The sequence below is a fragment of the Mytilus californianus genome, unplaced genomic scaffold (genome assembly GCF_021869535.1).
Source record: "Mytilus californianus isolate M0D057914Y unplaced genomic scaffold, xbMytCali1.0.p SCAF_5, whole genome shotgun sequence".
NCBI classification, from domain to species: domain Eukaryota; kingdom Metazoa; phylum Mollusca; class Bivalvia; order Mytilida; family Mytilidae; genus Mytilus; species Mytilus californianus.
In genome coordinates, this window is record NW_026262701.1 from 18,939,805 (window position 1) to 18,994,219 (window position 54,415).

A 54,415-nucleotide genomic window follows, 5' to 3' on the forward strand; every position below is an offset into this window, starting at 1 on the left:
TACGATTTTTGTATTATTGTAAGATCGTATCAATAGGAACAAGAACACATTAAATAAATAACAACAATTTGACATATTTAAGAAATTTTGATTTAATAAAAACACCAAAGTAAATTTAAAATGAGAAAGCAGTTTTCAATGACCAAAGTTTCTGTGAGTCAAGTTTGACTTCTTGTGAAACAGTCCATTTAGATATTTTTTACAATTATTTTCATAAGTAGACATATTGCGTTTCGTACAAATTTAAGGACAAATCAATAATGACCATGTAAAAATGATTTCAATGTACTTCTAACTTGTAATTAAAATTCATTTTAAAACATTAATCATGTAACAATGATACAATACGATTGAATAAGTAAAAACAAATAATTGTTAGAAACTCTTAATTTATGGGATGACTTTTCATCGTTTTTCGTGTCCATAAACCGGACCATATGCGTATGGGCGAACCAAATGAGTATATACGCATATGATCATGACCATACCGTATGGTCCAAATACGCATATGGTCCTGAACATATATATATAACCCAAAGAGTTGAATACATTTCATAACTTATCGTGACATATAATCAGTACATCATGGTACTTTCCTGACCTTAATTTTTCTATATACTGTATCTTTTTTGTTTCTACACACAACAAATCCATTTCTATATCCATTTCCTTAAACTCAACGCTAATTTCAATATATTATCATGTAAGAAAGATTAGATAGTGATAACTGCTCCGGCTTTATCTGCAATTACCCCATTACATTTTAATATCTAACACTGGTTTACAAAATTAGTGATCTTTTTACGGAATTCTTTTGCTTAATGTTCTTCTCATTTTTTTTTATCTCAAGAAAAATTATATATAAAATAATGTTCTACTTATGTAGCTGTTCAACATTTTTGGATGTTTTGCTTTCTTAAATTTGTTATCGAACGTACCTAATGAAAGTTATTCCCGAAACAAGTGTTATACACATAGTAATTATACATTTCTTTCTTCATAGATTCGGGATGTTTTGCATTTCGTATCATTTTTATACTCTTTTATATATTAAACAGCAAATCCATATGACAATGTGGTGTCCATGGAATCCGTGATGAAATACCATTGGAGTGTAAAACTATAAACAATGATAAGCTCTATATTCAATTAAACTGAAAAAAAACCCTTAAATTGCAACTAAAACACGAGATGGTAATATTGTTAGCTTCTTTTGTAAACATTAACTCTTTCATCGATCATTTGATTTTCCAAAACAGCAAAGTGTAAATGCACTCCTTTTGTTTCCCCGGTACACACACACCGCAGAGATTCATTGATGAACCCAAGAAATGCAAGAGAAGAAAACCAGATCTACTAAAACACAATATTATTTATTAGACATTAACAGTTCAAGAAACATGATTTATATTTAGAAAATAATTCCAGTCAATCGATACTAAGTGACGTTTGAACATTAGCTCTATGTTGAACACCTGACTGGAAATATAAGTTGAACAGCAATACAATCGTTGTTCATTTTTTGTATAATGCATTGCTCCTTTGAATAAACGCAATAAAGTTCGATATTGCATGTTAGTTACGTAAGCGCGTCACTGTTTTTGATATCCTATGATGTCTGTCGTTGATGGAATATGTTCGTTATTGTTCTGCGGTTTGCATGTTGTGTCGACTATTATATTATTTGTTTGTGCGTTTCTCTGTGATGAATGTTCTTACGTGTGTTTGTGCTGTATTTCTGTAACGTAGTATTGTAATTTTAGCGATATTTTTGAAGATTGTCATAAAGCGGGAGATTTGGCTAGCCATTAAATCAGGTTCAACCCACCATCTTTTCTTAAAATGTCCTGTACCAAGTCAGGAATGTGGCAGTTGTTATCAAATAGTTCGTTTCTATGTATGCTGGCGTTTGTTTTTGTTGCACTTCAGTGTTCCTGTTGTTCAATTGTTTTCATCTTATAGTTTATGTGTTTCCCTTGGGTTTAGTTTGTAACACGTATTTGTTTTTCTCTCAATCGATTTATTACCTTTGAAGACCGGTATACTACTGTTGCCTTTATTTATAGACTTTGATAACAAACAAAAAGTAAAATAATATGATTAATCCGAGGTTACCCAATACATTAAAAATAATTGCAGTTAGTATATATAATTTCTGTAATTTCACATTTGAATTTATTTCTGTCTCGTGCGATGAAAGAGAAATGATCAAAACTGCAGATTAAGCTAAGTATATCTTTACTTTTAAACTTTAAAGCAAGTTTTTATTAGAATTTCAAAATCTGAATTATTTGTAAAATTTTCAAAATTATGGAATTTTGAAATTTAAAAACTTTGATAAAAAATCGGAAAAAAAAACTATTCATAAACAAAGGACCAATGATTTTATTGTTATTTCACATTTGAAGGTCACAGTCCTCAACACAATGCTAACAAATAATTCTGCTAAAGATTGAGAATCCTCTAGCGCAAGTTTGAGCAAATCCTGTTGCTTGATAACAATAATCATACATGTGAAATGAAGATCACAAAATACATATTATAAAGGCTTAGGTAAAACAAATACTCTCCGGACTAGCCAAATACCTCGATAAAACTTGTTATGCAGTGATTTCAGAACTACTGTCTTTGTGGTAAGTAAGAAGTGTTCAGATACTCATTCGCAACCTCACCATATATGTTTAAAAACGTTCAATATAAGATCAGCATACAATTGCCTGAATGACCAAAAATTACTATATAATAAGATAGGGTAGAATTTCTCATATTTTAGTCATGATTGCAATCTGCTGATTCTAAGTCTGTTTTTACACACTTTACTATCAACTGCTTATCATCTATTGAACTTTTTTCCACGTCTATGGCGTACCAAATTGTAAACGGGACAAACACAACCATTGAGTTATGGCATTGTTCAACTATACTAACTATAAATCGAAGGCAAACGCTGTGATTGCTGCTTTTATAACGGCGAACGAGTTAAAACTGACTAAGAAAATGATAGAAATTTCCATCTACAAGTAGTCACCTTGCTTCCATCAATCAATATATTAAAAGAAACAGAAAATACATCATTATAATTGGATGGTAATAGTATTTTGTATTACCATGCACTTGCCTCATGCTCGTTTCCTATATACATTTGCCTTTCTGTGCTTCTTTAAACATATTTATCGTTACCTCAGTACTAGAAAGTAATTAAGCTGTTCAGAAATGTATTAACAGTGTATACTATCTATACAAAATGCTTTTATGTCAATATTATTCCATTAATTTGCATCTGTTTATCGCTAGAAACAGGTGAAGTCGTTTAGATAAATTCACAGTTAATTAGATAAAAAGCATTATGTAATTAGTTTAAAGATGTTTAGATAATTAACTTTCAGACCGTCTTACCAATGTGAACTCATGTTTGTGTACTAAGACCACAGTGATCAACACCCTGAAAAATCAATTGACAAATTTGAGGAAAATGCAATGCTATGAAAGTTAAGCGATCGTCTGTTAAAAACTGTATTGTGGCAAAAGAAGATCTCAACATTAGAAATCAAGGTAGGTTAACTTATATAATCATTATGTATTACATACGTTTTATATATAGATTTTTACGCAAATCTATTACTATTTTTTTGTGATTTACTATCAGTTGAACCTGATGTTTTCTCCATATCTTTCGGGGATGGGAAGATTTTAAATTATTTTTGATGTATAGCAATTATTCCAAGTTTAATGATATCAAAACATGTCTTTTTTTTCTTTTTAATGTCGATTAGATGATTTAATAAATATTGAAATCCCTCATATAATCTTGAATTTATACAAATACCACATATTGTGTGATTCGTACCAGATTTTCATAGTATACTGATTGAAAGGCAAACGTACCGCCAACGGCTACACCAACTTCTCCAAGAAAGACATGACAAGGTCTACAGAAAACGTACCGCCAACGGCTACACCAACTTCTCCAAGAAAGACATGACAAGGTCTAAAGAAAACGTACAGACAACGGCTACACCAACTTCTCCAAGAAAGACATGACAAGGTCTACAGAAAACGTACAGCCAACGGCTACACCAACTTCTCCAAGAAAGACATGACAAGGTCTACAGAAAACGTACAGCCAACGGCTACACCAACTTCTCCAAGAAAGACATGACAAGGTCTAAAGAAAACGTACAGACAACGGCTACATCAACTTCTTTAAGAAAGACATGACAAGGTCTACAGAAAACGTACAGCCAACGGCTACAACAACTTCTCCAAGAAAGACATGACAAGGTCTACAGAAAACGTACAGCCAACGGCTACACCAACTTCTCCAAGAAAGACATGACAAGGTCTACAGAAAACGTACAGACAACGACTACACCAACTTCTCCAAGAAAGACATGACAGGGTCTACAGAAAACGTACAGACAACGACTACACCAACTTCTCCAAGAAAGACATGACAAGGTCTACAGAAAACGTACAGACAACGGCTACACCAACTTCTCCAAGAAAGACATGACAAGATCTACAGAAAACGTACAGCCAACGGCTACATCAACTTCTTTAAGAAAGACATGACAAGGTCTACAGAAAACGTACAGCCAACGGCTACATCAACTTCTCCAAGAAAGACATGACAAGGTCTACAGAAAACGTACAGACAACGGCTACACCAACTTTTCGAAGAAAGACATGACAAGGTCTACAGAAAACGTACAGCCAACGGCTACACCAACTTCTCCAAGAAAGACATGACAAGGTCTACAGAAAACGTCCAGCCAACGGCTACACCAACTTCTCCAAGAAAGACATGACAAGGCCTACAGAAAAACACATAGATTAAACAGCCTTATTTGATTCATTCATTAGATGTGTTGAATGCAACTATTTTTTCTCGTTCTCATAGTTTATGTAGTCGTCGTGTGTCGTCTAGAAATTAAATATAAACATGACCAATTATTTGTTTATACAAATGTTGGTATAGACTTTATAATTTTCACCTTCTACTTCATTTGGTCCCTGGCGGAGAGCTGTTTCATTTGCAATCTTACCACATCTTTTTTTATACGAACTATTTTTATGCCCCCTACGATAGTAGAGGGGCATTATGTTTTTTCGGTCTGTGCCTCCGTTCGTTCGTCCGTTCGTTCGTTCGTCCGTCTGTCCCGCTTCAGGTTAAAGTTTTTTGTCAAGGTAGTTTTTGCTGAAGTTGAAGTCCAATCAACTTGAAACTTAGTACACATGTTCCCTATGATATGATCTTTCTAATTTTACTGCCAAATTAGAGTTTTGACCCCTATTTCACGGTCCACTGAACATAGAAAATGATAGTGCGAGTGGGGCATCCGTGTACTATGGACACATTCTTGTTTCTTCTTCTCTGAATTCCTTAAATCACATTTTTTTAATAATGATTTCCTCAAAAAAAATAAGTATAACTTTAACAACTATCACATTTAACATTAAGATAACATACATGTGTAAGGGATATCTCTCTTACGTCTTTCACTCTGTATTTGTGTCTGCTGCGATAGTATAAAGTAAACTAACAAGAATACCGAACTCCAATGAAAATTCAAAACGAGAAGTCCTTTATCAAATTACAAAATCAAAAGCTCAAACACATCAAACGAACGGAAAACAACTGTCATATTCCTGATTTGGTACAGGCATTTCCTTTTATAGAAAATGGTGGATTAAGCCTGGTTTTATAGCTTGCTAAACCTCTCACTTGTATAATTAAGCATTTAGTGTAATTGAGAAGAGACATGCATCTCCGTTGCGTAATCGTTCCGATAAATTAATTTTAGCATTTTTATTGATTGATTGATTGTTGGTTGCTTAACGTCCAGTGGCAAATAGTTCATGCATATACAGGACGAGAACACATTAACAATAAATACAATACAGGTTCTGTAATAGAGGCGTCCGGGACCAAGGTCGGAAAAATTTGGACTGCCACGGGAAATTGGATAGGGACAGAAATTTAGCCTTGTAACAGATCACCTAAGGACCCCTCAAAGAGTTGTTGCAAGGGTTCTTAACGTGCAAAGAGCGTGGCACTCTCTGTACACGAGGCATCGGATTTTACGTTCCCATTCTGACCGGACGTGGCTGCAAATTTGTACATCCCGTACAGCCAAACGAACGCCCCTCTTTAGCAAGGGTTTTACTGCCGGTCGGAGGAAGACCAATGGTGACCATACTTTTATTCCCCAGTCACCCTTGGGGGGGGGGGGGGGTTAGCATTTTTATGTTGCAATACTAATACATATATCATAATCAACAATCATTCTACAATTTTTGATAAAACATTTATTTATCTGATGGTTTCACAAATATCTAAATTATTGTATCAGTTATGATGTTGTGTTATAGCAAATTACCGTTCTGTTCACCATGCGATACTTATTGGGTTTTTGCTATAACTACTTCTAGAGAGGAATTTTATATATTAAAATGTACGATAAAGATGAATATAAATAAGCATCAACGTATTACCTTTTAAAAACTATATGGAACAGTGTATAAAAGGGTTTTTCGTCAACACTCTGCAGTCATCTATACCAGTTTTGACTAATTTGATAAATGTTGATGCACCATTCGTTGATTTATTTGTGTGTAATTTTTCGCCATGTCTATTTGGTACATTGCACTAATCGTTTTTGTTTAAATCGTGAGAGAAACATAATCGTACAGTACACCCTGTGACTACAATACTAGTATTTATCCGTCCTCGAAAGAAAAGTTTCAAATTTTAAAATACTCGGTTCACCTTGCATTTTGAAGTTTGAAAATTTAAATATCGTAACCGAATGCTCTGGTAGAATCCAGATATATATATATATGTAACACTCCCAAACGTGTCTTTCCCCCCAAACGTGTCCGATTCCCCCAAACGTGTCTATTGCCCCCAAACGTGTCCTTCAAATCATAAATCGCCCAAACGTGTCCGATTTCACATCCCCAAACGTGTCCGATAATTGTTATTCGCCAAAACGTGTCCAGATAAAAACGCCACAACGTCTCAAAACTCTTAGCGCCAATATAACTCCGTGAAGTCAAAAACGTTTACGGCAATTATATACGATAAAAGACGTCGAGTTCGGTTGAATTCTTAAAAAATCAAAGTAGCTACCCAAAGAAATCTGGAGGAAAGTTTAGTAATCCGTATCGATAAATGTCCAAGACAAGCTACACTGTGCACAGTCATTTCTGCTTTCATATAAATAGACATCAGGTTAAAAAAGAATCCCACAATAAAAAGTTATTTTTTACTTGCAGCGGAATTTATAATTTTTTATATAAAGTTCAGATAATTTTAATTTCACAATTAAAAATTTAATACATTTCATCTTGTAAATTTTGTTGATGGGAGTTTTTAACGACCTTGACTGGCTATACAGCCATCGCACGGTCCGTAAATTTTCACGGTGCTTCACTGTTAATAAAGTGTTAATTTATTAGCATTAATTTGTTCAACGCAAGTTATTTTTTATTAAGCATAATTGCAAGCTAAATTTGCAACACATAATTAACTATTGAATATTGATTGCTTAATGTCCAGTGGCAAATATGTCATGCGTAATTAGAAAAAAAACATAAACATTGCAATTCATTGGTTTATACGTGTCCGTAATATTAAATGTTGCCCAAACGTGTCCGATTTCATAACCCCCAAAACGTGTCCGATAGTTGTTATTCGCCAAAAAACGTGTCCACTGTTAAACGCCAGAACGTCTCACGTATATTAGCGCTAATACATGTATGTACATGTTAACGGCAATTCCATGATGGGGGACACATTTGATGAAGTGCTTATTTATTAGCATTAGTTTGTTCAACGCCGTTTGTTAATGATTATCATAATTGCAAATTTAATCAGTAACACATAAATTAACTTTTGACTGTAATTGTTTATTGTCCAGTTGCAAGTAATTCATGCATATTTAAAGCGAACATACAAATCATTTTAGTACAGTTGAATTAATCGTTTACCAAGTGAATTATTTTGTACAAATAAAATCTAAGACGATGCATTTTCATAATAATCCTGTGTTATACGGCGGGCTTTTTGCAAAATTGACTTCCCTTTTTTCAACAGTTCTGATATTTTAAAAGCTCTCGGCCAAATCATTAACTGGTTTTCGGGTTTTTTTTAGGTTTCGAGCATCACCAAAGACACACAAACGAGAGACATAACGTCCAGTGCCAAATATTTCATGCATTATTTGAACGACATCATGTTAACAATTAATGATCCCCAAGAATAGAAGTATGAACACCATTGGTCTTCCTCCGGCCGGCAGTAAAACCCTCGCCAAAGTGGGACGTCCGTTAGGCTGTGCGGGATATACAAATTTGCAACCACGTCCGGTCAGAATGGGGACGTTACATCCGATGCCTCGTTTAAAAAGAGTGCCACGCTCTTTGCACGTTAAGAACCCTTGCAACAACTCTTCGAGGGGTCCGTAGATGACCTGTTGCATGGCTAAATTTTTGTCCCAATCCAATATACCCTCATTTCCCGTGGCAGTTTAAATTTCTTCGACCTTCATCCCGGACGCCTCTATTACAGAACCTGCCTATTTTATTTATTGGTAATTTGTTCTCGTCCTGAATATGCATGAAATATTTGCAACTGGACGTTAAGCAATCAATCAATCAATCAATCAATTAACAATCAATTAATACTGTAGATAGGTTCTATTATTATACATGGAATTTATGATTGGGCCTAAATTTTTACGGGTATTCGGGATTAACACTAGTTTGGATATTAATAATATTTAAGAGCGAGTAAAGATCGTTTTTTTATCACTTCAGTAAAACACTTCTTCAATCTCAGTTTTGTATTAGAGGCCGTTTTAAATAAAAGTTGAGGAAATCTTAACTGCCACAAGAAAAAAATCAATAGGGACAAAATTGTTGCCTTCCGAAATACAACGGATGGCACCATGAAAGAGTTGTCAGAAAGGTTTCAATCTGCAGAGAAAGGGACATTCTACCTACACGAAGTATCCGATTTAATATCCACAAATTAACTGAGCGTGGCTGCTTACATATACATCCTACATAGCTGAGCAGACGCCCCACTTTAACCGTTATACTGTTAAAAAAAGACCTAAAGTAATTTTTTTTTTTTTAATGAAATAGTAAAATGAGTTTACGTTAATGAAAAGCAATAACCAAATAACGTACGTATTTATAATATGGACACGAATGATAGTTCATTTAAAGAAAAAAAATGAAGGTTGATATGGACACGTTTGGGGGATTGGACACGTTTAGGTGTTTTTTAAAAAATGGACACGTTTGGGCGTTCATACAAATGACACGCTTTGGCGCCCTTTTACATTAAGACTTGTTTTGCAGTTCAGTGACGTCATGTGGGCACGTTTGGGGGAATCGGACACGTTTGGGGGGAAGGACACGTTTCTGAGTGTTACATATATATATATATATATATTTCAAAGTTACTTACTTTCAATCATTTTATTACTGTCGAAGTAAAAAAAAAAATCAATTACGAAAAATAAGTTCGAATTTCTCTTGAATTTAAAATTTAATGACAGCTCCTTTGACTCTTAAAAATGATCCACAATATATGCATTTTTATTTCTGTTTTGTGCATGTTGCTGTCATGAAGAACATCACATTTGGAAATGGAATGTATGGTCTAGTGAAAAAAAAAAATTAAATATAAAAATACCCCGCCCATGATATATAATCAGTTTTATAGTATTTGAATCTTTTTGAAAGATGAAATTGATTAAAAAAAAAAAAATCTGTCATGCTAGATAAAAATAGTGTATTTAAATTCACTTTCCAAATCCTATCTGAAATTGAATAAAATTAGTATTTTGTAAAATTATCTTGTAACTTGCTGACAAAAATGCTACCTGAAAATTACCATACAACTTTTAATTTCCGTTTAAACAAGACCTAAGAAAAAAAAATCAATAATCGGCATAAACATACACTGTTTTGATGACATCGATTATTTTTATAGATCATTGTATAACTGTACAAATGAGTTTATAAATTAAATCTAATGCATGAGTCAAAAAATGCATAACGCATTATTCCTAATAACATTATAAGGTAAAGCATAAGTTATTTTTATCAAAATAATACTTGAAGGTCATGGAATCAATGGATGACACTTCAAAACAATTATGAAATACTGAACCTATTTGTTAATACTATATTCGTCTCACAACGACCAATTAAGACAGCTAACAATCCCGACTTCAAAAAATGAATGACTCATACAATTTACCCTTTGAATAGACACTTTTATGAAACAAATGTATTTCATTTAATTAAAAGATCTACCTTACAGTTTGTCTTTTAGCGTAGCATGTATAATGAATCTGTTTGCTGGGTCAGTTTAGTGCGTTCTATGTCTTAAGGTATTGCAATAGTTTCATTCTCGTAAGTTTTTATTAAAAGCAATAACTTTGCCATTAATTGTAAACTATATGAAGACAAATGAAGTACTATATAAAATGGATTTAAACAAACAAAGTTATTATGCCGTAATTAGACATGGTTTCAGAAGTCTTATGTACATTGTTTTAGAGCTTGTATCCTATGTATTGATGCTAAAAAACTGTCTGATTGAGGCCAAACTAAAACTTTCAATGTTGATCACTAGAAATAAAATGTTCTATAATTTAAACTCCTTTTTATTTTCCGTATTTGAAATATGAGCGAATTATAGTAAGTTTGTACCACTATCATATTGGAAATTTACATTAACCATTACATACCATAATAATTTCGGACCCTGACAATTTTTGTTTACTATACGAAAACTTATAGGTATACCACCTAAATCCATATGAGAGTATTATATGTATATCAATACGTATTATATTGATGAAATGTTAGCTATTACTTGTAATACGGAAACCTTTAATGTATGCATGGCATTTACTATATAGATGGCGTATACTTTTATATGTTTGCCATTTCGTACCGTATGTTTTGCAAACTGCAGTTATGCCAATTCGAATGAATTTTTTATGTATTATATTGTTGCACACAGTAATAGTTTAGACTGTTAATCATAGTGGAGATTTAGGAGATAAAAGACTGTTAACGATTTAGAATTTGACATAATGTAAAAATGTAAAAACACCCGATTATTTTTGTAAAATATAAGTATTTCTTTGGATTCATTTCATTATTTTTGTCGTTGGATTCTGTCTGCTTGAAATATACCCCAAATATAATTTTTTGACATTTTATTTTGAAATACAATTTCGTCTCACTTCTCACTTGTAATACAGTCGCAAAGAATTCCATTCTATTGACAACAAGTATGTGGGTTAAGGAAGTTATTAGTCCCTCACCATAAGCACTTTGTTTGCATCTGATAGTATCTTTACGTTTGTGAAAAAGATAAAAGAAATTAGTCCACAACCTAACATTTACGCACACTTGGTACCCAATAAAAAAAAACGAAATGCAGTTTAAAAAGCATTCTGAGTGTCACTGCACTGCATAGTTCTGGATGATTATTAATCGTCACGGAAGGAATGATTCCTATCGTATATGAGATGGGATTCGTCAAACATAAACATATTACTTTTAAAATATAGCTACACAAACAAATGAGGACACATGATTTACGAAGAACTTTTAGATTCCATTATTTCTAAATCGGTTTGTCACAGACAACGTACAACAACAAAACGAAATAAAACGACTGGAAACTTTGAACCAGTTATATTGATGATCTGTGGGTTATCAAGACAAACGTATTTAGAATAACTAATAAGTGACAAAAATATCAATGCATTGTATAGTTTATTTAAGAATCGTTTTACCTTTTTTTACTTCATTTGTAATTAATTTCATTCTTAATTTTTCAAATGCAGTTTTTCACATTTATTTAAATCTGATCCATATAAAAATAAGAAAGTGTGGTATGATTGCCAATAAGGCAACTCTCCACCAGAGACTAAATGACATACATTTTTACAACTATAGGTCACCTTCCGGCCTTCAACAATGGGCAAACAAAACCCATACCGCATACATGTAGTCAGCTATAAAAGGCCCCGAAATGACAAATGTAAAACAACTCAAACGAGACAACTTACGGCCTGAAGTATGTACAAAACAAAGAACGAAAAAATATGATATACATCAACAAACGACAACCACTGAACTACAGACTCCTGACGTAGGAAAGGCTCATACAGAATATGGCGGGGTTAAACTAGTTTGTTGGCGCCAAACCCTCTCCCTCACATGGGACAGTGGTGTTACGGTACAACATAAGAACAAACTATATTAATCAGTTGAAAAGGGCTTCACTCATCAGATCGATACAAAGAAGAAAAAAATCTACCAAAAACACAGACCGGACGTGGCAGGGTATTTATACACCCTACAACAAAAAGGACACTAAGTACAGATCTGAGAGTAATCGCAGTTACTGACAGCTAGTACAAAGGCAATAACAACTAATAACAAAATGTGTACAGTATATAAAAAAAGTATTTAGTTTGATTTTAATTCACTGATACAAAAACCAATATTTATAAAAAAACAAAAATAAAAAACCTAATTACAGTGTTGAACTCGTAACCTTTAAAAGAAGTTTTTTTTAAGGATCGATAAGTTTACCCTGATCGTATTTCGATTTCCGGGCTCGGTAAACAATATCTCCGTAAAAATAAGAACGTGCTACCCCGTTTAAAATTAGTTTTTTACAGGTAGAGCCAAACTTCCAGACAAAATCTGTGTATCTACGGAAGAATTTAGTAAATGTTTTTAGTAATTTGTTGTAATGAAATCCCTGACTTGATAATTTACCAGTAATGCAAAGATTACGTTCATTGAAATCCAAAACGTCACAACAGACACGGGCATAGTGAACGAGTTCTGATATATAAACACAGTAATATGGTGCCAAAGGAACAACGCCGTTCAAAAAAGGAAAATCAACAATAGGAGGTAAAAAATCGTCCCTTTTGTCGTAATTTTTGTGTGAAGAGTTTCCTGAAATACATTTATCTAAATCTTGGAAAGGACAGTTATTACCGTTTATATTTGATTAATTTAAAGAAAGTTTCTTCTTTTGGTAATTTTCAGCAGTATATTTAGAAAACTCTTGTTCATAAACAGCCATCCGTAACCGCACACGAACAAATCTGCTATTAATGGGACGATATTGGTGCACATTAGAAAACCTACTACCTGCCGATAAAATTATTGCCGAAACGTATATAAATGTTATCAACCGCTTCAATCATCTCATCACACCCCCAGTAAGTATATCTAGCATATTCACTTTTCTCATTGGAGAAAATGGAGAAAAAGGCTTTAAATGAGTTGCAGCAAATATATTTGCAATCAGATTTATCAAACGACCATTTGGAAAAATGTATGTTTAATAAGATTGTGTGGCAGTGTAGTGTAAAGAGTCGAAAAGTTAAAACTGTCAATAGAATAAAAAGATCAATCGAAGCACGTAATTTATCTAAAACATCCAAAGAATATTTTACACTCCAAAAATATATTTTATTACAAGAGATAATGATAAGTTCTTTGAAAGAAGTTAAGGAACTAGTAAAAAGCGCTGAAAAATTAGTTGTAGAACACTTACTAGAGGCCGAGATGAAACGATATTTTACTAGTATTTTTGTGTTGTTTAGGTAACCAATACAAAGTAGGGACTTTCAAATGTTCAGAAAAGACCTTAGCCTGTGATATGGTTATGATATATGTGTTTACTATATGACTCTCTGTGGAGCCAACAGACTTCGATGTAGATTAAGAACTTCCGTGTAGTATATACGGCATATTACCACAACATAGTTGGCTGTTTTGTCTGCCGTTTCAAATTACCGTTTTGAGAGTACTTGAAGTTTATTTCTTATTCTATAAATGGGCGTATTATCATGATTATGTACTCTTTTATCTATTTCAATTTTTTTTCTTCAAAATGTGATATTCGAATATCCACAACATTCATACATTTCTTTAAATAAAAATCAAGAGATTTTGTATAGATTTGTTCCGTTTACACCAATTCCATAATTGTTACACATGAAGACTCTAAAGTGTATAGTAGCAGATGAAAACATAGTATAGGTATCATATATTGATAAAATACCTCTATATATATGTTTGAATTATAAGACGCTCCTTTACTGTTGCATACAATACCACTGCTAAACAAACTTGATTTTAATTTCTAAGAAACTAGAAATGTGTAGACTGTTGAAAATGTCTTTAATTTCGTTTTTTTTTGCGTTTTCACTTTTTTGATACGGACGTCACTGTTTAGACTTTTGTAGACGAAACGCGCGCTTGGTGTACACAATTATAAGCCTGGTATCTTTGATGATTTCTTTACTACAAAGGATTTTTTATTGCAAACGTGTGCTAAAGATAATGTTTGAATATGCATCGCTTTAAGTTCTTTTATCTTTGTGATACACTGATCATAGTTTACATAGCAGTTTTTCATTATCATTTGTATATTGTTCATACTAAACAGTGTCTGTCCATCAAAGAGATTTTCCCTAATCAGTATTATTACTTATTTTAAAATAAAGATAAAACATTTAATTTTTTTCAATTTAGCAACAGAAAACAAAACAAACAATAAGAAAACAAATATTTCCTAGAAAATTAACGGAAACTGAAAATATGTTGACACATTTAGTCTACCAAAACTCCGATGATACTGATTAGGAAACAATAAGAACATGATCAATCAAGAAAGAACAGACAACACCATAACCAAAACAGATGGAAAGACAAAACTTTTTCAACGTTTTGAAAAAAAAGAGTTCCACTAAAATAAGAGCCACTATATAATATCAAAAGGGTAATATTAAACAACTTTGCTCACAATAAAATAGAACATGACGGATGTATGTACATCCAAAGTAATGTTAGGGTCAAAATGATTTTTTCGTGTATCAATAACTGAACATGTTACAATGTATATCCATTGAAAATAGATTACAAACATGTACGCAATTAAAACAATAATATTATTACAAGGCAATGAATGAATGGTAATTAATTGGAACGAAACTTTGACCAGTATTCATAAAGGTTCTGATGCTTATATACATTTATGGTATATAAAGAAAAGTTTAAAAAAAATATCATAGTGATATATTAGCGTCGTTTTGACTCCCTTTTTATATTAATTCTAATAGTTTCCATCTCCATTACATATTATCATATCTTTTGTTATTTTGATTCAAGCGTCATTGATGAGTCTTTTGTGGACGAAACGCGCGTATGGCGTACACAATTATAATCCTGGTATCTATGATGAGTTTATTTACAACCACTGGGTCGATACCACTGCTTGGTATCACCAGCCCAGTAGTAAATTCACTTCTGTGTTGACATGAATTATTATTGATGTGGTCATGATTAAAAAATTAAATAATTACAAAACTTAGGTTTTTTATAAATATTAAGGATATTCCTCCCCAGGAATAAACTGCAGAAGTTATATTTGTCAAAACCTTCTGAAATTGCAGATCCTCAATGCTCTTTAACTTCATTTTTTATTTGGCCTTTTTAATTTCTTTTATTCAAGCGTCACTTTTGCGTTTTTTGTAGGCGTAACACGCTCTTGATTTAAGCATGTAATTTATTATTTTGCGACATGGATTCATGGAGATGGTAAATTACTCAACCGATGTTTAAATTTGTGAGTTTTATTAATGTATCGATTAAACTCAGATTGAAGAAAAATTGTCTGAAAATAATGTTACTACTTATAATAAAATAATAGTAATATATTATAACGATACAGATATATGAACATAATGACATTATTATTTTTCGATGTTAATCATATTTTTGTAAACGACTAACAATATGCAGTTTTTCGTCTGGTGTTTATGAAATGGGGACCTTCAATAGATAGCTATATCATGTTGAGTAATTGTTAACAGCGTTTGTATTATTATTGTTGAATAAAAAAAAAACAATAACAATAATAAAAAACAAATCACACAAGTATTGATTAGATCAAAAATAGATCTTATTATTCCTTTTCACATTTCTTATGAGACATATTTGTGCAGCTTCGATGAACAGCAGTGAATTCTACCAAAGTCGTAACGAAACTAATAGCTTCCGTTTGATTTTATTTTGAGCTAAACGACATTTGGTGAAATCACTGATACAGAAGAACGCTGCAAATTACTGATGAATTGATCACAGCAATGCAATCATATTGACGTCAAGTGACATTGATTAGAGTCAAGTTACTTAAAATGAATTATCACATCTGAATGCCGCTTTGCTGATGTCTACGTTTAGAAAATCTAATGCTACAACTCATCCTCGTAAATATGCAATTACATTTGAAACCATAAAAGCTTTTCACATTGCATAAATGTCTTGTATGTCATATGCTTTTTATCATTAAAGATACGTACTTAAAAACTAATGAGCATTGCGTTTAATCGACAATAGCGACAACAAGTGATTGTATATAACAGACTGTCGTCAAATAGATTTAATACGACGTTCATATAGTCCCGTTATAATGATTGTTCTTAGGTTGTTCTTTTTTTTTTATATATTACTTGTCAAAATATATATGCATTCAACGTTCTTGCAATTCATTCTGAAATCAAGTTAAACATGAAGTCCAAACACGTGCACCATGATTTCTCTTCACGAAATCAGTTACATGAAAATCAAAGAGAAGGAATTAAATAGTACATTTGTATACATTCATGTTTACACGATACATTTACTAAGAAATATGGAACTAATGCTTCATAATCATAACTCTGATGGATATTTTTGTTATATTGAAAGTCTCTTGAATAAAAGCAATATTAGGTATTGCCACAATCGGCAAACCATTTATAAGTTAAAAAATTGAATTGTGGTAAATACTCAATTTTCTTTTTTCTTTTATTCATACCGTTCCTTAATATAGATTACAGTATCACAAGTGTGGGTATGCATTGTGGTTTTATTATACTGAATGGTATATACTTAAATATTTGCAGTTAATTACATAAGTTGAAGTCAATCTTTTTAAAAGAGAACCTTCATTAAAAAAATCTAAACTTCCTTATCAAACACCCCTCACCCGCGCAGTTCTTTCGGAGTTAATACAATTATTTAGTTTTATGGTTATTTCCAGTCATTTCCATAGAGGTTTTCACAAATTATGGTAAATGATGACAAGTTAACCCCCTCTTCCAAATTCAACAAAATTTTAGAATTATGATTTTTTTTTATAATAAGGCCTAAATATTTTTGCTTACAATAGTTCTGCGCATGCAACATCATTTTTTTAGAGGAGTCTGATTTCGATTCAAAACTAAGTTTAAATGAACACAATCTTTTGTGTCGTGAAGGCAACACCTATATATTCAAGTGACAAATATTACACGTACATGAGCATACACGTTTGACGTACATGTAGGGAGACTACTACAAACTTATACATGTATTTTCAAAAGATACATATTAGCTATAACTGCCGCAGTTAGCTACTTGGACGAATGTTTTTTTTTTACTCTGAAACATACATAACACCTTTTTCATGTGATCCTTTTTTATAGTTTGATAGGTTCCCTTAAATTAATTTATTGATGGTTGCTTTTAACTGTGATCCGGTCGGGACTCAAGCCAACGGTCTCTTGTTTCAGCGCTCGATTCAGTCGCAAATTTATACAAATTGCTTGCATGTAATTCAGGCACAAGACAGGGGTCCGTAGTTCACAAAGCAACAAAATTTAAATGACCCGAGCTGGTTCATATCTATTAAGTAAGTGTTTTGAGAGGAGACGGAGACCCTGATCCTCTATTTGAGAAAACGAATGGATTTGGTAAGTTTATTGTTGTCAAATTAGATGATTTAAATAAACTGATATGAGAATAAATTTAAATATATATCCTATTTTAATATAAAACACGCAGATTATCGTATGTTGCTTCAATAATTGAATTATAAGTGGTTAACAACCTTTCGAATACCCTTCCACAAAAAGAAATAAAAACAAAATATAAAAAGTACAAAATCAACTACATGAAAAAAGAATACATAAAAAAGAAGCAAAATACGAAAGGAAAAACGTATTTTATGTTTTACTTACATGTATTTACTAAAACGAATGAGCGACATTATTTCATGTATATGAAAACAGTAATAAAATTGTCATAATTTAAAACAAAAAAGAATAATGCAGCAAACAATTTATAAAGATTTTAAAAATAGTCTGTTTTTATTGTTACAGTTGCTGATCATAGTTTCCTCGCTTTTTTTTATGAAATAAAATTAATGAAGCTATAAATGATATGAATAATTATTTGTTCTGATTGTTATTTTTATCATCACGGTTATATCTAAATTTCATTATTATCTTCTTAGATTTCGTAATTTTATTCTTGACAATATAATTTTATTCCTTTGATGATTTCACTTTCAAATTATGTGAATATGTATTTTTCTCAGGTTTGTCAGTCGGTTAATTGTTTATGATGGGCACCAAATGACACAAAAAAAAGCTGTGTGTTGCACATTGGTACAAAGTTGATGTTAGATGAATGTCGAAGTGTGCGGGTCAACTGAATATGCACGGTTATTAATTTTCAATTAATGAAAGACGTGTCATATCATCCATTCTCAAATAAGTTTGTTACTAAGGAATTGACTGTTGGACATTTTTTGTAGCTAATAATTTGATTTAATCAGTAAGTGTATCCGGGATACCATGACAGACTGCGGTTACGCGCGTTCAGTACCAAGAGTATAAGCATGCGTTTGCAAAAATAGAAGTTACGCATTTTTCATGTTAACGTGAAGATAAATCCGAAAGAAAACGCTCGTTTATGTTTTATGCTTACTAAAAGTTAACGTAGCGTTTACATGAACTGCACGTGAGTGAACGCCGCGTTAAAGTTTCCGCCGTTTACATGTAAAGCGTGATCTGCAGCTAACTGTAGATATGGTACGCTATAGCTATTTGGTATGAAATGCTTAATGTATAAACTAAATAGTAGTAACGGCAGTATTTGTTGCTTTCGTTGAGACTACAACATGAACTATTGTGGGAACAAGCATGATCGATAGGACTTAGAAATTAAAGATTGAAATTCCTGTTCATATATATGCAGGATGAGCATTTCTACAATTTCATTTCAGTTAAGTAAATATTGCAAATAACATTTTATTTCAAAAAACATAACGATTGGGATAACGCAGTTCTGTATCTACAAACAAAAATCTGAATTCACAACTGGATATGCATATGTCAGAAGCAAGATGTGGGTACATAGAACAAAAGGAAATCCAAGCAATATGAAAAGAATTTTGATTTTAACAAACTGTATTAATCGTAAACAGAAGCAAGTGAAACAAAGTTAAATATTTGTAAAACGTAATCTTTGATTGTTGAAGCAAAAACATATTATTCTAATCTTTATTTAAGCCTGTAAACAAAAAACAATTTAATTTCAATTAGAAAATGCACTTTTGGAAATTTGTATAGATTATCAGTAAACATCATAAAACAACAGTTGACTTGTATAAACATGTAATATTGTAACAAAACCAGAAGAGCTAAACAACTTGCCTTTAGGATTTTCGCTAAGCGTTAGTTTTCACATATACAAGAATCGACACGGTAACAACAATATTGTTAGATTTCATAAAAGACCACTGTGAAATAATTGCAAATGATAACGCTTCATGATTTAATCTAAGGTTTCAACTCCGTCAGGCAAAGTTGGCCTTAGATGGATTTGGCTATTTTTTTTTTAGGTACTTTTTGGTTTATAGCTCTTCAACGTTTTCCGTCCTTATACATCCTTGGCTTTCAACTATTCGGCTTTGAGCGTTCCTGATGAAGGTAAATCCAGAAAAGACTTCAGACGCATAACATTTATAACGTGTTGTTTTCATTTTTTTAATCAGTTGCCAATTACTGTTTGGTATTATGGATAAAAAGTAAAATAACAAAAATACCGAACCAAAAATTTCAAACAGAAAGTCTTTTATCAAATGACAAAATCAAAAGCTCAAACACATTAAACGAATGGAAACAACTGTCATATTCCTGACTTGGTACAGGCATTTCCTAATGTAAAACATAATAATGTTACTGAAAGTTGAACGCATTAAAAGTTCCATTCCTATAAAGGGGCGTCATACAATGCTCATGTAAATGGGTATTACATTTTGCATTATGAACAATGTATTTGCAAATGCTTTATGTAGGCTTTCAACAATGAACACACATTTCGTTGATTCATTGGTGAAGCTGTTTATTACTTTATACTGTTGACAATGCTATATTAGACATCACAATAAACACACTTTTGGTTGAATCATCGTTGAAGCTTATTACTTTTTACTGTTGGTTATGCCTATTAAACGTCATAATGGAAGATTTCTGGAACCATTTTAACATAATAAAATTATGTATTCATGAAAATGAGGGAAAAAACTTTTCATTTTAATATTTGATGAACGCACTTTAAATAACTGATTAAAAAAATAGACAGTGTTATCAACTTTGTATTTCTTTGATCACAAAGCAACCAGCAAAAAAAAAAATACTTTGGCATTACAATATTTCCTGGCCACGACTGAATTTCAAAGAGTAAATTGTTGTTTTGATCTACTCAATTGCTTGATCTTTCAAAATAATCAATAAGAAATCTATATTGACAGCTGAAAGTAATTCCGGCAGACAAAATAGAAAACGTAAATATGTATTATTTAACTTATTTTGATATCAACCGACTAAACTCGTTTTGAAAAGAAAACTTTATTGAAATGATGGGTCACAAAACACTAAATAAATTATGGTATAATTCAAACAACCTGAATAAATTTATCATATGTACCAATCTGTTTTTCCCCACATCTCATGCCGCTGGACGTATGATTTGTTGATATATGTTTTAATGTCACGCCCTATCAAAAAGTCCTTTTAATTGTATTTGTTTTACTTGATAAATTTCTAGGAATTTCCAGCAAGGTCGGTTTTTAATGATAGACGTATTTTAATTCATATCAATCATGTAGATGTTTATATAAGTCATATCTGGTTTATTCGAATTCTTTACATACAATGTTATATTGGTGTGTCTTCCAAGTGATTCACGAAATTTCGTTCTAAATTATTAACATCAATTTTATCGGCAATCAAAGCCGGGCTTCCAATTTACTGTAAAACTACCTACTCTAGAGTCGGTGTGAATCAGATGTGGATACTTAAAAATTCGAAAGATTTGTTAGAGCACGTACAATCTAAGACTCTTTCCTTCGGCTATAGTAATCAAACATTTGACTTTTCTACCCTTTACGCAAGTACTTCCAATTTCAAACTAAAAGACCAATTGAAAGAATTGGTTCTGCTTTATTTCACAAAAAATAATGGCCAACGTAGATTCAAGTTTTTTGTCTAATGGAGGGATAAATCGTACTTTGTAAAAAAGTACTCTTATTCAAACAAAAACTTCACTGAAATTGATAATATCAAGATGCTTGATTTCTTGATTGACAACATATTTATTACGCTTGGAAGACGTGTTTTTCAACAAACAATCGACATTCCCATGAGAGCAAACAGTGCTCCTCTTCTTAGCGACTTGTTCGTTTATTCATATGAGGCTGACTTTATACAGGAGCTTCTTAGGAAGAATAAAGATAAGCTAGCATTATCCCTTAACGTTACATTCCGCTATATGGATGATGTCCTCTCACTTAATAATTCAAAGTTTGGTGACTATGTTGAACGCATCTTCCCATCGAAATTTAATTAAAGGATACAACAGATACAGTAAAGTCTGCCTCAAATCTCGTCTATAAATGGACAATGAGGGTCGGTTGAGAACTACACTTTACGACAAAAGAGATGATTTCAGCTTCCGAATTGTGAAGTTTACATTTCTATGTAGCAACATCCAAGCAGCACCTCCCTACGGAGTATATATCCCTAAGTTGATACGATATTCTAGAGCCTGCATTACCTATCATGATTTCCTTGATAGAGGGCTGCTGCTTATAAGAAAACTTTTGAACGAAGAGTTCCAAATGGTGAAGTTGAAATCATCCCTTCCAAAATTTAAGGGATGCTATCACGAGTGGTTGACCGTTATGAAATATCTATTTCACGGATGACGACGAATATGTTCCAATTGTTTTAACCAAAACCCCGTCATTTTTTCATTCGTGACCTAGCGAATTAGACTTTCCACCCTGTTAGTACTTACATGAGCATGACAACGGGTGCCACACGTGGAGAAGGTTCTGCTTACCCTTCCAGAGCACTTAAGATCAAACCCGGATTTTAGTGGGGTTTATGTTTTTCAGTCTTTAGTTATTGATGTTGTGTTTTGTTGTGTACTGTTGTGTGTCTTTCCGTCGTTTTTTGTTTGTTTGCCATGACATTATACTTTATATACTTAATATAGCTTGTGTTCGCCTTATGAGTTAGAATATCCCTTTGGTATCTTTCGCCTCTCTTTTAAATATTAAAGTTTTGAAAAATATCAATATACTACAAATTTACAGTCACTAAAAGCATACTACTATTGTTAAGATTAATATTTATATTCAATATAGACATAATTTGCATACGATATCATCTATGTCTAAATTTTTTTATCATGAGCAGAACATAACCTACATATAACGTACAAGTGAGAGGTTTAGCGCTATAAAACCAGGTTTAATCCACCATTTTCTACATTTGAAAATGCCTGTACCAAGTCAGGAATATGACAGTAGTTGTCCATTCGTTTGATGTGTTTTGTCATTTGATTTTGCCATGTGATTAGGGACTTTCCGATTGAATATTCCTCGGAGTTCAGTATTTTTGTGATTTTACTTTCTACATATAAAACAATATAATAGCAAACGGATACTATAGTTAATATTTATAGACAATATGGAACAAATGATTTGGTAAAGTAATAATTTTTGGAACAATTCATCTTCTTTGTCATGATATCCATCAGATTAGAAAAATCGATTGTATTCATTATAGTTGCTTTAAGATTCGAACAATGTAATACGTAAGAAATGTAGTATTATTCGATATATTAATGCATTTTTAATGTGACTGTCTAAAAATTGATACCAAACGAAATAAAAATGGACAATACCTGATGAGTTGTTAATAATATTCAATCTTTCAGAATTTGTTCGATTGTAATTTTTTTTATGTGAGTTTATGTGAATGTGAGTTTTTTTTTCAATCGATACAATACACAGGGGAAGACCGCCGTTCGTTAAAATGAATTTATGATGAGAGCTGACACTTAATATCCCCAAAAGATGTAAATTCTTCAGTCTTTAGATTCATTTATATAGAATTAAATACTATAATTTGACATTTTATTACAGAAATGTCAATTATGATGTAACTATCAAGTCATAAACATGTTGATAATAAACTCACCATAGATACCAGGATTAACATTTGTGTACACCAGACGCGCGTTTCGTCTACAAAAGACTCATTAGTGACGAAATTGACACATGTCACATTGTACCTAAAGTGGCCCTTAACACACAGTTTTAGTGCAAAATAGGTATCATACCAACATTAACATATGTTTACATGACATCTTGTAGCAAAATATTATTTTAAAGCCTTGGCTCATATCTAAATATAAATGGCAAGATCTAAAATGTGGATTGTTTGATAGTTCTTGTAATTTTCAAAAAGATACAAGATTGTTGTGGTCTTAGAGCAAGTATGTATCATAAACAAAATAGACAAAATAAATTATTAGAAGTCAACGATTGGTATAAACAAACTTATCATAAACCAGTGTCAATGCTATATGTAATCAATACAAATTATCGAGTTAAGACAAGTTTTTATGTGTTAAAAAAAACCAAGGGTTTACCGTCAACATCAAAAGATGACGATAGAAGTAAGATATGGTATGATTGCCGATAAGACAACCCTTCATCAGAGACTATAACAACTATAGGTCACTGTACGGCCTTCAACAATGAGCAAAACCCATACCTCATAGTTATTCAGATGAGTGTGTTTGTTTCAATTAAACTAAAGACCTGAAAATTTAATGAAAAAAACAACATCTTAAGGGCATACTGTTGTGTATGTTCGGGATAGCAAGACCTTTGAAAGAAACAGAATAGAAGCAGGCAAGTAATATTTATTATTTTAAAATTTCGTTTCATTCCCTGACAAGAAGTTGTCCTGTACAAATTCTTTCATGGAAAGTAGAAAATATTTTGCGGAGAGGGCTTATCTTTATCAGATTACTACATTATGTGTTTTTGATTAGAGCCAAATCAACTTTTCCCCACAAAGGACGGCAGTTATTATTGATTGCCAATATAAAATGGTTTAAATATATTCTATTATTGGTGTGAATCACTGATTGATGCAGACGGCTTTTCATTGAGAAGTGACAAAGTACAAATTTATGAGCATTACTATCTTGATAAATAGTGAAGTTCAAAAAGGGATTTAGATACTTCACATTCTTCAAATCAGTTCTGATAGATAAAGTGCAAAACGTCGATTTTCTCTGAACCATTTATCGAATGATTGTTTTTCACATATGCATGGAATTACGACAATGATCTGCGTTTAAAACAGAGGTCCTTTTTTAATATATGACCTTGAGCTTTGCTTTTACATAATTAATATCTGTTGAGTCGATTATTTGTGAAATACGTTTTTAAAGATTTTGTTTACAAATATTGTCATATGTATTTTATTTCTTCATCCTTATATTTCTTCAATTGTCTCCAGAAAACTATCTATGGCTTTTATATAATTCTACACAATAGACACCAATAACAAAATCGAAAAAAGTCACGTTAGCCTTTTATAAAAAGCTGTAATTGTGACCTCTGGATCTTGGTCTAATACATATCTAAGAGCATGTCAACTACTATTGGCTCTGCTATCAACTATTCTTTAAGCTTTAACCTTGATTTATTGTCTTTCTTCCTTGATAAATGATTACTTTCATAAAATGTAATCAGCAAACATTTTAGTATCAGTATTGTCAAAACGACGATTAACAGTCTAAGAACTCTTATTTAACTATTTTTTATATGACAACATACTAACAGTAATACTACCATGTTGCATTGAACTTGAGGTGTTCGTTGTATTAATTTTTGTATCTGTTTAAAATATTTAAATATACAGTAAATTTTTCTAGTTTATAGCCTTGGCAATTTAACAGGTTTATGACATTACCTCATTGAAATATATAAATTATTTTTTCAACGCTGATGACGTTTTCTTGAATATATATATTCTTCCTAAGAGAGTCATTTTAAAAGATATCAATGAAACTAGCAAGTGTATATGGATATTGATTTGTATGAGTGAATATGATTTTCCTTATTATTTTGGAGTTTTATCAAGGATGCAAATTCAATTACATCTTTTACATGTACATTTCGGAATTTTGGGTTGTCAATGCTCTTCAACTTCGTACTTTATTTTGGTTTTTTAATTTTTTTATTCGATCGTCACTGATGAGTGTCTAGTAGAAGAAACGCGTGTCTGGTGTTCTGGTTTCTATGATGAGTTTGTTTATATACGTGTATGTACACGATGATGATGAAAACGATGATTGTAAGCGATATTTTAAGCACTATAATCTATTTTGTGAGATCACGAGTGGTGGAAACAGAAGATCCCGGAGAGAATCACCGCAATCGGCAGGAAAACTAACAATTATAGTCAAGTAAGATTGAAGTCGTAGGCACCTGCCACGTGTTGTTAAGAGGTTAAAATGTGTCACTTAGACTCAAACGCCCTTTTCTCTCACCAATTGAAACTGAAAACAACACAAATATACATGTATTAAGGTGGAATTGAGGGAGAAGATTTCAAAACTTCAAAGTGTTATATATGAGAGTAATCTGAAAGTTGTAAGCAAATCATTTATGCGTTTCTATCTGTATGCAAATAAAACTGTTAATCATAATTCAGTTAATTAAACGAGATGTAAGATTGCAAAAATATCATCTTGCGTAAAATGAAAAATAATAACAAAATGTGTTTGAAACAAAAAAAAAGTAAAACTAGAATAAAAGTTTATCGGAAAAGTAAACATCAACCTGGTCGTAAGTAAATAATATAACAATTAACATTTTTGAAGACGGATAATTGAATTATATTTATTTCAGAAAGTATAGAAACATTACGCAGTAGTTCACTATTTATATTTTTCACTTCTACAAAAGAAATCAAATTTACCATTCTTTCACTAATATATTGTTGAAAAAGCAAAGAATCAAGTGATAATTTTGTGAAAGTGTATTCGAAGATCGATATATATCTAGAAAGTTTTACAAATTAATGGTCAGGTTGCACAAACGTAAGTAATTGATTAAAATACTTTTGCATATTTTGTAAATTATTGTTGGGAATTTGACTTCATTATTATCAAAAGAAAAGAAAGGAAGATAGGAAATGCAGATGAGTTGTAATCTGAAGTGTATATGGAATTGACAATTGACAGAATCAGTACGCTTTGCTTCTATCTATTATTGTAAGTCGATGATTAAGAGAAGTAATTAAAAACGACACAGCTAATGCCATAATTCCAATTTATTCCTTAAAGAATTGCTTTGCAGTGATATGAAATACATACCGATTAATTTTTTAAATTTATATCCGACTTTTTAGTCAATATATTATGGTTCAGCAGAACGTATATACTTAATTATAATTGACGCTCATTGTATCAATCGGAGTATAATCACGCTTCACTTATATCATTGATTACAATTTGTAAGAAATAGAAATGCAGATTAATAAAATGTCTATGGAATACTAGGCATCAAGAAAGAAAATAAAGGTAATTAAACCGGCAGACATACTGACAATGTCTCATTAGCCTGTGTCATTCACTCTTTGATGTCACCCTATATCTCTCGTGAACTTATTTATTATTTTGGATTTGTCAATTTTTATTTTATGGTTGTGTCGTTAATTGTTAACATGTGCGCCTAATTTTTTATTAGATGTATGGTTTAATCTATCACTATGTCATTTTCTCCGTATTGTCCTACAATTACTATGGAAGTTTTACATGAGCAATCCCATTGGTAGTGAATGAGGAATTCTTCAGCCTTTTACAGAATCCTGAATGATACGTTCAAACAGGGTTTAATTTTGTGTTGAATGAATTTATTTTGTGAATTTCATTTTGGCCATAGAATTTTCAGCTGATGATTTTGGTAATGTTTTGACTATCAACAATGCAATTTGTAATGACATGCACATGTCAAGGAGGTCATTTGATAAATAAAAAAATGCACGATATATAAGACAGCGTTAATGTTTGATCTTATGTAAATGGAAAATAAAAAACCCACTGGAAACATGTAAAACCTACGGTGTAAAAAAACGTATTCTTAGCATGAAGTGATCGCTCATTAAATCTATTTTTTTTCAGTTAAATATTTTAAACCTTTTTTATGGTATATCTTAGACCGTTGTAAATAATATGTAAATATTTGAAAAATGCTGAAGATCTGTAATACAAATCTTAATCATGTGTTAATCTGTCTCTTTTCACAATTATAGAAAGTGTCATGATAGATGACCATGGATAAGTAACATCTGCCGCCTTTTCGTCGTTTATGTTATCACCAAATGCAGGTTATGATTTATTTCTTGTCATGATCAACATGACGAATACCGCTAATTGATTAGGTACTGCCTAACTTTCTGGACACCTGAGTTCAACTTTGATTTTTGGTTGAGTATGTGTTACCAAATATATGGTTTTCTATGTAGTGTTTTGTTTACTCTTGTATGTCTGAACATTATTCCTCTTTTGTTATGGTTGTGTTTGTTCTTTTTCGAATTATGGTTTTTGGTTGCTCACTTGGTTTTTTCTTTCTTTACCTTTTTATCTAAAGACCATATTCTTTTTTTTTCTAATGCAGATAAAACATTTTTTTTTATAGTTTTCACTCCTAAAGATCCATCTTCAATATATATCTCGACCTGTAGTTTTCAACTAACATCGTGATACTAACTTCAAATATATTGACATACGTCGTTTAGCTTGTCCATAACGTGGAGAATACATATTATCCATCCTTGCAATATTGGTACCATATATTGCACCATAGATCGAATAACTCCAGCCTGTTTATGACAGAAACTACTGATAGTTTAATTCGTCTTATTCTCCTTCATGCATACATACGGAAAAACGTCAATGATCTTAAAATAATAGATCTTGCATAATCAGTATTGGTATTTTACAATTTTGCCAAAAAGCGCTAGCATACTTGACCTATCTTGTTTATGAATCGAATATATATTTTGACATTGATGATGCATTGGTATAAAAATGTTATAACGTTTCTTCGACTTAGAATTGATATTGATCTACATAAAACAAAATAACAGCTGGTTTATAAATGTTCGTTGTCGTTGCAAATCGACATTGCAAGCGTGTGCTTTATTACAACAAACTATATCCAGCAAGACAATGATGATTGGAAAAAAGAGTTTATTTCTTTAACATGTTTAACGAATAACATTATCATTTAATGTAGACTCGAACAGACTGACTCGCCATGTTATGCTTTTTCCTGAATAAATCAATGTTACAGTCGAATTGTTCGTTATAAAATTTAGCATTGTTAATCAAACAATTGAACTGATTCAGCTAGCATGCAGTGAGGATTTAATAGTACTAATTGAAAACACCAGGTATTTGTCAGATTATAAGATAAATTTTGTTATTGATTCGAAGTCTCTTTCAGGCATTCTGATAGAGTAATGTTGTGTAAAAATTTGGGAATATTATTACTTTATTACTGTGAAGAATTTATCGAGGACATACATAATTAAGGTAATAACTTTTTTTCTTAATAATATATCAATTTAAATTACCTCGTTGTTTTCTTTTTATTATTTACATCTACTCGCCCAAGTCTTTAACATCAATCTTTGATGAGTGCTTGAAAAATCATAAACAAAAATTGAACGCGATTAGTGCTCTACTAGTATTATCAAGACTACTTTTTTTGTAAACATAGGTTTATATTTGTTTCTAAAAGCTCCTGGCATAAACTAAAGTTACACATAATCTTGATACATTTTTAAGTCTCATTTGCCTGTCGAGGTTAAATAAAGATATTGCTTGTATAATGTTTTGCAGTTTTTTTTTTCAATCAATCGTATTCTTTGTTGTGATTAAAAAACGTTGAGGTTTAAAAGTTATTTGTTATGACTAAACTAAATAACTTTCTATAAAACCGAACATTTTAAAAACTAAACATACCTAGATAGGTTTGAATAAGAAGCAGTCACCAAAAATTAAGACAAAAGCAAAACAGAAGTTTAATCATTTCTGCGTACGACACATGTTTCATAAATGGCTTTGATTAAGTACTTTCTAAACCAAAAGTTTTAAAACCATACATTATGAAAAAAATCATCGAGCAAACTTTCTAATTTGGAATGCTAAACACGCGGTGTTCGGAATGTGTGCATCCAGCAATCAGGTGTTGGGCTTTGGGTGTTCCTGCTGAATCTATGTTCAAAATTGGGATTCGAACGCAACAAGCTTTTATAGAGTTGTTTTTATTTTGTTTTCCCATGTATTTATATTTCACTTAATTTGTACTTTCTCCGGAAAGTAAAAATAAAATTGAGAATGGAAATGGGGAATGTGTCAAAGAGACAACAACCCGACCATAGAGCAGACAACAGCCTAGTACGACATTATGTTTCAATATTATGTTTGTGCTATCGAGTACAAACACTTTGTTTGTTGGCGTCTTTGTCAGATTTACCATCAACTACAATAACGTTGTACAAATGTTTGAATTTACCAGTTACAGTCCGGACACACCAATTATTGGAATTTGAAACAGTTAATGACGTCTTAACACTAAATCCATTGGATGTTGGTTATATGCTTATTGATACATTAGTCTTAGACACATGATGTTTTTATTAGTTGTTATTGGCTTTGAACTAACTGTCAGTAACTGCGAGTACATTCAGTTCTGAACTTAGTGTTTTTTATTGTTGTCGGGATGCAAGTATACCCTGTTACGTCCGGTATGTGATTTTAACTTGTTTTTGAGCTTAGTATCAGACTGATGAGTTTAGCTCTTTTAAACAGATTTTTATAGTTTGTTCGTATGTTTTTCTGTTTCACCAATATCGCAGGTTAGAGGGAGGGTTTTGCGTCCGCTAGCATCTTCAACCTTGCCACATTCTGTATGTGCCTGTCCCGCCTGAAGAGCCTGTAATTCGATTGTTGTCGTTTGTTGCTGTATATCATATTTGTATTTCGTTCATTGTTTTTTTTTACACATATCAGGCCGTTAGTTTTTTGGTTTAAATTGTTTTATATTTGTCATTTCGAGACCTTTTAAAGTTGACTATTCGGTATAGTTTTTGCTCAATGCTTAAGGCCGTATGGTGACCTATAGTAGTTAACTTCTATGTCATTTGGTCTCTGGTAAAGATTTGTCTCATTGGCAATCATACCACTTCTTAATTTTTTTTATATATTTAACCCGTCTATAAAAACAAGCTGAAGCATTTAATGGAACAAAATTAGTAAATAAGAATTTGCTTATAATCCTGATTGCCGCGTGCTATCCGCTTGCCTAGCGCAAAAGCTGCAGATTTATCCATTTTCATTACTTTGGTTTGATCCGGCTATGTATCGGAATACACAACCTCCAGCAATTCAGAGCAAGCACGATAACACAATACCACCAATTAAAAGCGGTGCATAACAGGGGATATGGTGTATATGTCAATGAGAAGCATCATTAACAAACACATCTGGATGTTAAGGAACAGTCTCTATTTGTGTTTAAATATATACGACCATTATAATATATGTATAATACATTGTTCAATGCACACAACATGCACACTATTTTGTGTGATTCATCGTTTTATATTTACAACAACAATGCTTAATCAAAATGAAGAAATTAACGGAAAAGAATTACAGATCGGGTTCCATAAACAATCCATATAGATATTTAGCCAAAAAAAAAAATACATATGTGGATTGATTGCCAATGAGCCACCTGCCCACTAAAGACCTCATGACAGACACCTTAATAACTTCAGATTAATGAACACAGTGCCGTTCATTTAAAGCATATGCTGGGAACAAATCTTACTTAGTTTTGATCGTTATTACGTATACATCTTTTTTATTTTCATTGACTCGACTCATAATGTCACCTATTTTAATAGAAAGTCTTTTTTAGAATAAATATTTACTCATTTATAACTTACCTTTTACATTTTCGAGTTATTGTATTTGTATCGTAAATTTGGAGGATGTGGTAATTATATATAAACAATACCTATTAATGGATATGTATATTTGTCACATGAACGGTACACTGTTTTCATGGCGATGAGCGCAATTCTAAACTTCAGATTATGCCTTACGTTCGTTTTATCAGTTAATCCCTTTTGAAAAATAAGTTGCTTGTACTTTAAAAGTATTTTCCTATTTGTTGTCGTTACATTGCAGTCTCAATTACATTCATCATCTCTGTTTTCATTAAATTTTTAAATAAAACTGCACATATTGTCTTGCTGAACAAACTTCGTTCGAAAAGTATTCGTTTGAATGAAAGAAAAAATTCCTAAAATAGTCATACCTTGTTAATTTACAATTCGGACTCTTCCATAGCATGACATTTGATGATTTTATATTTCAATTCTATATCAGTGAACTTCTCACAAATAATATTTAAAAGAAGCATTAATCTTAATTGATGTTTTACAAGATATGTTTTAATTTCCCAAGAGTGCAAGTCTCGTTTCTGTAAACTAAATATGGTTTCAATTACGTTCGTGAATAATGTTTCTTGTTGATATATATTTTATTCTAGAAAAAGTGTGTTTAAATGTATTTAAGTAGACTTTCTTCAATTGTCTCTTGAGAAAAGGCTAAGAACATGCAGTGCGGATTACCTTACTGGCTATGTGATTCTTACGTACATGTTTATTGATTTGTGTCTTGTATCGTACTGATTTTTCGTCTGCGTTGCATTGAAATAAACTGTAAAGGTTATTTATATTTCCAAATGATTGTCTAAACTCTCTTTATACAGAGTGACAAAGTAAAATTTCATACTGTTAAGAAGTATACATGATTGCCAAATTTGAATCATGTACATTTGTAAGTATGTATATGTATTAACGTTAATTGCCCAACATACTCATGTTTAAACATTTCTTTGCACGATGTAGTCAGTATTTTTAAAACATTACCTCGCTTTGGTGTGCTTAAATGCACATTTGTAGCGTTATCAATTACTAGCAAATAATCAAGATGGTAACGTCCGTTTTGAACCTGAGGCGAAGTGCGAGCTTTTCTATGCTAAAAAAAAATCACTGTAACTTGATGAAGAACAATAGTAAAAGTAATCTTCCTTGGCTTTAGGTTGTATTGTTAGGGTTTTGTGTACTTCATTATTACACAATATCTTTTCTTTTCTATGAAACCTTGAAAGAAAGTAAAGAACGTAAAGAACGCAAAGAAAGTGACACCAAGAATAACAGTGTATATACCAAATGTGGACTCCTTAAAAACTCAGAGTTCGGATTTGATTTTGATTTTGATTTTTGGTGTTTTAACGCCACTTTTAAGCACCGCTTTTGGGCTATTTCGTGGCGGCCAGTTTTTATTGGTGGAGGAAGCCGGAGTGCCCGGAGAAAACCACCGACCTTCGATAGGAAAACTGACAATCCTAGTCAATTAAGATTGGAGTCGTGTGCACCCGCACGAGCGGGGTTCGAACTCACAACCTCAGTGTTGACTGGCTAGTGATTACAGTAGTACTACTAAGACCACTCAACCACCTCCGAGTTTGGACAAGTTGTTTGTAAATTGAAGAGAATATATAAAATGTATCTGCTCTCATCATCTAATCGAAATAATATTCTTTCCTATATCATAATAGCACTCGGTGTCGATTCTTGTTAGATTTCATTCAGAACAGAACAAACATCAACATTCCACAGACAAATTACAAAAGAGAATGTTTGATAACGTCACAATTTTGACCCCTTAAAACTTGAATAAAAGTATTTAAAAATTTCACAAACCGTCCTGCGATGTTTACAAGGCCATGGTCTCAGAAAGTCGTGTATTGTTTGTTGCGGGGGGGGGGGGGGGGGGGGGAATGATTTCTAGTATACTTGCGTAAGAGATTATAACTTGTTGCATTTTATTGAAAGTAATATGAAACGCAACATTACACTAAACAGAATTTTGCTGCAAGCATATACGTCTTATACAATTTATATATACATTTTGGGTAAGACTGGTGATTTTTGTTGTTTTAAAAAAAATCGATATATTAAATAGAAGTAGATACCAAGAGGACAAGAAACAAGAGGCTCTCAAGAGCCTACATCACTCACCTGTAATTTTTTGCGTAAATCTTTCTTCAATGATTTTTTTGCCTTTTAATGTACATTAATGTGTGTTTAAAAAAATTGTAAATCTTTTCTTTGCTTGATATTTTTGCTGTTTTCAGTATTTTGCAATCTATATTGATATTCAAGATTATTAACAAACAATACAAAATTTCCTTAAAACGAGATATCATTGCAAAAGGATGCCGTCATGAAAGTCTCCCAAACGAACACAAATTGAATACCCCTCCTCTCCAAAATTTATTTCACCCTGGGACTGTTTAATGCTGTAAATGTTTTTCAATGTTTTTTTGGAACACCATTCAATAACAATTTTGGCAGGGGTTCCCTTTACCCCGGCTAACCTGTCAGGTCTGGGGGGCATTCACCCAATATAAGTATGCTGAAAGAGAAGATATATAATAATGGTTTATAGAAAAGCAACACTGAATAATTCTGAAAATGGAACCCCCCTCTTTAAAAAAAGCAAGTCATCCCATTGTAGTTTTACAATAGTTACTGAAACCCATTATCATTATTCAAATTAGTTTTCAAGTTGCGACCATTTGAAATTGTTTTTTATTCAATTTTCCCATAGACTTCTATAGTAAACCCCTATGTTCTATTTTTAGCCGTGGCAGCCATCTTGGTCGGAGCGCAGGGTCATCGGATACATTTTTCAATCAAGACACCCTGATGAAAATTGTGGCTAAGTTTAATGTCATTTGGCCGAGTAGATTAAGTAAAGAAGATTTTTGTAAAAGATGACAAAAGTTTACGAAAATTGTTCAAAATTGACTATAAAGGGCAATAACTTCTTAAGGGGTCAATTGATAATTTTGGTGAAGTAACATATTTGTAGATCTTATTTTACTGAACATGTTTGTTTTTTACAGTTTATCTCTAGCTATTATTTATTATATTCAAGATAACCAAAAACTGTAAAATTTCCTTAAAATTACCAATTTACGGACAGCAACCCACCAACGTGTCTGATTTGTCTGAAAATATCAGGACAGATAGATCTTAACCTAATGAACCTTTTTACTGATGTCAGATTTGCTCTAAATGCTTTCGTTTCAGGAGATATAAGCCAAAAACTGCATTTGACCCCTATGTTCTATTTTAGCGATTTAGGCCATGTTTGTTGATAGATCTAAACTTCGGATACAATTTATAAACTACCCTAAGGAACATTCTGTTTAAGTTTGAAGGTATTTCAGAGCAGAAGATTCTTGAAATAGTTTACGACGACGGACGCCAAGTGATGGCATAAGCTCGCATGGCCCTGTGGGCCAGGTGAGTTAAAAAGAGGTGTCAAACTTTTTTTTTTTAATCATATTGCTTTCATTACATTATAGACGTCTGTTTCCGTTCGATTCCGTTAAATACCAATTCCTATGAGCAATAAGTACTTTGCGGAACGAAACGGAACGGAACAGAACGGAATAACAAATTTAAAAAGTTAAAATCAGAATCAATGTTTCTTATCATCGTCGGAAAGGACGACGGGAGGTCTTGTCTTCTTAGATGTAATTACGAATGAAAGAAGTAATACTTTTTGTCTGACTTGCCTATTTCATATAAATTATTGATCCGGTTATTGAATGTATATTTAAAACACTTACCCCTTATTTAAAAAAATAGGTGTAAGACAAAACAACATGATACCACAAGGAACATTCAGTAAAAGTTTGCATGTATTTGGCAAAGTAGTTTCAGAGGAGAAGATTTTGGAAAAAGTAATAAGACGCACAAAAAAAAGATGTAAAAAATTGTGTTTCAAGGGCAATAACTCTTTAAGGGGTCAATTGATAATTTGATCGTGCTAACTTATTTGTAGATCGTACTTAGCTGAACATTTTTCTCGTATACAATTTCTTTCTATCTACGAAAATTTTAAAGATAATAACCAAAAACTGTAAAATTTCCTAAAAATAAACTACTTCTGACAGTGAACCAACAATGGGTTCTCCAATTGGCCTGAAAATTTCATAGCAGATAGATCTTGACCTTTTCATCACTTTAGCTCCTTCGCGTTTGCTCTAATTGCTTTAGTTTTTGAGATATAAGCCTAAAACTGCATTTGACCCCTATGTTCTAGTTTTAGCAACAGCGGCTATGTTTGTTGATAAATCAAAACCTCAGATATAATTTATAAACTAGATACCCTATATATAAGGAACATTCAGTTAAAGTTTGAAGGTATTTTAGCCTGTAGTTTCAGAGGAGAAGATTCTTGAAATAGTTAACGACGACGACGACAGACGACGACCGACGACGGACGACGACGAACGCCAAGTGATAGCATAAGCTGACATGGCCCAGGTGAGCTAAAAAGCATGCAAAAAAAAAAAATTACCAACAACAAACAAAAAAACAGATGAATTCATAATCCAAAACAAATCTACAAAAAAGACAAACACAAGTCTACCAAAAACTAAACAAAATAATTAAGCTTGAGCAACTCGAACACCGACAACAAAACCTGGGTGATTGCGGGTGCTTTGGAACGGTTATTAGTTCCGGCTCCAGTAATTCGCCCGCATTTGGTCATGGCAAGTAAAATGTAGGTGATAAGTTGCATTAGGTAATGTTAGAATCGAGGAAAAGAGGACGGGATTATGGATACTTGAAACATAATCATGGTCATCCTTTTTGACATATAAATACCATGATAACGGTCAACCATTTTACAATTTGAACCCTTGAAGATACATTAATTTTTGAAGCAGGCGCTGCTGAAATGTCGCTTCTTAGAACTGAATAGTTCTCAGCTGGAAAGCTTCTATCACCTCGTTTGTTGTTAGGTTAAGTTCACAGCCGACCCTCATCATCAATGTCAAATTTATATTGCATATCCTTTTTTTTAATACAGGATTTCTTGATTTTCAGAATGGAACATGCTATAGAAATAATTCCATGGTGCGATTACCTAACGTGCAATACAACTAGGGCTTGGTGTGATCGCGACGGTAGACTAGATTTATCAAAAGAAACACCGGACATAAAACACAGGATAAAATCAGATAAGTACGTTACTTTAGCATAACAAGCAAAACTTTCGTGCCATTAGTTAATCAATTACATTTATTTTAAAGTTTTATTTACCCATGCATTAATTTCAAACATTGTAAATGTTGAACAAGTTAATTATTTTGACAATAAAGAGGAAACTGAATATCAATTTTCCAGCCATGTTTTCTGGTTGTGTTAGATAAATAGCAGATAGACTTTCAGCAAAAAATGACAGCGTAGGAGAACTTAAAGATCATTATCACTGTAGCATTTCGATGTAATTATTGCATTTTAGAAATCAAGATTTGAAGTCCTTTGAATTTAAAAAAAAATTCTTTTCTCAATATGTCTAATAACATGAAATGTTCCTAAACAGTGGGACAACGATTTTTTTTTAGTTTTACAACACGCATATCAAAATCATGACAATATGATTTAAATCTTGCTTGCATGAGACGCTAATCGACAGCAAATCTTTTTTTTTTTAATACTTGTATCAAAAAGTTTTACTTTCAAGTGGGATACCAGCATAAAACTGCCTAAAGAAAACAATAATAATGACAAGATAAAATGTTGCCAAATGGATTTCAAACGTTAGTTAATATTGCTAATGTGTGTTTAAATCTAAATATTTTAATCAATATAGACAACTAAGCAATAACATAAGACGAATAAGTAGTTTAGCAATGTTTAAAGCGCGTAAATCCATTTTATATGTACAATCAAACGCAGTCCTGGTAATTAAGTCCATTTGATTTAACATGCACCCGCCTGACGCGTCAAGTAAAATATTAAACCATCATATGATGCAACAGAGATTATGTTATTTCTTGTAAATGGGAAGTTTATCGTTTACAATCTGAAATCGTCACTTTTATCATTGATTCCATTTTGAAATCGTCACCCTTATCGTTGATTTCATTTTGAAATCGTCAATTGTTATCAATTTTATGAAACGATCAAGATATACTTTCTAGTTTTGGTTGTATCCTTATTGCCAAGTTTATTGTGACATATGAGATGCAAGCACTTCTTGGAACGCGGGTTATTTAACAATGAGCATAATCAATATATCTGAACGTGAAATTCTTTTTTGTCTTTTTATCCTTCAAGAAGGCTCGTTATGAATTGTGCTTCATATCAACCAATAGTGATTCACAACAATCAACAGTTGGATTCCGACTGTTTGTTAAAATACAGACGCACCTGATTGAATAAAAATAGCCGATCAAAATTTATTTTATCGTTATTTGCATATTTGTTGAAGTAAGTTTGGTTCCATACGAAGTAAGTTATTTAAGTTATTAAGAAAATTGGTCAATTTTACAATTTACCACGGGAAATAGTAGTTCAAAGACTTAAATTAAATTTGATATTCTTGCAAAATTTAAAATGTTACTGAAAAGTTGAAGAAGATCAGCTTGTTAGATATACTTTATCATGATACTTTTTAAAGGTAATCCTGTTGCAAAATGGTAGTTACAATCTTAGAAAAACGTGTGAAGAGTCTACTGAATATTTTTCAGATGTTTCATTTTGTCTTTAAAGTTTTGGTATCAAATTTAAAGAAAAGATATGTTGACCTCCTTTTTTATGTTTATACCAAAGGTATCTAGTACGGATTGTTTGATTGTACAGAATGTCTTCTTTGGTGAATGATGTAGGTGTATCAGTTAGTTTTTTCTGACATTATCCATGCAAATTAGGCTTTTACATTATAATGAAATCAATGTTGTTTGGGGTTGTGTGAACTGGACCTTTGGCCAACAATTTTGATGTCGTCTTTAATCTAAATCAATTGGATGTGTACTGATTGATATTTTGTATTGAATACACGATTTTTGTATGTGTTGCTATTGGTTTGGACCTAGCTTCCAATAACTGCGAGTAATCTCAGATCGGTCGTTTGTGTCTTAAATGTAATTATTAGTTGCTTGCTTTGCTTTTATCGATCAGTTGAGTCAAGCCCTTTTCAACTGATTGTTTTTATAGTTTGTTCTTATGTTGCGCTGTTACACCACTTTCCCAGGTTAGGGGTAGGGCTGGACACCGGCAATAATGTTAACATCTACGTCATTTGGTCTCTGGTGGATAGTTGTCTCATTGGCAATCATACCATATCTCCTTATTTTATCTAATATACTATAGTGATTTCAAAATGCAGATACAGTTTTTTTCATTATCTTACAGAAATGGAACGTGCAGTTTTATCTTGAACGTTATCAAGTACTATTTTTTTTAACATGAACTAACGGAAATAATTTCCAAAATTGATAACATGCTAACCAATGTACTGAGAAGTCTAGTAAATACATGTTTTCATCATTGTTTAAATATTCACAAAACACTATGATTTTTTCACCCTAGGGATAGATTGCCGTCGCCGTATTTGGCACAACTTTTAGAACTTTTAGGTTTTAAATGTTCTTCAACTTCGAATTTCATTTGGCTTTCGTACTGACTTATGTAGACGATTTGCACGTTTGCTTACCAAAATATAAGCCTAATATTCTAATGAGTTCAAACAACCACTTGGCCGATGCCACTGCTGGTGGACATTTCGTCTCAAAAGGTATCTCCCCATTATGTTATTCACATACAATAACATTGCTATGTTAATATTCTGTATATTTACGGTTTATACAATGTTGAATTTTTCAAAACAATTAGGGTTTTTCTATCTCCAGAAATAGATTTCCTAAGTCGTACTTGGCATAACCTTGGGAAAGTTTGGTTTTAAATGCTTTTCAACAACATATTTGATTTTGTCTTTCAATCGATTTGATTCGAACGCCATCGATGAACCTTATGTAGATGAACCACGCGTCTAGCGTACCAAAATCCAAGCCTGGTATTTTGATGAATTTATATCTAATGTATCAGATATTTCACAGTACAGGGTCGAATATTAATAAAATATTTGTAATTGCAGTGAGGAATCTGTAGCTTATACATAAAGTGTTTTATTGCAGCGTTTAAAGGAACCTACTATAGTTGTGTCTTTGACAACATCCTAGTAACACCTTTTCATCCGGATGAACAACTTTCACATTCGTGCATTTCTTCGTACATTGCCAATGTCAAAATGCTTATGTGATCACGTCGTTTGTTCAATTACTTCATTTAATCCGATAGATCTCGTTGGTTCCTTATTATCCGTCAACATAATTCATAAGGGGAAACTTTCAATGTGTGTCATACTTTAAATAGAAGTAGGATATATTTCCAGGTGGCGCGTATCTATTCAGTTGTTTGATTCTCATGATCAGTAATTGGCCAAAATTTTAATTGTCAGTATGAATGACAAATATTATAGTTTATATATACATGTTATTCTTGAGCACCTGAGATGACCACGTTCTGGTGGGGTTCTTGTTGCCCAGTCTTTAGTTTTTTGTGTTGTGTTTCGTATATTTTCTGTCTTTTGATCGTTTTTGTTTTTTACCATGCCATTGTCAGTTTGTTTTCGATTCTCGAATTTGAATAGCTCTTTGGCATCTTTAGCCTTTCTTATATATATATACGTGTGTATTAGACGTGGTATGATTGCAAATGATACATTTATCAACCATAAATCAAGTGAAGTGGATGTCATTTTGACGTGTTTATTTGTTTACACGGAATAAAAAAATATTGCGTTCAGTTGAAGACACCTTATAACAACATATTTATTGAAACGTACAGCAATAATCGGATTATAAATATAACGAAAAATTATTTTGAAACATATAATTCATATAACTGAGCTCGCGTTATAATATGATTTGAAATAATCTTAGATTATATATGATAAGAAAACGAGAATATTAAACAATAATTTAGATGAACTGACAGCAGATTATTTACAGGATTTGAAATATTATATTTTTCCTCTTCACATAAATCAATAGTTATTACAACATTATTGTTTTTCCGGCTACCTCTACTGATTGACGAAAAGGATTAAAACTGTTTTTGCAAGTATTTTCTTTTTAAACAACAAAAACATACTTATGAAAAATTCAAAATTTCTTGTCAAAACGTCTATTTTCTTGTCAGTACAAGATGTATAAAACATTACTAGCAGATTCAAACTTTTCATTAAGTTTTGTAACTCAGTTGGATAACATTTTGAAATAAAGTAAAGGCGTTTTTTTGTTTGTTTTGTAAATTGTTTTTTATGATGTCATTGCGTTGTCAGGTTGCTGAAGGTTTCTCAACATCTCCTGTTATCCACATTATTACTTCTTTTCTGTTATATTATACTGTTTCTTGAGACAGAAGATTAAGAAGATGCGCTTTTCCTGTCCATTTGTGTTTATCTTATTTGTGACCTGTCGAAAAATGAAATATTGTTTTAATGTAGTGTGCTATACGAAAATGCTATCATCATGTCATAAGTATATAAAAGAGGGACGAAAGATACCAGAGAGACAGTCAAACTCATAGATCGAAAACAAACTGACAACGCCATGGCCAAAAATAAAAAGACAAACAGACAAATAATACAGATGACACAACATAGAAAACTAAAGACTAAGCAACACGAACCCCACCAAAAACTGGGGTGATCTCAGGTGCTCCGGAAGGGTAAGCAGATCTTGCTCCAAATGTGGCGCCCGTCGCATATATAAATTAGAATAACACTTTATAAATGTAGTGTGTACAAGCGCTCTATTGTAATTACATTAATGAGGAACGCTAGTTTTGTTTTTCAAGTACATTACGTAAATCGCATTGCGAGATGATATCTTCGAACACACCTTAATGTTTTGCTTTTAAGCGAACTAACATAAAACGAAATGTACGAATATTTATGCCTTTCCTTCAATCTATGAAACACTTTTCACGACAAAAAGTACATAGTTCAATCATCGACACTTAATAAAAATATTTGTTTCAGTTTTAAATTCAACCAAACAGGTCATCATTACTCGGATTAAAATTCTGAACGCTAGACGCGAGTTTTATCTACATATGACTCTTTATTGAAAATCGATTCCGAAAAGTATAAAAAAAGCAAAGGTATTGATTTAAACGATACATTTTGTTTGTTAATTTACAGTTCATCTTATATTGTAATGTTGATAAATAAGAGTTTTCTTCGGTCAAAATTGGCCGTAGACCGTTCTAGCTGTTTTATATAATAGAAATACTGTTTGATTGTTTGTCTGTCTTTTGGTTCGGTGTAACGCTCTCATACTTTCATATTTTTTGCTATCTAAACATTTTGTAACGAGTATACTTTTCTGAAATTATTCCAGAAACAAGTGTTATGAAAACTCATCTCAATTGTTTTTGTTTAACCTACTCGTAGCCAGTTAAGTTTTGTTTAACGTACGCGTAGTCAGTTAAGTTTTATTTATACTTTATATAAATAGGGATTTGATTATATCACTGAGCTAGTAATTCTAATTTGATAGGAACACAAATATAAAGCTAATGAATATTTACTATATTTTACATTTATAGAAATGGAGCTGTATTTAGAGTCTCCACAAAATCTGATTTAGAAGACATCAGTAGTTTACTTCTTAGTAAATACATCATCTTGAGGGTGACTCTCATTCATACACAAGTTGGCAGCAGATACGCTAGTGACAGTGTGACCATATGGGAAGGTACATATCATATTAATTAAAACAGTTTCAATACATTCATTTTGTTATGAGTAAGGTTGGTTTGTTTTTAATCTAGATATTCTGACAACGTCGACCAATGCAGGTTATGTTTGAGTCAACTTTGTAAAGGAAAAATGTTTTTGTTCTTGCATATATTAATTAACTGTTATACTATTTCATTTAGATCGGTTTTATCGTGAAGCATCTTGTATAAGGATTACGTACGTCCCTTTTAATGTATGAATAAGGACAATCGTGATGTTGAGTTACCATTGACTTCATTTACATTATCACCCATCATTATCAAATAGTTGTGAAACCGGTTGGAGAATGTAGTTAATTAACGGAGTTTTAGTGCATTTTGAACTTCATTTATTTCATTATTCTACCTGTTCGAATTTAGATTTGATTGTATGTTAAGTCCATCTATTTGAGAATAAGTATGATATCAATTATGGTGTTAGCCCTGTATAACCACGCCTTATCCGTTGGAGAACGTCTGTCGTAAAATTGTCGCATGTGTTGGAGTATATATATATATATATATCTATAAATAAGTCTAAATTGAAAACAACGTTCAAACCTAGGATTGCGTTGGGTAAAAACCGCAACTTTTAAACGTGCGCATGCAATACAAATTTCTTGGTAGATATATATATATATATATATCGAAGTTACTACACCTACAAGCCCGACCTCCCCGTAAGTCATTTGAAATCACCTGGGCACGCCCAAGCTGATCTCAAAAACCTTACCATCACTATCATAGACCACAACGAGGGTTGGTCAAGGGCCGACAGACTTGCTCGGGAAAGGTTTTGGATAAGAAAGCGTAGGGCAGTTTCCCCAGAGGGAATAAATGAAAAAACAGAATGTGTCACTCATTTTCCCTACCATCACATGTTTCCAGTAACTCAGGCTTCCGTTTTGAACTCTTACAGTTTTAAGAAATTTATTCCTCCTCCCAAACATCAATATTGAAAAAATTACCAGCGTATTGATTATTGATAATTTGTATAGCATTCAAGATTTTTATTTCAGTTTGACTACCACATGTCAAGATAAGATTCATTTTACATCTTACTGATGAAGGATATTAGTTATCCGAAATATCTAAAATTTGTTCATGATTTAATTATTTTTTGGTGAAGTTGTACCCTTTTAGACTAGTTATATATTATATTTTGTAGTGTACTGCATTATAATTTTATGATCCATCGCCCGTAAGATTTATCGTTGGCTATTATTCAGTCATTTATATATACGTGTGAAGCCTAGGTGGTCGAGTGGTCTAGCGCGTCGGATACAGTGCAGGCGATTTGGTGTCACGATATCTCAGTTGCATGAGTTGAAATTCCGGCGAGGGAAGAACAAGCATGAGGTGCAAAAAATTGTACACCATATCCGGATTTCGACAACTAATGTCTCTTTAGTGATGATAGGAATCGAAACGGTATTTGGAAGGCCATATAATTTACCTCGAATTTAGGATTGACTCTTGAATTTTGAAGAGTCGTAATAGGATTTATATAATCCGTTCATCCTATTTCGACTCTTCAAAATTCAAGAGTCAATCCTAAATTGTGGTAAATCATATGGCTTTCCTAATACCGTTATGATTCCTTTTTATTTTTCGTCTTTTGGAACATGTTGTTTGTGCTGTATTTAGGTCCCTCAACCAAGAAATTTGTTTTGCATGCACACGTATGAAAATTGCGGTTTTTATCCAACGCAATCATAGGTTTGAACGTTGTTATCAATTTATTCTGTGCATATATATTTTTTCTATTTATTCGTCATTCCATAGCTGATGCACCTAAAATATCGTATTTTTCTTGTTATTATTTGATGACCCCTATATTAACGCGACATTGCTAGTAAAAAAAAATTCTGAAGTTTTATCATATAAAGTTTTCGTTCACCTACAAACATTTAGATACATGTGGGTTTTGTTTGTTGACTCATCTAAACAGAAAATTATCCATTGGTACTCAAATGTTAAAAAACCTAATCATTACTACTAATATTTAACAATGCAAATCATCATTGGGAGGATCGTTGTTTGTCTTACCGGAATTTAGAAAATCAAACTAAATAATCATTCTTATCGAGAAAAATGTTGCACATGATACTGTTTCATTTTAATTTCGAATACAAAAACAGTTTTATCAATAATTCTTGAATGATATACACTTTCCTAGATTTGTTGAATCAATACTCGTCATACGAACATCATATATCAATGTATTATTTTCCGATTTTCCATATGCATGATTGCCTCGATAAATCTTGTAATGTTTCTTTGCCTTTGCTCACAAAAATAAACTGTGTTCCGGGTATACGAACAAATCACCCGTGTGATGGCTGAAATCATTATCATAGAATTATCTAAACCACATATTAAGAAAAAGGTGTTGGACAAATGGATTCATGCATAACAAAACGAAAATGTCATATCAATGCACAATAAAAGACAGATTTAAATAACCAGTCCAACTGTTTCCTCAAAAAAATGCTGAGGCATATTGAAGTTTCTTTATTCAGGAAGAGGTAGTTATACTCATTGTAAAACACTCAGATTAAAAAAAAATTTCAGCATCTGACATCATCATGATGCTTAATTGTTTGCCTGAACACACATTTTTGTTTTTCCATTTAGTGGATGTTTTTCACAACAGATTCAACTATGCCCCTCCACTTGGAACTATTAGTTTGAAACAGCTGACTTCTTTCAGTGGCTTCTCGTGAAGAATGAAAAGTGGTTTGCACAATTTTTTGAAAATTAATCTATATTTGAGTGGATGCTTGCATCTCATATATCCCAGTGAAGATTCTACTAATAAAAAGGTCTGCTTCATATATTTGTTCCTTCGATATTGACATAGATTGCATTTGACGACTTCAAACTTCAATTTTCAAATTGTCTATCTCCTAAATTTCTCTAAAATAACCCCTGCTCCATTGGATGGTGTATACATATAACAATTTATACCTCACACTCATTGCTGTTCATACTATACGTACTTCATTAATAGGGGTGTACTTCTTACAAAAAGACTGGTTAAACAAATGTATGATGAAATACGATTGGAATCGTCACTACATAACTTTTACAGTAACCACCACGAATGTGTTTGCCAATACGTTGTCTCCATCTAAACTCATTAGTAACCTTTTTTCGCTAAGTTGGGTCTTCAGATATCAGAATTTTCGTCTGATCTGTTAATTTATCAATTTATTCTATTCCTGATTGTTATTTTGTTGATAAATGCGTTGCAGGAGAGACTTACCGTGTCGACGCACCTGATCTTGCTCCTTTAGACGTTCATGTGATTCTCACTATTTTGGTTTTTAGCATTGATTTATATCTTTTTAATGGATTGATGAAATTTGAACATACGTAAACTATTGTTATCTCTGATTAATAATAGAGTTTCCCTTTGGAAATTAAAATATCTGATTTATAATAGATTACTAGTACTTCTTAATGTTCATATTAGATGTCTAATTATCTTTCGGCAGTATAGTAACATACATCTTGATGACTTAAAAACAATATCAAGGAGTTAACAGTATACGTGCTAGAAAATTTTCTGTTAGGCGAAATATTGACGAATTTTTATTGAGTCTGCCAATAAACTGTGATTAATTCTAATACAAGAACAAGTATGCTATATTAAGGGCGCAAAAAATGATCATAAGTGTTCCAATAATTTTCAAATCTGGTAAAACAGATAGGACTGCAATCTAAATAAAAAATTGTATTTTCTTTCTTTTTATTTATCATCTTACTTTTAGTATCTCTTTTAATATAATGGACTACTTATATTTGTCATTAAGTAAAGCTATTGTTTCATAAACATAAAGAAATTTAAGACTGCATTTTCATGTGCCTGTATGTCTCAAATCAGGAGTCTCTTCAATAGTTGTCGTACGTCATATTTTAATGTTTTTTTTGTAATTTAAAGAATTGGTCGTTGAAGGTAGATTGTTGATTGTTTCTTTTTTTCTCTTACAACTTTTAGAGAATCGGGACGATTTAGAGCTTGATATATTGTATACACATACAGCTGTGTCACCCAAAGTCACCTTTAATGCATATGCTTATTGCTTGTTATAAAAGCTCGATTGATTTTGTATTCTCATCTATCAAAGAGTGCACACAAAACTTAATAAATTTTGTTTAATCTCTAATAAATGGTTTATTAAAAATAGCATGATATTAAACGATTTTCACAATGACGATACTTTCCACTTAATTTAGGCTGCCAATTATCCTAGAACTTATGATCTAGACTGTATAAATCATTCGGAGATTAAATTTTCGATTGTCAGTTGAATAAACAAAGGATAATGAACTATTTCCATATAACAAATAATTTGTATTTCTATCATATGTGAATATGTGATTATCACACAAAAGCAGACTTGAAGTAATCCTTTTCGAGACCAAAGTAATTGAATAATAAATATATCTCCGTATAAATGTGGAAATGACAATCAGTAATAAATCTAATGGAGCTATAAATACAGACGTAATTTAGTAATGTACTATAGACAACAAGTAGCGTCTTCTCTGTCAATTTATACTAATTGAAAAAGTGTATTGCCTGAATACAACCGTTACTGAGGTTTTTAGTGAAACAGGGAACGGTAATGAAATCTAAGAAATCGGAAAACAACAGCTGTTTTACTAAAGATCTACTAAACAAACGGTAGTGATGTTCAAATGATAAGGATATAAAAAAGGGTATCAAACTCTAATACAAACATCATGCAAAGGATATACAACAATGCGACAACAACCAAACGACTAAGACAATCTCATGGTAAAGGTAAATTTGTAAACAACATACTGGCTTTTTTTGCTAAAAAAAAACAACCTTTTTATTCATGCTACAATCAATAGAATAAAGATCACGTTTGACTAGGAACACTTGATATCATTAATTATTTTGGTGGGAATGATCATTTTTAAGTTTTCGATGTTGTGTATTTTTAGAATGTTGTTGTCTTTACGTAGTTTTTCATTTTGAGTAGTCAGGTTGTCTTCGACTTTGTGTTTGAATATCCCTTTGGTGTGTTCTGCATCTTTTTGTCTCGAAATACTCATTTTGCCGATGAAAGTGTTGAACAAATTTTGTTTTCGGTCCGCCTAATCCTTTTTTTTACTTGAAAGAATACATGTTCTCGTTGTCACAGGTTAGCCGTTCATAAACCAAAGCATAATCCTGTACCTAGTTTTGATTTAACTTGCGAAGTAATAGAGCTGACCACATTATACATATTACGTTTCACTATATAAATCTTCGATTTAAGTGTTCGATTATCTTATTTCCTGTGAAGTCTTAAGTTTGATCTTAATAATTATTGGTCTTTTATTTGTCTGTATGACTTTGTTGATTTTTTCATAAAATTGTTTATCGTGGCTTAAATTTGTTGCATCAAGTATATCTTTGATCCCTGTTTTTAACCGACGTTATAATGTCTGAACGGAAAACTGTTGTTTCTATAATGAAAAAACAAACAAATATAATTTTCAATAAATAGTTTTCTTCATATTGAATATCCGCTGCTTGACAAAAAATCTTTGTATTGTGACTCGCAGCTGACATTTATACGGAACCTATATGCCAAAACAAAAAATGATAATCGATACTTACTTAGATGTAACTACGCACATATCTGGAAAATACTCAATATGCATTTTTTACCATTCTTTGTAACTTATAGCGTCAAATGTTATCCCTATACTACATGCACTTCTATATTGAAAACATAAAAGCAATTGAAGTATATTACAATTAAACATAGGAATGCATAATTGGTTTTCTTAAAATTTGTCTTCATCATTTAACAGGTGACTATGCAGTTATTATAAACACAAAGAATTCCAAAGTGCAAAATCAGTTTGATAAAGTCTTCACTGATGCCAGAATTAACATCGATACTGGATGGAACTACAGTGTAGAGGTTACTGGTAAAATTCGTATCATTCATATACGTCTCTTTTTAAATTGCTATGTATAATCAGTTTGATCATTTTCGTCGCCTATTATTTTCAGACTTTGAAATTCTCTTGATGATCATAGATTAACGTTTGATAATTAAATCAGGTACCTTATAATCATGCAAAACAAATTTAGATATATTTTTGTCTGATAAAATATCACATTTGAAGTCTAGTTGAAGACACGAAAAGGAGCGTAAGCAATAAGAACCGCCTGAACCCAAAACGTACATTCAGGGTCAATATGTTAAACATCTCCGTCTGAGCATGCATCACATATCCCACAATTCCAAAGTCATAGTCAGGAAGAAATATCAAAGCAAGAAAATTTACAAAAACAGTAATTATATCAAGACCAGTGGAATTTAAGTATAAAAAGCTTAGAAAACACAACTCCGATTATAGTAACATAAAAAGTAAAAATATTGAAGACAGAACAATCACTGCGACAGTTCATATGCGTCAGTACCATGAAAGCAGCTTTCCCAACAGACATTGTGATAGTACTTTGCGTTGCCTGGTTGCTGTCTCATTGACATATACGTCACTTGGTATTTGTTACACTTTAACAAGTTTTTTCTCTCCACAGATTGATCTATCAGATATTGTGGAAGCATGGTATTTACAGCACAATGAAGTTCTCTCGGGTTGTGATGATTTCCAAACAACAAAAACAAAAAACTGTAGAATAACATTGACAAATTATAAGCCATATATGCATTGTTTTGACTGTAGTCCAAGATGGTGGTTGTTTTTAGGACCATGTTGGTTACTATCCGCCCCTTGGTATTTTGTAAGTACTTATTTCAGCACAAAACGTCTATATTATTCAATATTTTCAACTTTGTACTTGTTTGGCTTTATAACTATTTTGATCTGAGCGTCACTGATGAGCATTATGTAGACGAAACGCGCGTCTGGCGTATTAAATTATAATCCTGGTACCTTTGATAACTATTTACACCACTGGTCGATGCCACTGCTGGTGTACGTTTCGTCCCCGAGGATATCACCAGCCCAGTAGTCAGCACTTCGGTGTTGACATGAATATTAATTATATGGTCATTTTTATAAATTTCATGTTACAAAACTTTGAATATTTCGAAAAACTAAGGATTTTCTTATCCCAGAAATAGATTACCTTAGTTGTATTTGGCACAACATTTTGAAATTTTGGGTCCTCAATGCTCTTCAACTTTGTACTTGTTTGGCTTTATAACTATTTTGATCTGAGCGTCACTGATGAGTCTTATGTAGACGAAACGCGCGTCTGGCGTATTAAATTATAATCCTGGTACCTTTGATAACTATTTATAAAGGTTCTTTATCAAATTATGTGTGAATATATCTAAATTTTGTTGAAAGGAATACTATTTAGAATATTCTCCAAATAAGTCCAAATTACATTAGCACGTTAAAACAGACATTGCCGTTTAATTTCAACATTTGTGATTAAGCGACTCGAGACTGAAGAAACATTGAGAAACTTCAATGATCAATTTTAACATTCGTACAAATGCTGTTCTGTTACTTAGTGAAAAACGAATCATTTTATTCCGTCTAATTTTTCAATGTGTATGAAAACATACAGTTGAATAAAAATTAAAAAATTAAAAAAAAACAGTATTCAATTTTATTTTCAAAGTTATTCACGACACCGACACTTACCTGTAATAAACAAGGATTTTGATATATATTACCCCAATGATATGAAGGTTAAACATCAGTCTGTGATAATATCTTATTGCTATACATGGCAGGCCTGAACTTGTTAACATACTTACCGTACTACGTTTAGTATAGTGCATCCAATATTTGCTTCATCATTGATAATACTGAACTTTATATTTAAGTTGCACAGAAAGCTTAGCTGTAAGGATACTCGATATAGTTTGATAGCTGACACGTCTCCATACAGAGGTTACGGCCATATGTTGGGACAAAGTGGTAAGCTGAAATGTGTGTGATACCTTGGGATTCATTGGAATTAATTTTATTACAGAAAAGAAAACAGAGTAATATTACACTTAAAAGCAAATGAACAGACCACAAACAAGCATTACATAGTTGAGGATATAGTATGAATTATAAAAGCCAGCGCGAAAGAAATCCAACAACACCATCCATTCAATCTAACTAAGAGTCCTGTTTTTCTATTGATTGGTCTAGTTAGATAATTTCACGAGAATACCTTTTTCCGTAAAAAGTTCCACACTATACATATTTAATCATAATATAACACAAATATCACAGTTCAGTTACTAACTTTGGTAGACAGAATTACTCAATGTCCTTAACAATTACTCAATACATCCAATTTGGCTACCATTAAAAATAAAAACATTCTCTCACAATAATTTAACAGTAACAGGTTTTAAAAGACATTTGTTATGTTGTTTAGGTTCAACTTTATTTTTAAGTACTAATCGTAAAAAGCTTTCGTGGGATTTAAACTAATATCCATGCTGCAACACAGGCGTTATTGACTATTACAACAGAACTAGTCTTAGATATTTGCAGTTTTAAAACAGCCAATCAATTTCTTTACAACTGAATATACCTATTGGCAACTGCTAACATTTATTATGCTGTACAAGTGCAGCGGTTTTTCTTAAAATATTATTTACATCCTTTAATGTTTTACCCAAGTCTGCTAAAACATATATATTTTTTTTACAATAATAACAATGTATTTAACTTAAAATGCGCTGATGTTTATTGAAAACCCTAAACTTGGCTATACGAACTACTGTATCCAAGCCTTTTTATCTTGTAGATTCGAGACATAGTATAAATACACTGGTCAGTTACAAATCAAGCGGAGACGTTACAACATTAATAACAGATAATTCAACCAGCTATGGGACGTTGTAATTCAGGTAGACATAAGGCAAATTTTAATGAATAAAGAAACTCTTTTAGCATCTGCTAAATAGAAAAACAAATAAAGCAAATACTATAATAGTTGATATATATATATATATATATATATATAAGTAGATGCTAGGTACATGTTTCGAAGGCATGACCCTACAACGTAGGTTACCAACATTTGTTTACTAACATCCTTCAACGACGAATTAGCCCAATTAAACGTTATGTAAAGCTCTTAATTGGCTCGAGTGTAGATATGCTCTAAACTGTTTTCATGTAGACTTCAGTAAACATATATCTGTCTTGTGTACTAAATGCTTAAAATACACGAAGACTGAGAGGATATATGTAAGTATAGACTTTTGGAAATGCGCATATTATTAGTTACACAGCTCTCACCCATATGGAATTTACTGACCCCATAAATGTCGAATTAGGTGACTAGCAAACTGTGTAACGAATTTATCTTACCAACTCTCTTAACATGTTGCATTTAGACTAGTGGTCTATCACAGTGATCAAGAACCTACTTCCATTCGTCTGTACAATCTGTTTCAATAGTTCGTCATCAATTTCTTCGTCTGTTGTCCGGGCGAAACGTTTCAGATTTTTCCTTACCGTCGTTTTGTTTTTATAAAGAGAAGTAACACCACTACTAACCGTGTATTAAAATAAACCACGCCTACTAACCACATATCAAATATACACTGTCTCCACGCGGTCGCTTTTAACCAATGATATTCCTAGAAATGTATAAGACGTAGGATAAAAATGAAGTATGCAATGGAATTTACTTAATATAATTCAGATTCATCCCCTTTCCCTTGTTTAAACTTGATTATTGAAGACGAATGGAAACAGTTTAACGCAAAAGATAGAGCATTTTTTAAATTATTTTTAACTTAGAGAAGAAAGAGACAAAAACATAGCATACTTTAATTGTGTGTCAATAGTTAGTCGAATCATAGATGTCATAAAAAATGAATTCTGCCATAAAACATAATTCATTGTAAATACTGTGACTGTGAGTTGTGATATGATTTCCAATGAGACAACTATCTACAAGAGACTTGTTAACGTAGATGTGAACAACTGTTTGTCAGCGTACGGCCTTCAAAAATGATTGATTGCTTTTTGGTTGCTTAAAGTCCAACAATGCGCAAAACCCGTACCGTATAGTCAGCTATTATAAATGGCTTCGACATGACAATCATAAAACAATTCAAACGAGAAAACCAACCTCCTTTCTTGTGTACAAAATATGAATAAACGAAAATCAAATGTGATAGACAGTCACAGCTACCAATCCCTAAATTAAATGTATAAGCCTTGTATCTTTTTAATGAGTTTTTGCACGTACCCTTTTTAAGACTTTAAGAAACAACATTATCCAAATGAGTACTGGTACAACTTGTGTTTGAATCTTCTTGCTATATTTGGTGTCATTCTTGAAAATAGTAGTTTACTGGAAAACCTAAATTTTAATTCTTTGTATATACACAGTTTAAATATTCTGAATGCTAACAACTTTAAATCAAATTTTTTATATGTATCTTTGCAGATAAAAAGTTAGTGAGTAATCTGAGAACAAGAATACAACTAGTATGATTGGTTTGGAATTGAAGTACATATCAAACTTTAAGATATTTGATGATCGTTTAAGGATCGTCGGAATAAAATGATAGACGAACTGGTACTTTATTGCATGTCATTTAGAAATCTGAAGTTATAGTTATATATCATATGAAAATAAAGCTATCATTTATCAAAGCATGGACTTCTATTTTATTTGTATTTTAAGTTTGATACTATTTAAGTAAAATTGCAAAACAGACTATACAGACAAAATTCTGACCATACATGCAGAGGAAATTTGTTCTGGGAAGTGGAAAAAATCAATATAAGTGAAATAACATTCACACCAAGACAAAACAGACTCAAACGACATAAAAATACAAAGAAGAAACAGTTATAACCCTAATCGTATTAAAGAAAATAACAGTTCTCAATTTGAAAAAAACAAAATTTACTATAAAATGATAATCGACAAAATAAGAACAATGTATAAATAACTTTTAAAAAACTAATATGCTATCAATTTAAAATCGTAGTACGATCTTTGAATATTGTCTTTATTGGTAATAACATTAATTATATGTCCAAGGTCTGTTATAAAGTTCATAGGATGTCTGTAATGGTCCGAGGCAACGCTTACGGACATTACAGGAACACATATAAGAGGGTCATTATGAAAACACACATGACTGCTTGATACATATAATCACCAACTAAAAAGAGGAAATATTTTATTAGCCAAATCAAACCAGTGCCTTCTACAGCCTACAGGTAATAATTAAACGGCCTGTATGGATAAAACCAGTTATTATGACTTCTTTTTAAACATTCAATATTAAACTGATAAGCGCTATTCATACTAATAGAACTACAATTCAGACTTTATTTACACACGTAAACCTTTTTGATTACCTGTAAATATGTATCTTCTCTTTTCTGTATGGATTAAAACTACTTTGGAAACTTAATGGTTATTGAAAAATATTTTCAATGAGAGATATTTTGGGAGGAAAGGTAAGAATTGAATTAAAACTGCAAACCACACGAAAATAGAATAATTCTACCATCACTTTTATTCCTTAAAATCCATATAACTAAATTGGGTCCTTTGAAGCGAGACTAGTTCTTATGTAACAGTGGTGTCAAAATAATACATGGTGAATACTGTTTTTGCTCATAAATTTGACTCTGTAGTGAAAATAACATTATTTCGAGAATTAATTTCTCCTCGGTGATGCCCACGGTCAAAATATTGGAAAGTTCAAACCTAATACAAAGAAGAGCAGACAAAACAAAACATGACCCTGTTATTCATATTAAATATGTACAGCATCTTAGGCTTGTTACTCAAAATAATATCATCACGGGGAAATAAATGAAAAAAATGCTATTTTATATGAAAATATGTAAAAATCATACCATCACGGTGTACTGATTCGAATTGCACGTTCGGTGAAGGAAAATTTTTACATAATTCCCCCTGTCTAGGAACTAATTCATTGCACAGTCGCGTGATAGATTTCGTTTCGAGATAACGAAAAAGGCCCAAGTTGCAACCATTTTATTATTTTTTAGTTTTGATATTTGTAGTTTTGCTTTATTTATCAGTTTGATATTTTACTCTCGTCTTTCCATTTACCTGTCTTATTTCATTATAAAATATATATCTAATTTCGAGCGTGACTGACGAAACACGCGTCTGGCGTACAAAATGTTAATCCTGTATCTATGATGAGTATATATTCATAGTTCAACAATATTTTGCCTTCTATATCCTGCTTTATTTGCAAATATGTTGCAATTTGTATGATTAATGTACAGTTTTTATCTGTTTGATTCCTTTTCTGATTGTCAATTCCGTTGCTGTTTCGATCCTTTTAGTATTTGTTTTGTACCTTAATTACAAGACGTATTAAATTTCTATGTTC

At 32.0% G+C, this 54,415-nt stretch overlaps 1 protein-coding gene across 2 annotated transcripts; it reads left to right on the forward strand.

The window, feature by feature from the left end:
- Positions 1–3,382: 3,382 nt before the first annotated feature.
- LOC127701405 (uncharacterized) lies at positions 3,383–52,683 on the forward strand. 2 transcript variants are annotated; one of them, XM_052205270.1, is made up of 8 exons: positions 3,383–3,552; positions 36,306–36,443; positions 41,880–42,028; positions 47,889–48,001; positions 48,628–48,831; positions 49,892–49,985; positions 50,815–50,917; positions 52,474–52,683. In XM_052205270.1, exons 2-7 carry the CDS (start codon positions 36,307–36,309, stop codon positions 50,910–50,912), a joined length of 795 nt encoding a protein of 264 aa, XP_052061230.1. In that variant the 5' UTR covers positions 3,383–3,552; position 36,306; the 3' UTR covers positions 50,913–50,917; positions 52,474–52,683. The 2 variants fall into 2 exon arrangements, with proteins under 2 accessions (XP_052061230.1, XP_052061231.1); XM_052205271.1 differs by lacking the exons at positions 49,892–49,985; positions 50,815–50,917; positions 52,474–52,683 and having other exon boundaries at positions 47,889–48,008; positions 48,628–48,749.
- The last annotated feature ends 1,732 nt before the right edge of the window (positions 52,684–54,415 follow it).

Coding starts and splice junctions, on each gene's coding strand:
- LOC127701405 (XM_052205270.1), top strand. CDS start 36,307: ATGGAACATGCTATAGAAATAATTCCATGGTGCGATTACCTAACGTGC. Junction 48,002..48,627: donor GATGGAACTACAGTGTAGAG/GTTACTGGTAAA, acceptor TTCTCTCCACAG/ATTGATCTATCAGATATTGT. Junction 49,986..50,814: donor CCATATGTTGGGACAAAGTG/GTAAGCTGAAAT, acceptor TTTATCTTGTAG/ATTCGAGACATAGTATAAAT.